This window comes from Oreochromis aureus, linkage group 7 (assembly GCF_013358895.1).
Source record: "Oreochromis aureus strain Israel breed Guangdong linkage group 7, ZZ_aureus, whole genome shotgun sequence".
NCBI lineage: Eukaryota > Metazoa > Chordata > Actinopteri > Cichliformes > Cichlidae > Oreochromis > Oreochromis aureus.
The window spans coordinates 8,331,548-8,392,361 of NC_052948.1; the positions used below are offsets into that span (position 1 = coordinate 8,331,548).

General features: G+C 40.4%; 5 protein-coding genes across 8 annotated transcripts; 3 read left to right on the forward strand and 2 right to left on the reverse strand.

Annotated features, from left to right (window-relative positions):
• Positions 1 to 3,747: 3,747 nt before the first annotated feature.
• Positions 3,748 to 20,235, forward strand: rfx4 (regulatory factor X, 4). The gene is made up of 18 exons (XM_031737299.2): positions 3,748 to 3,790; positions 5,770 to 5,856; positions 6,026 to 6,086; positions 8,666 to 8,789; positions 10,061 to 10,122; positions 10,667 to 10,880; positions 11,355 to 11,432; positions 11,537 to 11,700; positions 12,252 to 12,352; positions 12,461 to 12,519; positions 12,631 to 12,775; positions 13,071 to 13,165; positions 13,621 to 13,738; positions 14,655 to 14,774; positions 16,307 to 16,468; positions 16,571 to 16,736; positions 16,840 to 16,978; positions 18,970 to 20,235. Exons 1-18 carry the CDS (start codon positions 3,748 to 3,750, stop codon positions 19,240 to 19,242), a joined length of 2,211 nt encoding a protein of 736 aa, XP_031593159.1. The 3' UTR covers positions 19,243 to 20,235.
• A 2,269-nt stretch (positions 20,236 to 22,504) lies between these two features.
• On the forward strand, positions 22,505 to 32,477 carry ric8b (RIC8 guanine nucleotide exchange factor B). Of its 2 annotated transcripts, none has more exons than XM_031737235.2 (10): positions 22,505 to 22,811; positions 23,215 to 23,262; positions 23,346 to 23,975; positions 25,546 to 25,640; positions 27,973 to 28,123; positions 28,391 to 28,489; positions 28,573 to 28,717; positions 28,856 to 29,000; positions 29,296 to 29,415; positions 31,170 to 32,477. In XM_031737235.2, exons 1-10 carry the CDS (start codon positions 22,728 to 22,730, stop codon positions 31,276 to 31,278), a joined length of 1,626 nt encoding a protein of 541 aa, XP_031593095.1. In that variant the 5' UTR covers positions 22,505 to 22,727; the 3' UTR covers positions 31,279 to 32,477. The 2 variants fall into 2 exon arrangements, with proteins under 2 accessions (XP_031593095.1, XP_031593096.1); XM_031737236.2 differs by having other exon boundaries at positions 28,394 to 28,489.
• Positions 32,478 to 32,856: 379 nt separating this feature from the next.
• On the reverse strand, positions 32,857 to 44,116 carry si:dkey-103i16.6 (uncharacterized protein LOC557125 homolog). Its single transcript, XM_039615237.1, has 8 exons — positions 43,849 to 44,116; positions 37,117 to 37,339; positions 35,725 to 35,943; positions 35,306 to 35,538; positions 34,056 to 34,156; positions 33,809 to 33,970; positions 33,504 to 33,716; positions 32,857 to 33,379 (listed from the first exon to the last, which is right to left on the reverse strand). The coding sequence occupies exons 2-8, from the start codon at positions 37,329 to 37,331 to the stop codon at positions 33,191 to 33,193; spliced, it is 1,332 nt and encodes a 443-aa protein (XP_039471171.1). The 5' UTR covers positions 37,332 to 37,339; positions 43,849 to 44,116; the 3' UTR covers positions 32,857 to 33,190.
• Positions 44,117 to 47,256: 3,140 nt separating this feature from the next.
• Positions 47,257 to 52,549, forward strand: tmem263 (transmembrane protein 263). The gene is made up of 3 exons (XM_031737314.2): positions 47,257 to 47,432; positions 48,737 to 48,807; positions 51,173 to 52,549. Exons 2-3 carry the CDS (start codon positions 48,741 to 48,743, stop codon positions 51,466 to 51,468), a joined length of 363 nt encoding a protein of 120 aa, XP_031593174.1. The 5' UTR covers positions 47,257 to 47,432; positions 48,737 to 48,740; the 3' UTR covers positions 51,469 to 52,549.
• A 1,585-nt stretch (positions 52,550 to 54,134) lies between these two features.
• LOC116318283 (zona pellucida sperm-binding protein 4-like) lies at positions 54,135 to 57,063 on the reverse strand. 3 transcript variants are annotated; one of them, XM_039614931.1, is made up of 9 exons: positions 56,709 to 57,063; positions 56,168 to 56,555; positions 55,796 to 55,980; positions 55,606 to 55,703; positions 55,367 to 55,527; positions 55,088 to 55,280; positions 54,658 to 54,820; positions 54,495 to 54,570; positions 54,135 to 54,414 (listed from the first exon to the last, which is right to left on the reverse strand). In XM_039614931.1, the coding sequence occupies exons 1-9, from the start codon at positions 57,009 to 57,011 to the stop codon at positions 54,314 to 54,316; spliced, it is 1,668 nt and encodes a 555-aa protein (XP_039470865.1). In that variant the 5' UTR covers positions 57,012 to 57,063; the 3' UTR covers positions 54,135 to 54,313. The 3 variants fall into 3 exon arrangements, with proteins under 3 accessions (XP_039470865.1, XP_039470864.1, XP_031593099.2); XM_039614930.1 differs by having other exon boundaries at positions 56,168 to 56,423; positions 56,496 to 57,063; XM_031737239.2 differs by having other exon boundaries at positions 56,168 to 57,063.
• Between the last annotated feature and the right edge of the window lie 3,751 nt (positions 57,064 to 60,814).

Sequence of the window (60,814 nt, forward strand, 5' to 3'; positions counted from 1 at the left end):
GTGAGTGAATCTGATCAGTATCGTCACCTTAAATATAAACTGATCTTTGTTACCCATGAGCAGCGTCCTGTATCGCTGTAAACTTTGTCACTTACTGCCAATTAACCAGTGTAGCCTGCACCAGTGTTTTCGTGCAGCCTTTGAATAACATGAAATTGGCACACACATTTGTTTCTCAAGGTCTTTCTCAAAAATATCATTCAGAAGCACATCATGTATAGATCCACTATCTGATAGATATACGAAGTAATAGGACGGTGCATTTGAGATTTAATTTTCTAGTGTATAAAACATCAGCAATTGTCCCGTTTTTGCTAACTTCTTTCTCGAGTCTTTCTCTACATTTCTTGACACCAGTTTATTTCACAAACTGCTCAAACAGTTTGTGTTTTCTGATATTTGCTGAGCCGTTTGAAAAATATTTGACCCAACATGTGAAAAAGCAGCACTTCTCTAATGCTGAATTACTGTGACTGCAACTTTACACCTGCACCGTGAACACATCGTCGGGATGAGAAGATAAAAGGGGACGTGTTGAAGGTGTAAGGGGGGCATGGGATGTCATTTTTTATTACCTGAATTCACCAGTTCTGCTGTATTATGCTTTAACCTGCCTTAACTTTAACAATTAATTAACCAGGAATTAACTAAAACTAGATGTGAAAACATTTTAGTTACCTAAAATAAAAAACTTAGTTGTTTTTCAAAATGTAAATGAAACAATTTTGTGAACTTGGGAAATTAACTTAAAAAAACCCAAAACAACAAATTTAGATGAGATTTTTGTATTTGTTAATTTTCTGAGATTTATTCTCCCAGCTTGTCTGATGAGGCTTTGGTGGATGTATTTGTTGAGGCTTCAGATGTCTACAACACTGTGAGACTGCTTTCATAAAGTTCTGTGTTTTTATCGTAATACTTTTTTCCCTAAATCTTACCTCTGGTATATGTCATAAATATGATACTTAAGACAAAAACTACCCTGAAAATGATTTTTAAAAACTGCTTATTTTTAGTTAGTTTAGTAAACAATAAAATCTGAACTGAAACGAGCAAACCCACTCAGAAAACTAAATCAAACTAAACTGGATTAAAAATGAAAAACACAATTAAAAACTCCATAGAAAATTCAAAATAATAATAATAATGTTATTATAAAGTTGCTCTGTGGGAATCGTACTGAGTCTGAGAATTACCTGCCCAGGTGGCAGCCACGCAAACTCAAAACACATTAAAAATACAACGTAATATACAATGTCAGTAACATGTTATACTATACACAAACACCCTTATGATGCCCAGTGTTGCTTTAAAGATAAAGAAAGGGCTGTTTTCTGCAAGTGGTGACCACCGTCCTGTCAAATCATAAAGAATCTGCAATAAAACAGAGAGGATGCCTGATATAAAAGTGAATGCGCTGCATCGCTGTAAATAATGTTTTTGTTATGAATTTAACCCAAGAAGTGATGGAAACAAAATAGTGTGCATTTAACACTTTGTGCATTCTGATCTCATCTCATAAAGTTTTTTTTTTTTTTTTTTTTCTCTCACAAAATATAAAATGAAATCCACGGCTCGTGACGAGTCACTGCATTAACTCTTTACTCCTTGAAAGCCTGCTAGGAGTCAAACCACCTGTTTACAGATTTATACTGAGGTGTGAAAATGGGACGTTGTCAAAAGTCTTCTTTATTAGGGAAGGAGTTAAAGTACAATTTTAAGACATGTATTAACCTTTTAGAATTTACAGGTGTGACTAATGATTACTCACAAGGCATCAGCTGATGTTTGTGTTAGTTAAACATATAAATGAGAATCAGAGCACAGTTTTATAGTTATCAATGCAGAAATCCTGATGATTTAAAGCCTTTTCAGTGCATCTTTATGCAGCTGATACACACACAGAAAATAAGCATTAAAATGTTCTAGAATTCATCTCATGGAACAATAAGTATCTTTTTATTATTATATATAATCAGTAGTGTACATTTAATTTTTTTAAATATTTTTAACTGATTTTTGGAAGATTGTAATTTTGTTTGATCAGAACCAAAAACACGAGTGACTGAAATCTCTCTGTAGAGAGAGGAGGATGTCTCCTGTTTGAATTCAATGCGACGAGTAGACAGCTGGATGCTCGATGCAGCAGCTTTGTTGACGTTACCAGGGAGAGAGCAGCTTTAAGTTATATGATTTCCTCTTTAAAGTGAAGCCCTAATGCCACCAACTTGTCGTATGTGGCGTAACCACATACCCTCTACTCCCACGTACACACACAACTCTATTGGGGCCTTTTCACTGAACAAAGCAGAGCACATCCGTTTGTGCGGGCAGAGTGTGTAAGAATGGGATGGGTGGAAAAGGGCTCTTTTTAGTGGCTGCACCTGTCCTATTTTACGAGGCACTAATAAGCAGATAACAGTCACTAGGCTGGGAAAAAAATGAGTGAGAGCGATTGAAATTAGGCTGAAATTAATTAGGTCCTCCTCTAAAGTCCTGACTTTGCGTGGCCAGCATCTAGAGCTTTGAGAGTTATGTCAAAAATGAAGATTTCCCTGACCTTTCACCCAATCCAGCAGCCCTTTCCTTCCTGTTTGAGCCCGATTTGATGCTCACCCTTGTCCTAACTAAGCATGGCCCTGTGTCCGTCACCCTGTCCTGTGCGTCGGTGAGTGTCAGCAGTGGTGTCCACGCCTGCGCACTGCGAGTGAAAGTCCTTCTTTGCGCTCCATGGTGTGGTGAGTAATTCAGCCATAATCCGCCTTTCTCCTCTCCCCTCTTCTTTCCCCTCTCCTCTCCCCCTCTCCTGCGGTTCCATTCATATTCTAATCACAGCTTTCCCTTCTCCAGCTCTCAGGCACTCCATCAGAGCCCTCCCAGCCTCGGGTTTTGCACTTTTACTTCCCCCCCTTTGTGACCGTTCCCTCTTCTCAGAGGCATACCAAAAATAAGGTTGCAAAAAAAAAAAGAGGTGAGAACTCCACCAAAACATTCACACTGGTGCAGTTTCATCATGTATGCATGTGTGTCGCGCCACGGCTCTGGAAAAGTTACCACAATAGTGCTTTCGGGGGTTTGAATGAGGAGTGAGGAGAAGCACAAATGCAGGCAACAAGTGTGTGAGGGATGTGAAGTGGGAGTTAAAACCAGAAGGAAAGGCAGGAGTGGTGGTTGTGTAGAGATGTATGTTTATTCGGAGCTAGGGGCTGTATAAAAACGTATTAAATGCCATAATGGAAGACGGGGAGGCCACAGTGTTAGGACTGCGTAGATCTAAGCCTCTTTTTTTTTTTTTTTTCGTTGGGAGGGAGCTTTTCTTATTCAAAACAGCCCCACAAAAGACTTCCAGTGAGCCTTGCCACATCCCCATCTGACTTGGGGCCATTCATCAGCCTTCCAAGCCTATCAATGACATGTCCCCATCAGGGCTCCTATAAAATCAGCCCCTTTCCCATGAAACATCAGCAAACATTTTGACGGGTCTGGCTTTCCCCCCGCTGGATTTCTGGAGTCTCTACCCCCCCGCCCCACACCCTCACCCCCTTCCTTTCCACCCTTATTCCCACCTCCCCTCCTCTCCTCCGCCAACACCACCCCTCTCTTGGGCGAACCTCAGATCCTCAACATCTCCTGTGACGGGCAGTGGTCACGGAAACACAGAGCTAGACGAGGGGAGAGCCGCTGAGGAGGGGGAAACGTGCACTAAGCCATTTTCTTGGAGGAGTCAGTGTCGTTGATGGGAAGAGGATGCATTGCGGGCTGCTGGAGGAGCCTGACATGGATTCCACAGGTCAGTCCTGTTAAACTCTGCCTTCCTTGGATGTGTTGAGGAAAACCAGCTTCTATTCACATTGTATGAGTTTTCTGCTGTGCTTATGCAAGTCTGGAACTTTCTCTGCAGGCATTTGGGTGAACTGTCTGGATGCTCATTAGCTTTTTAAATTTCCGAAATTACTTACGAGGGAGTGTTTTTGGTCACACTCGCTTACGGGAAGATGCAGGAGACACTTGATTAGAGAAAAGCAGGAAATAGACCTTCAGTCTCCACACTTGGTTTCTTGCTGTTATTTTTTGAAGTCAAACTAGAGAACTTGTAATTATGAGAGCAGCAATTACAAGAACAAGTGCACATCACAGTGCACCTGCTTTTTTTTAAGTTTATTTACTAAGTACAAAACTGCTAAAGCAAGATATTTTTTTCAGCTTTGAAACTGGTTTTTACTAAGAATTTATCACAAAATTTATTTTAGTTTCTTATGGTAAAAGTGAGTCCTCTCTGCAACGTTAATGATAAATCTAATTATACACACTTTCAGCCAATTTGTTGTTTTTTTATGTGATTCCTTAATTGTCATTTAGCATGGTTTTCAGGATAATGCAGTTTAGTCCCGAATGTGTGGTCATAAATGAGCGAACATCCGTTTTCACTTTTTGATCAAATTTAATCCAATTATTTAGATCCCCAACTTATCTGTTCTTGTGGCAAATGAAGCTTGAGATCCGAGCCTCTGTGGAGAATTAGCTCCACTTCAGAAGATTCTCTTTTTCATTTCCAGGGTTTTTTTTAAGCTAGAGAAAGAAGCCAGTGCAGACGGGAGCTGATGAGACACGATGAGGACCTGGAAATGATGTAATTTCTGTGTGATGCGATTTACCATCTGTCAGTGCTACAGTGTTATAACACTGTTAAAGAGTAACCTATAAATATTTATGTACCAAAAAACCTTTCTCCTCCTGAGTTTTTAGTTTTCTTTTTTCTAGACAGGATTTTAAGAGCAGTCACACTTTTTTTTTCTTCCTCAGCACGTGCTGAAGATTGAAGTATCCACTCTTCATCGAATTTTAACTTTTAAAACTTTTTATTATCTTCCTCGATGCCCTGCTCAGACAGTGCCAGCAGCTGGTGCTGTGAATGTTGTCACATGCAAACGAAAAAAGGTTCAATAAGTTTAATTTGGAGGGATTTCCATTTGTTGCGGAGCCTAAAAGTTTGGTTTAGTTTTGAATAAATATGTCAGCGACTTTTTCCTGATCACATCTTAGTTTTTATGCTTATAATTCAGATTCTCTGTTTCCGACATGCAGTTTAGCTCTAAACTTTTTGGTAGAGAAAAAGCTGTAGCTTAAAATCGAAGCAATTTTTACACCGAATTAAAGTAAAAGAATTTTGTGAATGCCTCTCGTAAAAGTAGTTAAAGAATTAGAGTTTTTCCACTCTACCCGGCTGTTTCTACATGAAAGCCTTGGTGTTTTGCTGCTGCTCGCTCACAGAAAGCACACCAGTTGAGCTATTTCTAAGTAGAAATTAAAACAGGACAATGGCCTCTATTCCACCAGACTGCTTCAGTAATGTGCACAGGCTCTTTTAAGCAAGTGTGTATGCTCGTAGTCTCCTGGGAACAATGCTGGATTCCTGCCGTCCTGGTGAAAACATGTCAAATAGAGCCAAGGCTGCGCTGCTGCCCATACAATCGATTGTTGTCAGCTCACCCTGTCACATTAGCGACATTTAAAGTGTCCTGTATAGCCAGTGATTTGCAGTGTTTATGTAAATACAGCTTTGGCTCTGTTCCACTGCAGGATGACATTAGTCACTTCACAAAAAGAGATTTTTAAATAGGTTGTTTTTTTTAGTGAAATTAAAAGTTAATTTAAAAAAAAAGAACAAAACTGAATGAAAGTGTAAACTAAACATTTTTTTAAAACTTATTTGTCATTTTTACATTTTTAAAGTCATTTCTAAGAGCTGATCTTTGGTCTTTTTTATAGAGAGCTGGATTGAAAGATGCCTTAATGAGAGTGAGAGTAAGCGATACTCCAGCCACACGTCTCTGGGGAACATGTCCAATGATGAACGTAAGCAGGACCGACTGTACTTGCACTGAATCCTCTGTCTGCACGTAGCTTTTAAACCTCAGAAAATGTCATTTAGCCAGAGAACAAATGATAAGTGTATGTTTGTGCCACACTTCTGTCATTTTGCTGTAATTACTTAATTAAGCCCTACGTGTGCTGTTTATTCCAGATGAAGAAAAAGAAAATAACAGAGCCTCGAAACCACATTCGACACCGGCTACGCTGGAATGGTAAGTTATTAAAAATGTTTTCTTTTATCATTTAAAGACAAAAGCTGCAACATGTCAAAACACAACAGCCTATTTAAAATATTAAATATATTCTAAAATTAATGTAAAACTGATGTAACCAGTCCTTTAAATCAGCCACTCACAAAAGAGTCTGTTTTATTTTATTTTTTTAAATTAAATAATGTGCACATCAGAGCACTTTTTTTTCATTGTTTTAATCCTGTGTTGTGTTCATTCTGCAGATTCTTTTATTATTTTCAATACATTTAAGTTGATTTAAATTGTCTTAAATGTCACCCATACACACAGATGATGCGTTTCTCTGCACATTTTAGGGAAATTTACTTTATATCTGCTTAGCATAAACAAATAATTGCACCTGCAGCCTCAACATGCAGCACAATTCATTCATATCACGTATATATGCATGGGATACCAACTCCAATTGTGTCTGTTTAAAATTAGAGAATTAAAAGAGAATAATTTTATACATCAAATCTCCTGTAATAATAATGAACTTTTTTTTACTTTTCATAGCAACTCTCTTTTTATTTTGTGTCATAAGTAAATTGTTAATTTGATTAAACAGAAGAAAAGCAGTCTAAAAATGTTATATAGAAATTATCAGCAAATAGTTGAAATGCAGCTAAGTAGTTAGGGTGTTGAATCAAGAGTAAATAATCTGTCCAGCATTAGTCATGCTTGTATATTTGTAATTAAAGAACAATTTTTTAACCTAAAAAATTATATTGGGTCACATGACTGATCACAGTTTGCATTTGATTGTCAGAAGACTTAAATATAGCTGTTTTACCGAAAGCAGTAAAAATGGATCTAATTCAAAAAACAGTTTCTAAGTAAATGAAAAATGTATCTGAGTTCATACTAAGCTTCACTGAAACAGCCATACAGTCAAGTCTTTTAATGCAGAGGTCTACATACAGTACCCAGTACACCTACAGTACGGTATGGCATATTACCCAGCATTAAAGTCCATTTAAAAGGTAATTATTTGGAGTAATAAATGAGGTCGCAGAAGCTTGGAAAAAGCTAAAAACATTTTTTAAATCAAAGTGAAATAAGTGGGTTCAGGCTAATAATGAAACTTTTGTTCTGTAAATAATAATAAAAGTAATTGCAGCAGTTTCAGGATTTAATGTGTAGTTCAACAGTTTGAAAGGTCAAATTAACTTCTAATTCTACTTAATTAGTCTGTTGCATCTTGATGGTGTTGTTTAATACAAAGTGGAAATAGTGCTTTCTTCTTTTGATTGTTGTTAAAGAGTTACAGACATCACATTTAAGCGATTTGTTTGACTGCTGCACCAAAAACAGGATTTTTTTAGGGACAGTTTTTACAAACATGTGAAAAAAAAAATCAGGCTGACAGTGTTACCGACATTCATACCACATTCATACCGCTCTTTTGCTTCATTCCTACATCCTCTGTAAACACATAGAAGATTAGCAATTAAGTGCTAATCTCATTGGTTAATTTCAAAATCTTTTCTAGATTAAAGAGAATAATACAGGGGCCCTGAAAACCTCCACTGCAATGTAAAAATGAACTAAAAAAAGGTGAACTACAAACAGAAAACAATAAAAATTGCTAATTGTGATGCTGGTATGCCTCAAGGCTTAGTTTTAGGTCGTTTTGTATTTATCGTATTACCTTTTCTTAAAATGTTGGATTTACACAAATAATATGAGGGATGAAATGTAGAAATGCAGATGAGTTGTGATATGTATTTCTTAAAAGTGAGTGACACATTCAAGTTATTGAGTTTGGGAATGGGTTCTAAAAAGCAACGCTGAAGTATTGGGGTCATTGCTTTGTTGAGCCACTGGGGGCAGAATACTTGAAAGCATCTCTGAAATGCTAATTACGTCAGAAGTGTTCATGTCTTCTGTGTTAGCAAACAGTTAAGAGCACAAATGCTGCTTGTGCAAATAAATGCAAATATTTCAATGTGAATCATTTTAAAATTGATGACGTGCTCGTTGTTGACGATCAAAGATTGATGAAATATGACGTCCAGTATTGGGAACACTTGACTGATAAACAGCTGTTCTGCTTTAATGTGAATTTGTTCACTGCAGCTGTTAGTGAGATGAGGTTGCAGGAAAAATGGATGTTGCAACTCCTGAGAGAGTAGCTGTTGTCTTTGTTGATGTCTGCGTTGTCATGCCTTGCATGACAACCCAATGCATGACTGTTCCATAAAACAGTTAGGGCTGCTGGGATGCAACAGACAGTTTGCTTTATAATAAACACTGCTATAAGAAAATACAGTGTTAAATCTCTGCAATAATGCATTACACTCGAAGTAAGATAATGATTACCTTGATGTAGCTGTTTAATTTATATTGTGTCCTACTTCTTTTTTCTCATCTTTGAACTGTATTTGAGGCAGTACCCTAATTGCATATCTGCTTTAATCCGTCCTCTTAATAACATAAACTCTAACATCGTGCAGTTTAATATCAGATCACGGTAGTTTTTAAATGCCCTGTTCGTCATAGAACCATACACGAGCTTCCAAATGTCCACCTGACATTTCCCCCATTGTCATTCACAGGCTAGAAGAAAACTACGAGATAGCCGAAGGTGTGTGCATCCCCCGAAGTGCCCTCTATATGCATTACCTAGACTTCAGCGAAAAGCACGACACGCAGCCTGTGAACGCGGCCAGCTTTGGAAAGGTGACATTCAAACTTGAGTAGTGATGAAGGTCAGACAGTGTGGAGAGTCAACAGTCACACCTGCATCTATTGTAGCTCTAGAAGGAGTGTTTTAATTTGTGAAATGCCTTTTCATTATTATTCCTACTTTCTTTTAGTTTTCAGTGTTTTTAATATTCAGGTACGAAGTTAAAACTTATAGCTGATGTTGCAGATGCACCACAAATCGGGGCGGTCTTCTGCTCAGTCAGCCGTGAGCATTACGCTGGGGCCGTTGCACGGCTGGGTCGGTTTTTGTGCGGCTGTGTTGAAGTTATATCAGATCAAAACTCAGTGTGAAGCAAAGCTCTCGCTGAACACATAATCTAGAGCCAAAGGAGATGTGCTTTGGTCTGTTCCCACAACCCCAAGAAGTTCCTCAGCCTTCCTACCCCCAGCCATCCCCTGTACCCTGGACTCCAGCCCCAACCCCCAACCCGGGCCCACCCCCGCCCCTCCACAGCTCCTGTCGGAAGATATTGAAAAAGAGAAGGGGCCTGGATTAATGTGTAATTAAAGGAAATTTGGAAGGGTGAGATGTTGCGGAATGTTAGATCAGTGGCTGGAGCAGTGTGGGGTGTCCTTTAGGAAGGCTTCATTGATTCAGGACAAAAAAACGAGAGAGGGCCCGGACTGCCTCCCTGTCTGCTCATTTATCAAGCGGGGCCTGACAGAAACTTCACAGCTTGGCCTCTTTTTTCATCCCACACAATGGAGAGCTACACTGTTTGCTAAAGTTTCTGCACCAGGAGCTGGACCGAGGAGCCAATCTCTTTGGACAAAAAAAAAAAAAGAGAGACAGAGAGAGAGAGAGAGAGGAAAGGTGGAAGGGAGGGAGTGGAAAAGGAAAGGAGGGAGAGAAGGAGTGAGGATGGGTGGGTGGAAAGATGCAGGGAGGCTGTAGATATGGGGGTAAGGGAGGGGGAGTAATACCCATGGATGTCATAAATACATAGACTCTGGAAGCTTTTCTTCTGCACGGCGCTCCCTGTGGATATGACTACAAGACCAACTTTATTAAACACTCTCTCACCAAGAGCTAAAAATGAAGTGCAGTGTATTCTGTTGACTTCTGCGTGCTGTAAATCCATATTATACAATAATAACAAGTAAAATCCACACACCCGCTATAGAGTTGCTTCCTTATGTCGCCTCTTTTTTCTTTTTGTTCCAGTTTTATCCAACGCAGACAAAAACACATATAAATATTTTGAATATATACTTACTAACAGTATTTCTCTTACAATAAACAGATCATAAGGCAGCAGTTTCCAGCACTGACTACCAGACGACTGGGAACAAGAGGGCAGTCAAAGTAAGACGTTTCAGGGTTTTTATGTTAGAGAAGCTGAGTCAGTTCCTCGGTTTAAAAACATTTAAAAACCACATGTTTAGACTGCATTTTGTGCTTTGCTGACATCTTATGTTCCTGTAGTTTTCCTTTTTAAAAAATAATTTTTTTGTCATGTTCTTCCTACACTTTTATTTTACTCCACTCAAGCCTAAACCTGTAATGATTGGTTCACATGCTTTGTTAATTAGTGGATTTATTTATTTGTAAATTCTCTAAAGTGTCTTTGAAAAGCAATATGAAAGAACTTATTGCTTTTCTGATAACGTACTTGTGGAAATATTCACTCAAAAAGTAAAAAACAAAAGACACGTATTCAAAATGCAAAATTAAAATTAAACATTAAAAAAAACTAAAGCACACTTTGACTAGTATTAGTATTATTTTGCAAATAACATATATTTTTTTAAAAAGACATAATTTTAAAACTATTTTATTTTATTATATATCAGCCAAGTGAGCCTCAAATGTCCTTGCTATTGATCTGTTCGTCGTCTCTGCTCCTCAGGTATCACTACTATGGAATAGCGGTGAAGGAGACCTCCCAGTATTATGACGTGATGTACTCCAAAAAGGGAGCGGCGTGGGTGAACGAGACGGGGAAGAAAGAGGTCACGAAGCAGACAGTGGCGTATTCACCGCGGTCCAAACTGGGGACGCTCCTGCCAGAGTTTCCAAATGTCAAAGACCTAAATTTGCCTGCCAGCCTGCCAGAAGAAAGGGTAAACAGGAGTTTTAAAAGTCCATCCTTCCAGCGCCCCCCTCAGCCCCCTCCTCCCTTCGCCGTTCCTTGTCATCTCACCAGCTCTGCGCCCCCTCTGGCTCTTTTATCTGCCCCGGGAGCTTCAGTGGGTTTGCGTTTAGAGAAGGACCTTGAGGATTTATATGCTGGCTCCTCTCTAACTCTTAATCTTTTGGGGGAGATAATAAGATCTAGCAGTGGACAAAAGGACAGGCACTAGCTGTCCGGCTTTTAAAGGGGGGCCATGATTTTAAATGGTTTGTGTTTTGCTGATCTCTAAAGCTCGTTTTATATTACTCCGCTCAAGCCTAGGCCTGTAACATCTATTTATTGGCTCCCATGCTTTGTTCAAGATTTATCTTCTTGTTTTTGCAGCATTTTTTTTTCCCAAAGAGAAAAAAAAAGCTATTAAGTTTGTTATGCAATTAGATTAATACCCTGCTGTTGCCCACAGGTGTCAACCTTCATCATGATGTACAGAACACACTGTCAGAGGATACTGGACACCGTTATTCGGGCCAACTTTGATGAGGCGAGGCCTTTTCTGTTTAAAATGACCACTTAAAGTCTGTTTGAGCACATTCGGTGTTTGCCAATTGTATGTTTGTAATGCCGCGTCGTGTGCATCGGCCACAGGTCCAGAGCTTCCTGCTACACTTCTGGCAGGGCATGCCGCCCCACATGCTTCCTGTCCTCGGCTCCCCCACAGTGGTGAACATCGTCGGTGTCTGTGACTCCATCCTCTACAAGGCCATCTCAGGGGTGCTGATGCCCACCGTCCTGCAAGCACTGCCTGATAGGTGAGAGTGTCCCTCTACTGCAGCTCAGAGTTCGTCATGTTGTTAACAGTAATATCCTGGTTTAACCTCTCTTCTTGTGGTTTTAATATCTTGTGCACAGCTTATGCAGCTACACTTTTACAGTGTGTGTCTTGTAGGGTCACGTCATTCCATTTCTGATGATTTGCAGGCACATCTTCAGTTTAAAAGTTATCAGCTGTTTGGAAACACAATTAACTTTATTTACAGTGATGTGTAAAGGCGGGGTAGCTCGTTTTCTAAAGCTTCAAAGTTTCAAGTAAAGTCTCATCTGGAAGACAAAACAAGAAAGACGTGGTGAGAAAATTAAATTTGAGGCAGAGTCTTTTGTGAAAACACAAACTGAACAGTCTTACTGAGGATCAGTGCTCAATCCTGAGCTCCGAATGGTTTTTAACTCATGGTCCACTCTTTTTGTTTTGTTTTTATGGCCCTAACAGTTAATTAGTTCTTTAGTTGTGACCATTATTAAATAAAATCACGTGTTTTGTCTCGGGTACTAAATGTGTTTCATTTTCTCCTCATCTGCACAGTTTAACTCAGGTCATTCGAAAATTTGCCAAACAGCTTGATGAGTGGCTTAAAATAGCACTTCATGACCTTCCAGAGAACCTGAGGAATATCAAATTTGAACGTAAGCATAAAATATGCCAACGTGATTGTTTGCTTCTTAAGCACGTGTGGATTTTATAGGGTAACTTCTCAGGGATTGATTTTATTTTCTTCTCCTTTTGTATTTCAGTATCGAGGAGATTTTCTCAGATCCTAAAGCGGCAAACATCATTAAACCATCTATGTCAGGTGCCTATCGTGGTCTGAATGTTTTTTAATAAAATCCATATGAAAGAACAAAGCTGATAAGGGATGTGGGTATGCTTAGATTTGTCATATTGTTGACTTATCTGTCCCAAGGCATCGCGGACTGTGATAAACAGCGCCGACATCACCTTTCAAATGCTGGAGGACTGGAGGAACGTGGACTTGAACAGCATCACCAAGCAGACACTTTACACCATGGAGGACTCGCAGGAGGAGCACAGGCAGCTTATTATCCACTGTAAGTCGCCCTGACTCACCCGGACGGGCAGCGAATCGCACTTTACTTTGACATGAACGACTCGCCGTGGGGCGGTCATTCCCACGGCCGGCAGAGTCAGAGCGTTAATGACGGAGAGCAAAAGGTTAAACAAGTTCAATCTGCTCTCAAACACCCTGCGGAGCATCTCCAATTCCCTGCACCCTCACGCCTCTGAATCGGCCCTGAAAGGGTCAGAGGTCACACATACGTAGAAGCTGCTGTGTGAAGGTGAAGGTGCTGTTTGTGTTCTATGTAACGCTCCCTTCTCTCACAGTGTATCAGGAGTTTGATCGTCTGCTGGAGGAGCAGTCGCCGATCGAGGCTTACATCGAATGGTTGGACTCGATGGTGGATCGCTGCGTTGTCAAGGTCAGACAGCTAACAGACATTATCCCCTGTTTTTGTGTGGTTGTTTAGACACTTCAGTGTAAGCTGCACAGGTGAAAAGTGTATATTTTTTATAATCCTCCCCTCACTGAGACACCTGTGGCTGAAAGCCCTCTTCCCTCTCTTCCCTGCAAGTCTCTCTTAAACCGAGTCACTTAGGTTGCGATCCTCCCAGTTAATGATGTCTTCAAGCTTCCCATTTGCGTCCATTATGTGCCAGATATTGCCTTGTAAAATTTCCGTCTCCGCGGCAACGTCTTGGACCGCTCAGACAATAGTTCAATAGGAAGGCGTGTCCCCGGGGGCAAATTAAATAGTTGACTTGTTGACATGTTTTTCGTTCCTGAGGGTTAAGCCCCAATACGGACCCGGGGGTTAATTCTACCCCGGCGTCCCCACCCTTCCCCCCTCTTTTCTCATGGAAATGTCCTCTCTAGGTGGCGGGGAAGAGGCCCGGGAGCCTGAAGAAGGTGGCCCAACAGTTCCTGCTTATGTGGTCGTGTTTTGGTACCAGAGTCATCCGGGATATGACCCTGCACAGCGCGCCCAGCTTTGGTGAGCTCCTCCTGCTTTTTATTCAACAGAAAACACACAGCGTTGACAGTCGTTTTATTTACTGTGTCATCCATATAAACTGCTGAAAATAGCTCCGCTAATAATATCTTTAGTGAAATTTGAGGGTTTTTTAACTATAAGTTTAGACTTTCCTTCACTTACTCATGATTTTCACATTTAAACGCTAATATGAGCCAAATCAAACTGATATAAAGAGATGAAATGTCTCTTAATTGGAACTAAATGCTCGTTTAATGATTCCTCTGCTTGCTTAGCTTCGACTCTGAGACGAGGAGAGAGTAGGAACGAGTGAAATGGCTGCTGTTTTAACAGCTTGCTGTTTGCGGTAAGCGACAAGCAGTAAAAATTAAAGAAAAAAAAATGGCTTTTCTTTCCCCTCCTCTGTCCCTGTCTGTGAATATCAAAGACACAGCTGGTTGCAGTGTTTTGATAAAGCAGGTCTCTGTGCACAAACAGCTAATTAACAAAGGTCGCCCCTCCCCTCTCCACGATGCGTTTGCCTGTCTTTTCCCATTTTATGACCGGTCAGTGTTACACCCGGCTCCCCTCAATGGCCACAAGTGTTTATTATGCACACGGCGGCGGCAGAAGCGGCTGGCACAATGACACAATTGTGACACTCCCTCACATGCTCATCTTTCGTGCGACCCCCGGGGTCAGCTGACATATTTCTGGCACTGACTCGGTACACGGAAACAAGCGCGCTCGCTCCTTTTTAATAACAGCGGCCCTCCTGTCATGCCTGCAGGATGTGATGTCATCATCTCAATGGTTTTAATCAGTTACATGCTGGACAGATGTTTGTTTGGTTTCAGCGACTCGCTGGGACCGCGCCGCTCTAACTCCAGATAAACGCTTCTACTATCTGATTGTGCTTTCTTGTATACGTCTGCAGGCTCCTTTCACCTGATCCATCTCATGTTTGACGACTATGTACTTTACCTGCTGGAGTCCCTGCACTGCCAGGAGAGGGCCAACGACCTCATGAGGGCCATGAAAGGCGAGGGCAGCACAGGTGAGCGCTCCAGCAGTGGGTGCAGGTGATAACCAGCAGCACAGCTGGTTGGTAACGTCAGTGGACATTTCCAACACCCTCAACCTAACTCTGACTGTTTGGATGATCTATAATCCTTGATGGCAAAAATCTTCCTTCAGCTAAATGATAGAAAAACTGAAGTTGGCTTACTTTCCTCCCATTCCAATCTCTACAAATACCCAGACAAAGGCATGTTTATATATACAGTTCTCTGACTTTTAACAGTCAGATCTGTGGTTTGTTAGTTTAATCTACACCTACATCACCTCTCAGTGATGCACCTCTGCAACTTCCTCTGTAAAGGATTATCCACTTACACTTTTCCTTGATTGCAGATGCTTCAAAACACAGTTGGTGCAAATAAAAGACAGCATATCACTCCTGTTTTAGCTCAGTTTCTATCTCCGAAACACAGAGGTGATTTTAAATTGTTATCATTCGGTTTTAAAGCCCTCCAGGTCGGGCCTTTGCTGTTCTTGTCCCCAGGCTCTGCAGTAGTCTGCCATCCCACATAAATCCTCTCCAACCAACGTTTTCATGCTCTTTTTTGTTGCTTCTATTATCAAGTTTAATTTACATATGTTTAATTTTACACTATTTAATTTATTTTTCATATTTTGGTCATTAGTGTCATTTTTTTTACTTTACTATTGGAGACATGGAATATGAATGCATCTGCCTGGAAAGCACTCTGGTTCTTTTAAATGTTCTACATAAATACAATTAACTTGAATTTAAAATATCTGTTGAATATCTGTTAAATGGAAAAAGAAGTGTTTTATTTATTTATTATTCTTCACTTCCAGCTTAATTGATTTGTTTTATGTGAGAACCACTTTTGGGTCATTTATTATGTATCATACTTTAAAAAAAACAAAACAAATGAGAATAAATTAATTAATAGATTAATTTATTAATAATAAATAATAAATTAATACATAATAATAATAAATTAACACTTGTTAGTTAACGCTCAACATTAATATCAGATAATATAAGGAAGCTTGTTTTCACAACTGGGAAAAAAAGAAATTGTTATCATCCATAAGTAAAAATTTCCATCCGTTATCTCAAAAAACTTTGACTTATTCTCAAGTTTGACTCAAGAAGTTGAACTTGAAATTTTGACGTAGCTCTGCCTGGAAACCTTAGACATAAGTTTGCACTTACCCAGGGAGATTTGCACACCAAATGTGGTGGTGACTGTCCAGAAAAGCCTCAGAAACACCAGCAGAGGTAGTTTATTCTTACCTGTCCAGGAATTTACTGTTGTAAGGTGTTCCTGTTCACTTCTCTCAATTTTAAATGTTTTTTTAATCTTATATATTATAGAATAAAATGTATACATTTGTTTGCAGTGACCTTGTAGTAATGAATCATTTAGAATGAGCCTGTTTTCTGCCACACAAAAAGACTTTGTTGTCTAACTGCAGATTTGTTCTGGCTCTTGAACACAGCATCCCTCTTTGCATTAAAATGTCTAACCGCCTGTTTCCTCCCGACACCTTCAGCAGAGAGAGAGGAGGAATTTACGCTGACAGAAACCGCCCCCGCCTCGCCGTCTCCGGGATCCTACTCTCCCGCTCGGTCCGTCCACTCTGTGGGCGTCTCCTCGGCCAGCTCCCCCACAGCAGCGGTGTCCCCGGAGTACACCGGAGTACCTGCCACGACAGGTGAGACAGGACTCGCGTACAAAAAGCCCCGAATAAGCAGAGTTTAACGTAGTTCCTCTGCGCCAAAGCGTCTGTTTCTGTGTCCATATATGTGTCTACCAGGCGCTGTTCAGTCATATACCTGGTCCCTTACATACACAGTGACAACAGCAGGCGGGGCCGCTCCAGAGGCCGGGCAGCAGCTGTCCTGTATGAGGAGCAGCGCTCCGGTACCCCCTCCATCTTCTGCCCACAGGATGCCAGTCTACACCCACAGGGAGGAGCACGGGTGATTACAAAATTATTGATCATTGCAGCATTAAAATACATTATCAATTTTTTTTTTCAATTTATTATATTTACTAAATTTCGACTGTTTCACTCCATTTTAGGTATACTGGTAGCTACAACTATGGCAGTTATGCCAACCAGCATCCTCACTCCATCCAGAGCCAGTACCCGAGTTTGGCCCACGAGCCAACGATCCCAGGCCCGCTGCACTACTCCGCCTACCACCGCTCGTCTGCACAGGTCAGGCTCTGATGCTCAGGGATGGGGTTTGGTAGCAGATCAGATTAATTCAAATTGGTTTATTCAGGTTTTATATTAATTTAAGGACCTGTTAATGTTAAATAATAAAAGTATTAGGTTTTAATAATAAAAGAAAATAAAGGAAACAATTGGGAAGACATTTGTTAGATTCCAAAGATTAAAAAAAAAACCCTCTGACTGTTTGGATGATCTGAAATCCTGGATTGCATCTATGCAGTGATAGGACACTTTTAGACTTTCACAGCGTGGAAGTAAAACTATGATTTAAACTGTGTAAAGTAACTCAAGTAAAGTAGCTAAGTAAGTCACAAGTATCAGATTGCCCATTTGTATAAGTTTGCCTTACAACACATATCGTGTTGGTAGATTATAGAGATTAAGACAATAATATTGCAGTCTAATGGAGATGATCAACCATTCTTTGCATACCTTTTAAAGATTAAGAGCTGCAGGTGGTTTCATTGATGCTGAAGCGTAAAGCTCATAGAATATGTGATGTTTAATACCTTGTGTGAATGTGTGATGCCTAACTGCTACTTAACCTTTATGCATTATATGAGGCTGATTCTACATGTGGAAAAATATGCAGAATCTGATATACTAAATGCGAGGATGAACTGACATCAGCATCTCAGTTGTCCTTTTAGGGGAATAAATAGATTTAAATATGACGCTATTTAAAAAAAAAAAAGAAAAGAAAAGAAAGGTTATTAGGATGAGATGGAGCCGCTGATGTTAAAGCTCATGTACCGAGTGAGTTTTATTCTTTTGGTGGCAATTTCCTGTCAAGGGTCCTCCAGCCTCTGCTGCCTTTATAGAGGGAGGAGATCAGCTGGGCCTCAGCGCTCGCAGTGTTTCTAAAAGTCCCTGAATCACCCTCTCCACACAGCGGAAGCAGACAGTAAAAGGTGGCTCGGCCGGGGCCAAGAGGGGGCCCTGCTCTGTTACTCCTCTTTCCAGCTCTCAATAGTCTCTTCATCTGTCTGAGCCAGTGGCCACGGAGCAGGGCAAGGGGGCGTTTATTAAAATATTGTTATTCAATGGTCTCTTTTCTGCTTGTGAACAAGAGGCAGCTGAGCTGCCTGTTCTGCACTGACTGTCTTTTTCCATGCCGTGATCCCTCATAAAGGCCTCGACTGTCGTGTTTATATTTAGTTAGAAAAAAAGGGGAAAGGGTCTACTTCCACATTTTTTTTTTTTAGCCCCATCTGAGCTTAAATAGGGCACAATGCCTGCACTTTGTCACTGCGAGAGGTTGGACATGGAGCTGAAACGGTCTGAAAACTTTGCCGGATCTCCATCTGTCCAAAATATTTCTGTCAACAGGCAGATTTGGTCTGTTTGAGGTCAGTCACCACAGACAACAGATCACACACACAAGGAGGGAGAGAGAAAAAGCACTTTTTTGGGTGAAACCCTCATTTTCTTAAGTGGCTTAATTTTCTATTTTGACCACTGTGCCACAACTTGTGAAGCAATTTCCCATGACAGGAAATTACCAGCAGCAGGGTCAGTTCAAACCCAATATTTTATGCTTAATACAGCATCAAATGAGATATCGGCCGGGTCGTGGTCACCTTTCAGGACCACGAGACCTGTGGAAAAGGGAATTTTAAGTGTCATATCACTCCTTGCAGCGCAGAGAGGGCAGCATTTAAATGACTTGCTGTCAGGAAGAGAGTTAGCTCAGGTATCCTAACATAAAGGATGGAAACAGATAAAATCCATCCAACAGCTCCTCTAAAGCTCGCCATCACTTGGGGATGACTGGTATAGTTTACCAGTTAGAAGATTGGTGGTCTTCTTCAGGCCTTGGACAACATACCGAACCCTGAGTTGCCCCCGATGGTTCCAGCGAAGAGTGACTAACAAGAAAAGAGCACTTTGAACAGCAGTCAAAGCCAAAAAGCACCATATAAGTACTGCTCCATCTTCCACTTAACTTATCCCCCTCCTTTTCCTCTCCACAGTACCAGCTCAACAGCCAGATGTCCCGAATGGAGCCTTGCCTGATGGGCAGCACTCCTCGGTTGCACCCCACACCTGTCGCCCCCCGGTGGCCAGATGTGTCACCTGGTAACAGCTGTTACACCAGCCCGCCTATGCATTCATCCCGCTATGCCACCTCTGGGGATATGTACTCACCCCTGGGCCCACGCAGGAACTCAGAGTATGAACACTCGCAACATTTCCCCGGCTTTGCCTACATCAATGGGGAGGCCACCACCGGCTGGGCCAAATAGCTTTAAATCTGAGAGCTGTGAACACTTTCCAATCAAGTGCATGAAAAAAAAGGGAACGGAGAGTAAAATGCGCCAGCGTAAGGTAAAACGAATCACGGCGTGGACATTCTGACAATTTTAAAATACGCATTACATCAATCACATCCAATGATTGGCTGCAACTTGTGGGGAGGTTTATTAAAGTTTCTTCAGCAGTCGACAGAAGAAAAGCAAAATAGCATTGCAGCAAAATCATTTTGAGAGTGCAATGCTGCTGCCAAGCTGTGCCTTCGATTTAAGGAATGTACACCTCTACCAGAGTTTCCCTCGTCCGCGAGGTCGGGCGCACACGCGGTCCCACCAACCCGCCCACCCCTCCGTCAGTGATGTCAGCAACTGACGGCTCTGCGTGCTCTAAGCTGTACAATCTCAGTCTCCTCTTGTTGCTCAGCAGCATCCTGTCGGGAGCCCTCTGCAGCAGATGCTTGCACTGCGGCTCGATGATGATGATGATGGACTGCACTGCCTTAACATTCTCCTGGGATACTTAACATCACAGGTGACCGATATAAACTCACGAAAGACCTTGATGGGTGTGTTAAGGTTTCGTCATCTTGGATACTTTTTTTTTGAAAATGATGAACGATGTGACTTAGAAAGAAAAAAAGTGTATTCTGTCGCAAGCCTTTCTGCTGTTTTTCCGTGACTATATATCTATACACACGCACACACACACACACACATATATATAAATATATATATATATAGTATGTATTTTCTGTAACTTTGTAACATGGTGTATCCTTTATTTTCTATGTTACAATTGGTACTTTGTTCTCTGTTTTGTATCACTAGTAAAAGACGCATTAACCTAGGGTTGTGTGTTCTATATAATGCACTCAAAGCTACTGAGGACCTATTACCCTATGGGTATTTATAAAAAGGGAAAAATATCAAAGTGTACAGTAACATGAAGTCTAGTCACTTTTCTGTAAATAAAAGCACTGGAAACCATCCGTGGTGACTGTTAGACTATCACAGTTAAAACTGATGTGTATGTGTGAAATATGTTGACACATAAATTTAAAACTGTGAGACATTCTTGTCAAATGTCTTCTTTTTTTAATCTCTTTTTTCTGGAGGGAAGGGGGGTGGGGGGTCAATGCGTTGTGGTACTTATTGAACGATCCCAGCATCAGCGCTGGAGTAAAGTCTCGAGTTAGCCTCTTTCTAAACTATTTTACATTGTATTCATTTAAATTAAATCATCTACTGCCCAAATACATCAGTCCTGTAACTGCTAATGTGTTGTTTTTGAAATTTCCTCATTCCTCTTTATCCATATGTCACATTTCTAATCCGCGTGCTGCTGAAGAAGTAGAAATGTTTCCTGAATTGGATTTTCCTTCTCGCTGTCCATGCACTCGACACAGTGGGGGGCTGGGCAAGTAGCAGAAAGGCCACACTGCAGAATGGGTTACATTTCTAAGGACTGAATGTCCTGCTGTGCTGGGGTCATTGCACTTCAGTCCCGTAACCTTTGACCTCTGACCCCTGTCCAGTTTGTATTTATTAGGGCGTAGATCCTCTGTGTTATATCTGATTCCCAACAAGAAACTTTGAATAAAGAAAACTTCTTTAAAGACACAAAACCCCCCGCCAAACATAAATATATAAATATATATATATATATATCATCAATTTAATCAGGTGACCTGAGTGTCAATATCAATATCCGCTGGAGATTTCAGACGGAGATCTGTGATCCTATCAGCTGTGAGAAATGTGCTGCCACAGGAGGTTTCATCTTTGATATCACCAAAGCACCACTTACACAGTTATTATAGCAACCACATCCCTCTTTGTTTTTAGAAATACATGAAAATTAGTTCCTCGTATAAACCACATCAGACTTCTTATGCAGTCCAACAGTTTGTGTGAAACTCAATCGGGAATACTGTTTTATAATTAGAAAAAAACTGCTAATGATGAGAGAAAACATTGAGTCTATGGAGCCGATGCTGGAGACAAAGCATGCTTTAAACTGAGGTCTCAAAGCAACACAGACTACACATAATAATAATGAAACATAAGTTTAAAAAGTAAACAAACACAGTTGCCAGCCACTTTACTGAGTACACCTGTTCAACTGCTTGTTAAATGCCTTGTTGTTGGTGTCAGAAGTGCTGGTCAGAGTATTTCGGAAACAGATTATCTGCTGCTCTTGGGTTTGGAGAAATCGGTCCAAAAGTTTGAAAATAACGATCAGGAGTTCTCTGGGTGAAAATGTCTTGATTGCACCAGAGGTCAGACTGCTTCAAGTTAAATGAAAGCAACAGTAACTCAAATAAACACTTTTTTAAATCAAGGTATTCAGAAGAGCACCAATGAGGGGCGACATCAGCAGAAGACCACCACTGATGCCACTCCTGTAAGCTACAAACAAGAAACTGAGACTACAGTTGACATAGGCTCACTAAATTTGGATGATAGAGGACTGAGGAAACTGTTGGCTCATCTGACGAGTCTTGATTTCTGAAGCAAAATTTGGATGGTAGCATCAGACTCTGGTGTATTCAACATGAAAGCATGGATCTACCCTGCCTTGGATCAGTGTTTCGGGTAGCTGGCGATTTAATGGTGTAAGGCACACTTTACACCCTTTAGTGCCAACTGAGCATCATGTTGGTATTGTCACTTATCCGTTATGACCACAGTCTACCTATTGATGTTACAGTTCGACCTAAAATTAAAATAAAATAACTGAGATGACTTTGTGAATTTTGAAAAAAAATAAATAAAAATAAAAATAAATTAGTTGATTACAACCCTCCCGATGAGGCACTGATGAACATGTTTCACTGATGAACAGTGAAACCAATAAAATTAATCTAAAACAGGAAAAACTACTCTGGAAACTAAAATTAAATGAAATTAATAATATCAAAACCTGAAAGTGACCAAAATGAGAACGACGTATTCCTCGTTATTATTTCGATGAGAGAAAACATGACTTGAACATAAAATGTTAGAGACACAGTCCGGTTTTATGGGCGCTTATTGGTCAGCAAACTGATATTTTCCCAGATCCGGCACACTTTGATTCATTAAAATGTATTTTCCCATATTCCAAATGAATTTAAGAATTTCACGTTTTGTTTTGTTTTTTTAGTTTTTCCAGTTTTTGTAAATGTTTATTAAAGTTATTATGTACCTGTACTTGGATTCATTCATTCTACACGTCTTTGTTTATACGCAGAATATACGTCATGTATCCTGTCAGATAAACTGCGGCTCTTCCTATGACACATTTTGCCATCATCGGACTGTTTACTGGAATATGTGAGTGGATAAAGTGGGAGCAGGTCCCTGCTGCAGCTGATGGAGGCAGTCAGGGGAGTTTCCCTGTTGACAGTAGCAGCCCTGAAACAAGTTAGCCTGTCATCCAGCTAGCTGTAGCTGCACATCACTCACCGGTAACTCTCCGAGCTTTTCAGATAGCCCCCATGGATCTGAATAATATTTTATCTCAGCTTGAAACTGCCAGCGAAGAGGACATCGAGAAGCTCTTGCAGCAGTATAATGTAGAGGTGAGTCGCGCGTTTGCTCGTTTTTCTTCAACCAAAACAAACGCCCGTGCTAACGTTAGCTAGCCACCTAGCCAGACAGCTAGCTCTGGGTGAAATGAACATGTTTCTGGGCTGCTGAGCGAAAATGTTTGGCTCTGTCAAATGAAACCTGGTGTCGCATTATTAGAGAAACAGCACACACACATTGAGCGAAGCAAAAGTATGCGATATGGCCTTATTTACAGCGCCAAGAGTAGAGCTAATAATGCTAATCATGCCTGCTAATCATGCATGAGAAAACTTTGCATGTTTCTCTGGGGTTTCCAACATTAAATCCGATTCATAGTTTCTAATATGTGATAGTGCACGCTTGACACGAGTCTATCTTGTTTGCTGTCGACACTGAGCGTCCTTTATGTTGCAGAACACCCAAACCTTCACTTTTGACCCAAAGGAGGAAACCCTGCGGAGTGTGAGTACCATCTAGCCCAGCAGCTTCTTATTACATGAAATGTGTGATAGTGACTGTGTGTTTGTCTCTGTGCGTCCTTGCAGAAGCTGTGCCACAGTGTGCTCACAGTCCTTGGGAGACAGGTGCAGCCCAGCTGTCAGAAGACATGCCTGGAGACCCTCCGCATCCTGTCCAGAGATAAGCGTGTCCTGGCTCCTGTAGCCACCAAGGAAGGCATGCTGACCCTGGCAGGGATGGCAAGGCTGCAGGCTGGAGAGGAACAGGATGCTGACCAGAAAAGCTCTCAGGAACAGACACTGTCAGAGGAGAACAAGAGGGTGGTGGTGGAGGCCCTAAAGTGCCTTTGCAACGTTGTATATAACAGCCCTGCTGCTCAGCAGGTCTGTGTGGATGTGCAGCTGGTTCGTGGTCTGTGTGCCAGCCTGGCCACGGCCCGTACGTGGCCCCACGAGGTGGGCCTGTTCACACTGCGCCTTCTCTTCCTGCTGTCTGCCCTCCAACCTGCCGTGAGGGGGCTTTTGAGGAGAGAGTGGCATGCTGTTAGACTGCTGACAGAGGTGCTGGAGCACACGCTGGATGTGCGCTGGGTTGGTCCGTATGAAGCTGCCCGTCCAGATCCGCAAGCCATGCCCATGCCTGCAGAGAATAACGAGCGAGCGATGGAAGCACTCAAAGCTATGTTCAACCTCACACTGTCTGAAACTGGTGGTGAGGTGAGTATGCGGTGGTTTTACAAAACAATGTTACAGTAAAGGCTTGCTCGGTGCTAATCGTTTGTGACTAATTGCACTACAGTCTAATCTAAACTACAAAGATCATATGTGCTGTTCCCAAGAGCAGCCAAATTGCATCTGACATGAACTGCTGGTTCTCAGGAAGTCGCTCTGCCCCTCAGTAATTTATCGTGAGAGTGTAACCACATTAACTCAGCCTGAGGGAAAAAAAAAAAAATCAGTAAGAATGCCTTTTATGCAAAGCTGGTAGCTTTGCATGATTCTCAGATCAGAATAATCCTTATTTATCTCAGGTGCAGCTCTTCGACAGAGAATGTGTTCGTTCACTGTGTGAAACAAGCTGCCCTCTCTTATGCCCGATTTAGACCTTTGCAGGAAATCTACAGCATAACTTAAGAAGTAACTGGAAACCCCTTTTAACCCAGTGCTGTTGGCCAGTTCAGCCCAGTCGATTCCTCCTGTGCATTCCCAACTTCTTTTTTCCACAGTTTTTGACATTATCAGTGAGAGAATAACAATCATCAACTCGGTATAAACAATAATAATCATAGTGTAAATCTAAAGACTCATGAGTGTCAGCAGATTCCTGTAAGGAGAAACAGGCCACTCAGTATGAACTTGACTTGAAAAAAGGTTGCTAATTAGTACACATGCTTTTCATTCATGATGTACTTATTGTATGATCATTTTTGAATCTGATTCACTGTCAAACTTGATCATCTTGTCTGCGAAAGCATTTCAAAGGAGAAACACGACTGCAAAGGCAGCACCTGAGGCAGTGTAAGTCCTGCTGACGCTACGTTTAGTTTTAAGATTCCCGTTTGGCCCTGCTCTCCTCTTAGAAATCCCAGCTTGCTCTTCCTCAGGCTCACCACAGGCTCTCCGCTCCTGTCATTATTAGACCAGTAACTCCTCCTCGCTTACTCCTGAGTTCTCAGGTTACATTTTTGTTGTTAAACTAGTTTTTTTACTTTCAGCCTAGATACTTGAAGCTCTGCGCCGAGCTGAGAATCACCTCATTCTCATGTTCAACGTATCATGAGCAAAAGTACCAACACGACAATATCTTACTTATTTTTTAATGTATTTGTGTCAATATTGATATTTATATTTAGGTACTTTTATCCGGCCTCCCTAATTTGTCACTTAATTAATTAGTGATGCCAATAAAAGTTGATTTAAAAAAATAAAGAAGAAACTTGCAGGAGGGAAATGGTAGACGCTGCTGATAGGAGGGAGAAACAAATGAAAATGACCCACATAGTGACCCCTTCATGCCTTTTTATTTTATTCCTACTCAGTTACACAATGACAGCATATCTTGATAGTTATAGCAGTAGCTACTTTGATATTAGAATAGAAATAGAATAGCCAGTTTATTCCCTGCCACTGATGGGTACTTTCAAGGATGATTGATTAACTGAAGGTTTTAGCCTTTGCTTCCAGCCTCATGCCTTTGTAGCTTAGGTATTTTTACCGTACTGCTTTGCTGTGCGTAAACAAAACCCCTGGTTGGACTCAGTGTTTTTGTGTGTGCTTGGCTCGACAGGAAGACGATCACCAGCTCCGGCTCATTGCTGCCATCCTGCGTCATCTCCTGATGCTGAAGACTGAGACTGAGGAGAAAACGGAGGAAGCACACAGGTGGGAATCTGTTCCTTGCTGATCTTCGTATATTAATAATTTATTGTAGCAGACTGCTCCTTCGTATTTGATTTAAACCAATATACATGTTTGGACCTCTTGAACACGAACAGTCTCAGTCCCTTTGTGTATCCGTGTCCTGTAGCTTTCATGTGTTTATAAGTGTTATAGCCTCAGACATGACTTGAAAGTGATTTACATAGAAAAGCAGACTGCATCGCCGTGTCTGTGTAGGAAAATCACCTTGTGAGATTTGCTTGTGTCGATAGTAAAGTGCTGTGTAGTTGTATTTTATATTATCTATGAGCTTTTTTTCTGTCATTGTGTGACAGCAGTGTTTTCTCATGGTAATTTCACACAAGAATGCCAAGAATGTGTGGTCTTAGCCTGAAATTTAAACAGTGTCATGTAAAAGTGAGTGATGATCCTCTTGACCTATCAGATTGGTGGCTGAATCAGTCGTGGGAGCTTGACCCATTGACCGACCCAGCTGTAATTTGAATGCAGTGTAACACAGAGCTAATCTGAATAGAAAAGGGGAGCACGAAGGAGAGAGGTTTTTTTTTTTTAGTTTTAAGCCAAGCTGGCAGGCATTTTAAAGTTTGTTAGTCGGATGATCATCAGACTAACAAATAAATATTTTCAGCTGTAGAGTGTTGTGGTGCTACGCATTTATGACTGACGGACTTCTGGTATCAGACTCAGTTCTTTCTACATCTGTGCTCTCTGTCTTTTTAAACTGACCATCTCAAGGATCACCTTATTTCCAGAACAACTCTTATTATTTTTTTTCTTTTATTCCTACTTTTATCTCTTTGGGTACCAGTAATTGTAAGTATTGCTAACTTGAGAAAAATAAAGTATTTTAGATGATCTCTGGTGAATCTGCAGTTTAGGAGGTATAGATGTTAAAATGCAAACCTACCACTGACATGACAGAGACATGATTTGTCATATTTTTATGCCATGTGCTCTTTTTGAGCTCCTAGTGATTTTTATCTCCTTCTGGTCTCAAACTGGAGATTTTAACTTGTTCAGCAAACCTGTTAACCGCTATATATATTTATTAGTATTTAAAAAGCATTAATAACAACATTAAAATGCAAAGAAAACAGATGCGTATCAGAAAACAAACAGGAAATGTCCCTTTATTTTTCTGTCGAAAATTCATAAAGAATTGCTGTTCCTCTTGGGAATAGATCAGATTTTAGTGAAACTCGCATACAAAGATCACCAAATGATGTTTCAACCAAATCATCATTTTTGCGGTTCCATTTTACCAGCATAACCTTTGTAGAGACGACTTACAATCTCAGTTTACTCCACTTCAATTCAACTTCATTTATATTGTACCAAATCACAACAGCTGCTCTATATTGTGAGGTAAAGATGCTACAATAGTAGTGAGAATACCCCAGCAATCAGATGACAGCCTACATGCAATCACTTGGCGACAGTAGGAAGAAAAAAAAAACTCCCTTTTAACAGGAAGAAACCTTTGGCAGAACCAGGCTCAGGGAGGGGCGGGGCCATCTGCTGTGACCGGTTGGGTGTAAGGGGACGAAGAGAGGACAATAAGCAGACTGTGGAAGAGAGCGAGATATAATAGCTAACGATTAAATGCAGAGTGGTGTATAAACAGAGTGTAAAGAGGTGTGAAAAGAACAAATGCACCATGGGAAGCTTCTGGCTGCCTAGGTCTATTCCCGTTTAACTAGGGGAGGGTTCATATTTATCTGAACCAGCCCTCACTAGAAGCTTTGTCAAAAAGGAAATGTTTAAGGCTAATCTGAAAGTCGTGACATAAGATTCACACGTTTAAGAAGAAAGAACTTCAGGAAGTACCAAATGATAGGAAAGCTTGAACTATCGCATTGCTATACATTTCACTTATATCTTATTAGATTCTGAGGATTTCATTGGTGGGGATTAGGACAGAAGGGGTCCTGTGGGTTAACAGTGCCATGACATGCGGGTGCACTCACATATTTTCATGGTTTCTGCTGAGCATGTCATCTTAATGCTCCCGAACTCTCACACATTCATTTGGTAGTGAACTACATTGACCTGTCCCAGATGTGACTGTTTGCGAGTGTGCTTGACTCTCTCATTGGCTTTTTATTCTCATGATGTTATTTAATACAGCCAATGAGTGAGAAGAAAACGTATCACTTTCTTTCTGCGCTTTGCACCTGTGAATTGTGGTAAATCCTGAGCAAAACCTGGTATGTCTTTCAAAAGTGTTTTAACCTTTTTGTATTTCGATTTTATTCTCCAAATACCCTAAAACATCTGGATAATTAAAAAATATAATCTTTTTTACTGTTTGCAGCCATGCCGTGAACCTGCTGAACAACCTGCCTGTGTCCTATCTGGATGTTTTAATTGACGTGCCCGTCCAGGGAGGGCAGGAGAAATATGGCGGAAAAAACATGGACGCGATCGAGGTGTTGCTGGACTTCATGGAGAAAAGAATCGACAAGGTAAAATTCAACTTCACGTCACGATGACGCGAGAATAACGGTTTAGCATCTGTAAATGTGTTCAAACTCCACCTGAATGTTGTTGTTTTTATTTATGATTAGAAGGAGAAGAAAGCCTGAATAAAGGTCATGTCCCTCAGGTTCTCCTCTGTTATTCAGTGTCTCCGTCATCTTATTTCTATTAGCTGCGTGCTTGTGTGTTAATGATATCTATCCAGCCCCTGAGTTTGTGGAGACAGTGAAGTTTTTGTGGTTTGTCACTCCAAGCAGGGGTCCAATTACAAAGAGGGTTTGACTCCAGTACTCAGCCTTTTGACTGAAGGATCCAGACACCACAGGGAGATCCGCAGATATATCAAAGCTCAGGTAATGTTTGTGGACTCAGCTTTAGAGGTCTGTTAAAATTGAAATATTGATGCACTATTAAGCCTTGTATCTTTTTTTTTAAGGTACTTCCCCCACTGAAAGATGTGAAGAGCAGGCCAGAGATTGGCACCACCATCAGAAACAAGCTGGTTCGCCTCATGACACATGTGGACATGGGCGTGAAGCAGACAGCTGCAGAGTTTCTGTTCGTCCTCTGCAAAGAAAGCGGTGAGTGATTTAAAATGGAGAAGAAGGGGAGGAAAAATATGTGGTCTTTTCGGTTCAGTGCAGTTTATGGGAATAATTACCTTAACACATCAGCATTTATGTGTAGCAGTGCCCCCTTTTAGTAAATGTGTCTTGCAGTGGACAACCTGTTGAAGTACACGGGGTACGGAAACGCAGCAGGACTTCTTGCGGCTCGAGGACTTCTTGGAGGAGGGAGAGGAGAGACTCAGTACTCCGACGATGAGGACTCGGACACAGAAGAATACAAATCTGCCAAACCTTTGTAAGTCCTCCACATTGGGATTACAATAAGGTGTCACGTTTAACTGTTGTGTGTACTTTGATCATTTGTGCACACCGATTCAAAAACTGCTTCTCTAGTAGCTGATGCTGATCATCTCTCTCTCTCTCTCTCTCTCTCTCTCTCTCTCTCTCTCTCTCTTTAAAAAAAATTATTTCCTTTTATTTTCAGGGGACAAACCACAGTAATTTAATCCCAGATATAACAAATAGCTGCCATTAGTTGAATTCATTTTGCAGCTATACATTCAGGATTCTCATCTTTTTCTTTTTTTCAGCATCAACCCCATCACTGGTCACGTTGAGGAGCCGATGCCGAACCCCGTCGAAGAGATGACCGAGGAGCAGAAGGAGTATGAAGCCGAGAAGCTGGCCAACATGTTCGACAAGTTGTCAAGGTAGCAAACTAGAGAACTAGCTAACTAGTAGTGAGGCATGCTTCGAAATCTAAAATGTGCTGTTTACGACACTTAGAAAAGTACCAGAGGATTTTCAGTTGCAAGATTTTTGGACTGAAAACAGCTGTGTGTGTTCTGTCCGGTGAGACTGTGAAAAAAAGACTTTACCGCAGTTTCTGATGGACTGAAAAAGGTTTAGAGGTCATTTCATGCTCTGCCACGAAGCTCAAATATATAAAGCAATCTGCTGTCTGGGAATTTGCTTTTTCATATTTTAGATTAGCTTCGATGCATGAATGTGGTTAAAAAAAATCTGTGTAAAATGAAAAATTCAGTATGATAGATGCCTCAGAAGTCTTTTACCACGCCTGCTCAAAATATAAATACAGGGTTTCCCGAGCAAAGGGTCGTGCTGTGTTTGTGTTGACCTTTCCTCAGCGAGCACAGAGGCCAACGTTAGTTTGCACAGCGCCTGCACAAAAGTAACAGTGAGCCCGCTCCCTGCCAACCGAGTCATCGTTGGAAGAATCTCTTGCCTTTTAGATGTAGCTTCAATTAGGACTGGACTTTGTGCACGCCGCGTCATTCAGCCGGTGTAAATGGGGGAGCTGCCGCCACGACGCACCAGCGGCATCATTACCTCCGCTCCTTAATTATCACCTAATTGGCTCACACAGTCGACTTGTCGTTTCCCCGTTCCTTTATTCGGGTTTTTAATAACACACGTCCTGACTTTATTCTTCTTTTGATTTGACAAGCAAGCCGCTGGTCAGACAAGGAGTGGACTGAGACAGAGGCACAGCTAGACAAAGCTATTCGGGTGGAACGTGGATGAAGAGACACAGGTGGATAAATGCGCAGGCATAAGAAAGCCGTCCTCGCCATTGTTGAGCCAAAAGAGGGCGTTGAGCTGTAATGAGGCACGTGCACCCAGAAGAGGAAGATTCCTTTCCGAGGCCGCATCCCCTTTCTTATCTTCCTCTGCAATGAAGGAGAGGTGCTCCCTCGATGCCGACTCTAAGGAGATCGGTCAGATCCTTGCAAGAATGTGCCCCTCTAACTGTTTAACTGGTGCTCCAATTAGCACATACTCTGCACCCCCCCACCCCCACCCCACCCCTTACACCTGCCAGACCCCCCCCCCAGCCCTCTGTCACTCCCGAGGAGGAAGAAAGACATTTTTCCCCCCTCTCTAATTGGAAGAAATGATGGCACATGTTTTTGTTTGTTTTGTCACGCTGGTCTGTATTGTACATGAGCCAGCGATACCGGGTCACGAGATGCCGGTTCCCTTTAAAGAACTTTAACCTTTAAACTTTAAGAATTAAATGACATTTAATTCTAGGAATCAGAAGGAATTACATGGCCATTTGTGTTTGAGTCTGTCAAATCTTTTAACCGATAATTCTCTGATAAATCATCTTGGAGGGAGTGGTGACACACGGTGCAGGTATAATTGGATTAGGGTGAAGGGGCAGCCGTGGCTTTGAGGAGATTAGGCTGAGTACTGATCCTGTAATTAAACTGCCACTGCAGAGGAGGGGAGGGAGGATGGCCAGACAGGGGCGAGTGTCCATGAAAGGAGGGGAGGGAGTTGTTGAGTGAGGGTCCTTGAGTTGTGTGTGCAGAACGTGCAGACGCATACAACTGAAAAGCCTTTTTTTTTTTTTTTTTTTTTTTTTTTAAAGGCTTTCCTTTAGCATCGTTCTCCATCCAGCACGTCATATCTGATATCTACTTCTTTGTGTCCGCAGGCAGCACGTAATTCGACCGATGGGTGTCAAACTTGACGGGACATTGGCGCCTTTGGAAGAAACTCTCTGCAGTCCACCTGAGGAAAACTCGGACTCAGACTCGGACTAGTGCCACTGAATGTCTCAGCCACGTTTTCCAGACTAAGCCCGATGGGCCCCACCCCCAACAAATCTCGAGCTGTGATCCATGAAGGTGGGTTCTGTAGCTGGGCTTGAATTTGGGCCTCCATCCTGAATGAGCTGCTGCTGAGTGTAGAGCTGTGTCCAAAAACTTCAGGTGCTGGATGGGAAAGTCCCATTTATCACCTCGGGGGCTGTAACTGGGACAAGTGGTAGTGATTAACAGAAAGCTGAACAAATGGTGATGGTGAAAAATAAAATATTTATGTGTAAGTTTATATCAGGCTTTTTTTGCGCCTTGCAGGGCAATCACCTCCTTTTTGGTTTTTCTTACTGATATTGACTGACGGCCACTTAAATGCAAATAAAGTGTTATTTTGCAATCATGGACTGGACTCTTAGCAAAATCTTAGCGTCTTTTCTTTCAAATAGGACAGGCAGTTGCTGTACTAAATGAAATCAAACCAGTCCTGAAGTAGGACGCAGCTAAACATTTCACAGCAGGCTCCAGAGGCCGTCTCTTGCTGAAGAGTCATCGTGCATGGCAGGAAGACTGCCGAGAAGGAGTTCACGGTTACTGCTGCATCGTTTGCTTTAGTGCTCCCTGAGGGGGAAGAATATACTTTCTGCTGAATTTTGCTTCTTGCTGGAAACACTGTTTTGTTTAAAGTGTAGTTTTGGGTGTGAATAAACATTCCTTCACTTCTTTTTTAAGAATATATACATATAAAAAATATATGACTAGAAAGTGCACAATTTTAACACGAATCATAGTAAACACTGTTAGCGGTAAAGCTGCTGGTACTGCTGGAGCACATGACTGATCTGTGTTTGTGGACGGTTTAAACCTGCAGCTCGCTTTGTAATCAGTTTTTACCAAGGACAAGAAACAAATGTTAGTGGTAGTTCACTTTTTTCCTGTCTGGTACTCAATTGATGATGTTATGGAGATAAATTTAATGAAACTTGTTTTCTTAAGAGTTGAGGCAATGCTGCATTCTCCACAGGTGGATGGTGGTTTTTGCCTGTTTGGGCTCTTGACAAAGAGATGTGTGAACTACGATGATTGTTTTCTAATCCCTGTTCCTTTTGTCATCTGCATGATGTTAAATCAAAAAAGAAGAAACCTATGAAAATGTTGTTTATTTGACACTAAATGTGTGACTTTATATAAACAAAGTAATATATTTTCTGTGTCTTGGTATAATTTAATTTTATGCAGATCTCACATGCTTGGTCTGTTATTGATACACATAATTTAACTGCTTGTTACATCACTTAAATCAGTTTCTCTCATTGTTAATGAAATTTGTGCAAGTTCACTTTACTCTTTTCGATTTGCTAAAGTTAGTTATCATTTGATGGGTTTCTCCTCTCATTTCTGTATTTTTCCCCCTATCGCTGTAGATTTGTTTTGTGCTCAGCTGTAAACAAAATTATTCCACCACATTCAAGTTTTCTGTTCACATTTTTCCAAGTGGAAAGCATTTATGAAATAGCATCACATCATTTCCACAAGACTTAATAAACTGAAGAATAAATGTGTCGTTTTTGGACACACAAAAAGTGCAAATTACACAATACTTTTATTAAATACGCTCTCAAAGACAGTGTTATACTGATTATAAAACATTAACACATTACACTGACTTAAAACACCTTAAAATTAATGTTTTAGATACAAGGCTCAAATGTCTACTAGTGTTCTTGATGGACGCTGTTTGAACTTGATTAACCTTTTGATGTGTTCATATAACCGTGATACAAACATCACATACTGGCTCTTAGATGAAGAGGTTAGACTCAAAATAATTTGATTAGAGGTTACAGTTAACAGAACAGTCGGCCACGTGAACTATGGATAGTGGAAACTGCTCAAAATCCTTCAAGTGTTGTAATATTTAGTTGCTTAGGGTGGACGATGCAGAGCTCTTGCTGTCCGTCTCAGAATCTGTCTCCTCGCCGCCGCTGCCAGCTGCTCTCTGAGCTCCTGGTATGGACCTGGATGTCTCCGTCCTGCCTTGAGGCTCTGCTGTTGCTCTGATCGGACATGTCTGTGATGGCGGACTGCTTACCAACGGTGGGATGGTCTGCAGAAAGGAAATGAAAACCACTGAGTGCCATAGGACGGTGTAACAATCATTCTGCAGTTTTTTGTTTTTTTTTTCTTTTAACTGAGACATGTATGACCCATGAGAGCTTTTTAGAACCCACCAGTGTTTCCTGGTTCCTCATCAGCTCTTCGATCTCATTGTTCCAGCCGAGCATTTCGGCAAACCTCCGCACAGTATCCTCCAGGTTTCCTAGCTCCATGTGGTCCCCTCGCCGCAGCGGGACCTTCTCAAAGGGACCCACAGCATGTCGGTTCAGGAGGAGACGTGGCACAGTGGAGCGCACCGTGTTCACCAAGCTGGCAAATGGCTCAATCTGAAACATTTTAGTTAACATTTAATGGAATCTGACTTTACACAAACACAACCTGTTTTTACTATGATATCATATTAAATTTTAATGTTTACCTGCAAAGACGTGCCCATAATGATGAGCAGGTCAGCTTTTGGGAAGTCTTTAGTGTGCAGGAAATACTTCTGAGGAAGGTCCTCTCCAAAAAACACAACATCCGGTTTGACCGTTGCGGCACAAAATGTGCATATGGGGACGTTGTCATTCATTATTGCACGCTGTTAGACAAAAAACACGCAGGAAAGATATTAATCTGGCATCAAGCGCATGGGATTCATCTATCATATAAAGAGGCATACGAACCTTGGCCTCCTCAGCAGGGTAAGGAGTGTAGCACAGGTGACACGAAGCAGTGGCAAAACTTCCATGAGCTTCTACGAGTTTTTCATCAGGGATGCCACACACTGAAGGTTTTCAAATATGATCACATTAGGAGCGAAACAGGAACATTAATGCAAACAATCTGAGTTTGTCCTATTTGACTTTTCTTTTATTAAAGTTAGACAATAGTGAGGGGGAAAAAAAAAATCTTACTCTAGCTCTCTCGAGACAAATCTTATCAGGCGTGCTGACTGAAATCCTTTACATAACTCCACATAGTGAGGGTTTATAATTATTGTTAATTAATTGTATTTTTGGTGGGTTTTTAGGAGGATATCTAAAAGCTGTTTTGTAAGCACAGTGTTGCAGTTTGCCCAGATATGTCTGTGGATGTCTGCTTCTAAAAAAACAAAACTATAACATTGATTTTAACTGCTAAATATACTTTTAGGCCAAGGAATTCAATAATGGCAACAAAAATTAGCTTGAACCGACTATGACACAGTTTAAGACAGGAGAACAGGCAGCCAGCTTTGGGTCCTGCAGAACAGCTGTCACCACTACCTTTGTTTGAATATGAACTCTCAAGATGTGCTGCTTTAGAGCAGTGCAGCTACAGAAAATATGATATTGCAGTTGAGGGTTGTCTTAATAGTGATAAGCTGCTTGTAAAGAGGAAGCCATGGCGTTTCTTCGATCACTTATCCAAAATCATCCACAGAGCACAGATAACATCACTTGCTGTGAGGTAGAACTTGTCTGTACGGGGAAACCTGTTTTTCCTGCACTGGATTCCTTGGCCTTGAAAAAGTAGATTTAGCTAAACTCAAAAATTTGTTTAGCAGCAGCATTTTGTAAAACCTGAGATAGCCGCTACATTGACAAATCCCCCCCAAAAGGTAAATTAAATTACACATCTTCTCTGACTAATGCACTGAAGAACTCACAGATAGCAAAGTACACTGAAAAATGAAAGCTGCCAAACAGCAGCGGACAGGGAGCCCCTTCAAAGACACCTTATTCTTAAATTGTCAAACAACAACCCTTTAAACCCATCCCTGCTGGCAGATGCTTCATTAAAAAAAGGCAGCTAAATCTTCCAATCCTGTAGCTGGGTTTTTCAAAAAGCCACATTAATGGAAATGAGGCATCTCGAGCTTAAGTCAATCCACAAACCACTGGGCAGCTTCAAAACAACACTGATGCTGTAGCCCAACTGTTTTCTCACTCACATTTCTCCAGTCCGTCGATGTTCTGGGTGTACAATCGGAGCAGGAGGCCTTTGTGATGAAGCATGCGGATGAAGTAGTGTATGTAGTTTGGATGATGGCTGCCAGGATACAGAGCCTTAGCCAAGGAGAAGAACGGCTGCGGGTCATTGGAGAAGTAGTCGATGTTGAAAATGGCTTCTGGGTACGGGATGTTATACTTCTCCAAGTTTGCGTAAAGACCTGTTCCTGGAGTCCTGAAAAATTGGTACATTGGTACATTCTGAAACACTCATTTTTAATATCCGTGTGATTTTCTGTGGTTCAAGTATTTCAGATAAAAGTGAGCCAGTGGTGGATTTCTTCCTATGGACAAGAAGGGTGAGCTGCTAAACAGCTTTCACAGTGAAAATCTGCAGATTGGTGAGGTTTTAGGCACCAACCTAAAGTCTGGGATCCCACTGGCTGTGCTGATTCCTGCTCCGGCCACCACCACTACGTTCTTACAGCGGCCGAGCTTCACCAGCCGAGCCACAGATGCCAGGCCTCCCCGGGATGATGACTTAACAGCGGGCGAAGATGGAGCAGCCTGATCAGATCTTGGTGCAGAGGGCTGAGGTGCCGGCACAGAATCACTGCTGGCTTTGGGAACCTTTCCTTTACTGGAGAAAAAGACAGTTTTTGCTTTACTTTGCAGCTTTTATTATTTCTTTTAAACAGTCTCATGTCACATGGACCACACCAACATCACTTTAGACAGTTATCAGTCATGCCATACCGCCAAGGAGGTGTAATCTGCCCCAAATTCATTATGTTTCCGCTCATTGTTGCAGAAAGGACTCTCTTCCTCACTGCGACTCCTAAACTCCTCATGAAGTCCATGTGTCATGTTTGTGTCATAAAACAGCGCTGAACTTCAGTAAACATTTTCTGCATGTGATGCAAACACTGGCTGTTAATCTTTCACCTGGTGGCTCAAAGAATAGAGCAGTATGTTGTAGTAATGCAGTGACTTCACAGCTAGTGAATGGTTGTCCTACATCCTGCATGTTCTACTCAAAGACTACAGTCACCTCAACCAAAGGGAATCTCAAACAGATCTGTGATCTTCAGCACAAATCCATTCATCAATATTTTATTACAATTATAGCTGTCTGAGAAGGCCAGCATGCCTCAGAATGTAAACACACACAAAATATTCATAATTTCATCTCTGTCACGTTTCCCAAATGTTAACCAACAGTAAAATCCACAGAATCAAACAAAAATGACTTAAACTGAGTGTAAAGAAACCAAGAATCAAGTTAATTTGGTGGGCGCCGGCTGAAGCATACCTTTAAAAATAATAATTAGAACATAGGCAACCATTTCCCTGCTAGACAAAAATACTTGATATAAACACTACTGTACATAATGATGATGATCATGCCTCAGTTTTAAAGCATATTAAAGCCACACTGCTGCAACACTTGCACTCCAATTTCTTGGCCAAATCATTATGTTTTTAAAACTTGATTATTTTTATTTTGTGCACATAGCATAGTGACATTTCTATGTATATATTTGTGAATGAGGGCCATTGTCTTGATGTTTCCTGATGTTCCTGTGGAAAAATGGCTTGAGAGAGCCAAAAGTTCTTCAAGACGCTGAACATTTTCCTATTAATTAACACATTGCTGTACTGGACTTTTGTGTGATGTTAACTGAAGTAAAACTTTTCTTGGAATTATTTTAAAAGCATCTCTTAAAGTGTTTTTATTGGTAGAGTATGGTTTGGGGTTTTTTTAGTCCTCCTCTGCTTTTCTTTATATAGGATCACTGTTACATGTCCTTACCCTGTAAATAAAGCATCCTGTCCACTCACACTCATCTGACTGAGGTTCTGAGCCAATGCCGAATCCGTTTGCTTCCGCCTTTGTTTTCCATACAGGCTCGGCCCAGAGTCCGGGGGCTCTATGTGGTTGGTGTGCCTGGCCTGAGAGCTGCGGGTTATCCTGGTGACTGAAGCTTGGGAGGTCTTTTTATCCCAGCTGGACCTGGACCTGTTCATTCCAACACCTGTTGGGGAAAACAACACACAAATTAAACTTCAGTGACTGCTCATGAGCTGTAATTCAAATTTCTTTCCTCTGTCTTCTCGTATGACATTGTCTGTGTGCTGATAGCACAATTTTTTTTTTTTTTAAGAGGCAAATCATAAGCTTGGTTTTTTGTTTTTTTTCAATGCACATTTGCCTTTCAATTCACTTCTTTTCCTGCTAATTAGTTATGAATGTGTATTCTGTGGTTTTCTCCTCCCATATTTAAAAAGCTGTTACACTCAAATCATCGGGGCATCCTTTTCTCTTCAGTTCCTCTACACACCGAGAAGCTGAAATGTTTTAAAACTGTCAACTCTTGAACAAAAGGTAATGACTGCAATATATTTACCCCCCCAGCAGCTATGCTAATACAGCCCACAGCTGTGGCAGCTTTACTGTTCAGTCAAAGCAGAGTGAGGAGCTGCGAGGTGGGGGGTGAGCGCTAAAAAGAGGGGGAGCAGAGGTGAAAGAGAAGCGTAGGTTGACTGTGTGTCAACAAACCCAGCTGGGAGAGAAAAGAGGATGCCCCCTAACAGCCCCCACAAATGGGCAGACAGGGGTGAGGGGTGGGTGGGGGTGTTCAGAGATAAATGATACAGAGGCAGGATTCAATAAAAGGTAGCAGAGGAGAAGAAGAGGACAGAGAAGGGAGGAGGGGGCTTCTCCTCCAAGCTATTCTAGGCCTTCAAAGAACTTCCACGAGGAATGACCACAGAGAGGTTGTGAACAAGAAAACAAAAGACGTACAACCCATAAAACAAGTCCATTTCAGAAAGCAATGGGAGCAACAGGGAGATACGATGCACCCTCCTCCAGAAGCTCTTTATCACCCTCCAGAGGTGAGACGAGAAGAGGCACCTCTGCAGGACACTACTTTGCTAAAGCTACTTTAACATTTGAACGCTTGAAGCAAAAAAATAATAATTTATTTTAAAAAATACAACTTTTTTTCCTCTTAAAATAATGCATTAGTGATAAAATGTTCACATTCATCAACCTGCTTTATATTTTAGACACATTCTTTCCCTCCATAAAAGACTGAAGCTCCCACATTACCTAAAGAACTATTAAAAACAGCAGGAGGCCGAGGGTCTTGGCTTTGTCTGGCAGCCTCTCAAAAAGACACTGCTGAGTACAGGCAATATATCACCAGCCCAATTATTAAGATCTCACACAGACAGTGTTGTGTTGCAGCACTCAACTCATCAACATGATATTAACTCTTGTAGTGGAATCACATCTGGAGATGCTGCACAAACTGCTATAGTAAACCTTAGGTTAAGCGAATGACTCGGACCTCTAAACTTCAGAAACAGCTCTGGCACAAAAGGTCCACAAAGTCATTTTTTATGACCTCAAACTGACTTTGACTTAAATGTTGATTTTAATTTTAATTTTCCCTCAATCTAGAGAAAAGTCTAAATGTTCCACAGATGCTGTTATCACTCTTTAATGACAAATAAATCCCTGAATAAGTGACAAAAGGCTTAAAAGGATTTGAGTGCTCCCCCCTTCTCTTTGCTTGGCCTTTCACTCTGCTTGTTCTCGCAGCTCTCCCTAGTCGAAAATCTGAGCCTAGAGAGTCCCACTACCAGACCACCAGGACTCTAGCTGCTCATATGAGGGTTACAGTCATCTAATTAGGGATGGGGACACCTCACTGATCACCACGAAACCCCCCCCAAAAGAAAGTTAGGCTGATTGATAATCCTTTTAACATATAAGAGACTGAGAGCAAAGGCCAAATGCCAACCAAGAAGTTTGTATAAAGGGAACAAAGGCAACAGCATCCCCATGACATTTACTGATCAGTAGGTTCTACCTAAATACTGTGTTAAAAATGAACACAAATAGAGATAAATCAAAGGAATAGTAGAGTAATTTATATTCAAAAATAAAAAACAGCAAACATTTCCATAAGGAACAGGATTAAGAGTGTTAGTTTGTAATATGTCTTTGTTTCGACTTCACAGTGCAATAATGTTAAAGCTGCTTAGGTATGTTTTTATGATTACATCATCGTAATGGTGCTGCAGTTTATCCATTTTCTGCAAGTGGTGCGGCTGAAACTCGAAAGAAAGGCTCAGCTGTCTCTTTGATTAAATTTGGGTATGTTTAATGAGGGGCTTCCCCCTGCAGCCCCGGCATTTAACCCTCCACTTGCAGCAGAGTTGACAACTGCCAACTCTGAACTCTGCTCCCTCCCCATGCAGGCACAGCAGCCTGGTCTCCATGGAAACCACTTCATTACTTAATTGGAGAGGCAGCAGCTATATGTCCTCCCACCCCACCTGCTCACTAATGACATATCACTCTATGTAGCATCTTTGTTGGACTCTCAATTGACACAAAGCAGCAAGTCCTAATTTGTGCTGCTATATTGTTTGCGTGTAGAGAGGAAGGTGGGCGGTGGAGAGCTAAATTTGCCCAGCAGGTCGATGGCTGAATAATGACTCTTGCCTTGCAGCTCCTCTGAAGATGCACTCGCCTTAAATTAAGAACCAATGAGCTATCAATACAAGCTGATAGCTTGTACTGAACAACCTACATTCTCTTTAAAGTCACGGCATCACTTTTAAAATTCGAATGCCGTTATTTTCACACTGAGAATAGTGAAGCTTAGTAATAAGAAACACTTTCTAATTCATCTAATTTTAATTCTAGGTTATTGTGATTCAATATGAGAAAAATAATCATTTTAATAATTTAAAATATGTACAAAAACATTTGATAAGCAAAGTGTGGTCATGTTGTTCCGAAATACCAAAATGGGTTATTATGAAAACAGTTTGTTTTGTTTACTATTATTTTACTTTGTTTTCCTAGCAACTATAAACTTCATAAACTAATGTCAATGAGGACTTTAGAAAATTAAATATAACCAACTTTTGCCAACATTAAAAAAGCCAATAATCAGTATTAGTAAAACATATTCTTCAGGACATGCATCAAAGTTTGGTTACCAAGAACTACTGCGCAAAATTTATTAGCAACCTCTCATTTTACTTCTAAGGAGCCAGAGTTTCTTGTAAAAGTGTAAAAGTGGACTAGAGCAGGTGTTTCCCAGCTTTCTGAAGGTCAGAGGAACCAATTTTAAATTGTATTTTTGTAACTTTGTTAGCTGCACCGTCAAAAAAACGCATCAACAAAAGAAATGTTTCAATTTTTCTAGGTGAATCTATGAAAATGCCAAAGATAACACAATTTGACAGACATAAAATATTTTTGCACCAACAGGGTGATTCACAAACAGCTATTAGTGGAAAACTTGGTGGTGTTGTTTGCAGAAGCATAGTGTGCAGTGTGTCCTTTAAAAAAATTAAATTGAGGAAACCGGATAAGTGAAGGACCAGAGAAGTGGTGGCTAGAATAAACATGATCTACAGCAGATAAACTGCATCTGAAAGTTGTGTCTTTAAGAAATAGGGAAAAAGAACAACCCAGCAAAGACTTTACACAGAACCTGAGAGATGCACGTCTCTCACCTAGTTAATCCATCTACTGTTCACTGAAGTCTCACCAGAAATAGTCTCAGAGATGGCTGTCTAGAATCTATTCTTAAGGAAGGGAAACAGGGAGAAAATGTTGAGGTAGCCAAAGAACTGCACTGAAAATCAGTGGCAACAGGTCTTACGGCATGATTAATGCAAATTTGAAATTTCTGATTAAAATTGTCGTCAATATGTATGAAGAAACTCAAGAGAGAGGTACAACTGTGTGTCTACAGCCATCTGTAAAACATGGTGGAGGCTCTGTTAGTGCTGTGTTACACACAGTGAGGGTACACTGTCACCTGCTGGCACTTCTCAAACATTACACATAACATTTTGGTAAACAACAAACTAACCACAAACTAGGACTGTGCAAGCACGAAACTTCTATCTCAGTTACAATTTTGGCTTCAGTTGATTATTAAAAACAAGACAATGCAAAAACAGTGACCAAAATAACCAAGATTCTTGCCATAATAGAGAAGCCCAACCACAAAAATGAATGAAGAAACCGTGGTTAGACCTCCAAGTAAAGGCAGACACATATGGCACCAACAATATAGGGATAGTTTCATCTACACTGTTTTAAGTGCATTGTATTGACTAAAAACCTCCACCTGTATTCTACAAGCTACATCAGTACAAACAGAACAGCAGTGGGCTGGTTTGGATCTGCTTTGGTTTTATACATTTAAACAATTTTAGAGTGCAGACTAACATCTGTACCAAGTGCAAACATTATTGGGTCTAGACAAAGTCAACAAATTATATTGCAATAACAATATTTCAAAACAAAACAAAACATTATTTTAGCTAGACCAATAAGGTTATTTTTCAGCTCTGCAACAATGCAATGACCGTCCAGAGGTCACCCTGCCTCTCACTCTATGACAGCTGGGGCTGGCTCTAGCTTCCCCACAGTCCTGAACTGGAAAACGAAAGAAAATGGTTTTAACGTTCTGTTATAAACTGCAACCAAATCAATTTCATATCTACACTAAATGTCACAATCTAAATCTAAGATCTTGTTTTTGTTCCACATGACTTTTGTTCTATAATCAACGTTGAGAATTGTAGGGTATATTCTAGTTTCAGTAGCCAAACAACCTAATGTGCATGATTGCACTGGTATCCTGAATGATGTTGTTGGTTTATTTTATTTTATTTTTTTAACTTTTTATATTCTAGTTTCGAAAGTCTGAAAAGAACACAAAAACAAAAAACAAAACAAAAAACAAACAAACAAACAAAAAAGACCCAAAAAACAAAAAAAACAAACACACCTAATCTGTGGGGAAAGAGAATAAAGAGTAAATATGCATGATATTAAAGAGAGCAAGCAGAAACACAATCATAACTGGAATAGAGGGGCCCCATCCTGAATGTTTGCTGATGCTATCCATTTTGCCCACTGTTTTCGATGTTTGTGATTTGTCTCAGAGTGTAGGTATTTTTTTATTATTCATCGATTACATCTGTCCATTCTTCCAATTTTAAAACTTTTCAAAGTTGTTGTTTATTTTTATTAATAAAGCACTTTGGGTAAACATTCAAGGGTCATATGAGCATGTGTGTTGCCACATGCAGGTCTCACTTTAACCTACATTTAGATATACATGAATCTGTTCTGTGTCAAAATAATTTCTAACAGTCACATTTTAACACTGGGAATGTAACTCATGGCTATGAAAACACTGATGTTTATGTGTTTTATAGAGTAGTTTAGAGAGCCAAATATTTGTAAGTGTTAAAATGACTATATTAGATATTTACTTTTGAAACACAGGAAATGGGGGTACAAGATGAGCCTGGTGTCAAAATGATATGATCCTTGAAAACTGACCCAAAAATGTGTTTTTAAAGTTTTATCAGAAAAAAAGATAAATTCCAATCCAAATTTATTTATAAAATATATTTAAAATAACAAAGTTGACCAAAGTGTTGCACACGAAACAGATAGCAATAAAGAAAGACTTATCAATAATTAACACAAAAATGCAAGAGACAATACATCAGCTTAAATATCTAAGCTTTCACGCAGAGTTGAAAGTCAAAGAATAAACATGAATTTGAAGGCATACTAAATGTGTACGGTGGGAGGCAGTTTAACTTGAGGGTGGGGGACAACTTATTCCACAAATTAGGAACTATAGCTGAGAAAGCTTGACTTCCCCTCAGTTTTCTTAAGCCTAGTATTTGTAGCTGGTTAGCAGATCTTAGGGCCCTTGAAGGCACATAAGGTGTTAAGAGATAAGCAAGATATGGTGGATTCAACCCATTAATAGACTTAAAAAAAAAAAAAATCTTAAAATCAATCCTAAAATGCAGAGGAAGCTCCTGAAGAGAGGCCAGATCAGAGGAATATATTCTATCTTGTGTTTTCTGTTAAGAAGGTGAACAGCAGCATTTTGAACCAACTGAATGTTTGAAAGGGAGGCCTAATTTACACCAACAACAGTTGAGCTGTAATAAAAGCACATATAATATCCACGGTACCAATTCTTATTTCTGTTTCTCTGTTCAGGTGTTAATTTGCTTTTTCTGGACCAACCCCGATGTAATTTGAATGCTTGTAGCTCAGAAAATCTTCACACTGTAACTGAAATGATGGGGGAAACATGTTAGTGTGAAACTTTCCACATTTTGGAAGCAGACATCTAGATAGGCCTACCACTTTCTCAGAGAGGAAAACCGGCCCTTTCTTCGACTTAGCACTTAGTGCAAACTACGTCAGGTCACACTGAAAATGTGGGGTTTTAATTCACTAGAAAGGCCCATGGACTCGTTTCATGAAACTATATGTGGGTCCATTTAGTAGAAAAAAAAAAAAAAAGAAGCTCTCCCTAAAATCAATTTGAGGTCATTTCGCTTCATTCTGCAGGAAACCATGGGAATTGATATTAAAAGATGGAAGTGCAGTGGCAACACTAACAATAATGCCACTGATAGGTTATATGAGGGCTTTTATTCCATTTGCAGTATTGTCATTAGCTACCTGTGTCTTTCCAGACGGCAGAGGTTCTGAATGATGAGCAGACGACGACGACACACTGCAGACTTTTGTTGAGCCACTCGTGATGTTTTACATCCAAAAAATAAATGAAAACTTTCGAGCTTCCCGTAAAATGTTAAAGTGTAGCCCTCCAGCTGCAGCAGCCAAACAAACAGCTGTTTAAACTGTATTAAGGGTGTCTCCTTCTTCTCAAAGCCATACTGTGAGGTTGCAGGCAGCCTGAACGGGAAGTTTTTACAGTGCGAGCTGTCACTCTGCTGCCGTTTCCGGGTACTAAATTACTCTGTACGAATACAGGCGGGAAACTGAACAGGGGTCACGTGACACCACGTTTCCGGCAAAGTCATATTCAAATTAATAATAGGCCTAAAAGTCAGCCCAGCGATACATTTTGGAGGTTAAAATGGGTGTTTGTAATCCTTTTGGAGGCTGTAGCTTGTTTTGCTGATATCATGCAGAGAGATGTTTCCTTTATTTAGCCTGTGCTCAGAAACATGTGACAAGACCATTAAGAACACATGCAAAAAACTTGGCCCTGACAATATTATAATAGTTAAAAAGAATAAAAACAAAAAAGAAAACTTTAAAAAAACCAAATTAAATATGTTGTAGAAATTACTATTATAAAATTGACCAAATTAAATATGTTGTAATATAAAAACTAAAGGGAAATGAGTAAACCTGGTCTGACGAAACTGGAACAAGAACTACATATGTGCAATGGCGGAATACATGAATAGGATGAGGGACCTATGGATATATATATATATATATATATATATATATATATATACAAGCTCCCAGGCCTCTGGTATATATATATATATATATATATATATATATATATATATATATATATATATATATATATATATATAATTGTAGTTTTATAGTTTAGTTTTTACAGGCGGCTTGACACTACTCTGAGAGGTAAAAATTTGGTTTTCTTTAGCTTTTTTTTTGAGGCATTTATTGTACTTGCCATACAAAGGAATTGAAATTACGTTTCCACTCATGTGACCAAATGCAGATGCACAACATTTAGGTAACATACAGGATATAACAAGGAGGACAAATCTCCATTAACGAAGTATGATGAAGTAATGAAGTATGTTCATTTATGAACATGCATGAAGTTTGCATATACTCATCATGGACATGAATGTCATGGTAATCACTGTATTGTCATGGGTATCATGATTGACTACAACTAGTAGTTTCTCTTCGCCAGCATAGAAAGGCTGTGTTTGACAGCACTAATTGGATTGATCAATACGCAGAGAAATGGAAAAGTCCACGGAACTCAGTGAAGATCTAAGAAGGAGAATTATAGACAAGTTGGGAAAGTCTCTTGGAGCCATTTCTAAATAGATTCCAAGATCATCAATTCAAAAAACTTTAGGCCAGGACAAGATATTCAGATCTGTCTCCTGTTTGTAATGTCTGGAAAAAGATCCAAACTGTTATCCTCAGATCACAGGAAATGTTTAGGAACAACCCAGCAGTCACCAAGGCTCAAACCTGCCATGGTGTTGAATGCCAGCATTCTCACATATGAGTCTTTCTTGTCCAGATGAGTTAGGGCTGGGTGGAGGGCAGAGGAGATTGCATCCTCTGTGGATGTTTCGCTCTGTATGACCGGAAACTGCAGAAACATCAATGTCCTCTGTCCACAATTAAGTGAATTTTGCATCACTATGGACAGAGAGGGTGTCAGTCAAAAAAAGAATCCCTTGCTCTAGAATCGACATCTTCAAGCTTGACTGAAATTTACAGTTGTCCACGCTGTCCAGCTTTCCTCTGAACAAAAGTTTTATGGTCAGACAAGGAAAAATTTGAGCTTTATGGCCACAATGACAAGAGGTATGTTTAGTGGAGTAAAGGTAAGGCTTTTAAATCTCCAAAGGCTGTACCAACTGTCAAGCATGGTGGTGGTAGCATGATGTTTTGCAGCTGCTTTGCTACCAGGGGTACTGGTACATTCCACAAAGTGGACAGAATAATAAAGAAGGAGGACTCCCTTTAAAAACACACAAGGCTGACCAAAGTGCTGAACAGCAGAAATATAAGAGATACAATAAGAATAATAAATATGATAAAATAGTAACTATAGTAACAACAATAAAATATAAGTAAATAAAAGTCAGTTACCCACTGAGTCAAATGCCAGCGAATAAAAATATGTTTTTAATCTGGATTTAAAAACCATCACTGATGTCAATGCCCTAATGTGAAGAGGAAGATTATTCCAAAGCTAAAATTCTTTAAGTTTACCTCAAATCAACAGCTAAATAGTTGAAACTTGGACAAAATTGGGTGTTTCAAAAGCAGAATGATCACAAATACACATCAAAACTGGTGTTGGAGTGGAAAAAGCAGGCAAACACTAAGCTGGTGGTCTTGCCAAAGCCCTGGCCATAACCCTATTGAAAATGTGCAGACTATGCCTGAAAGTCGGGTCCATGTAGCAAACCAACAAATTTCAATTAATTCTACCAATTGTGAAATGCAGAGTGGACAAATATCCAACCGGAACTCTAACAAAAGCTTTTTGATGGCTACCAAAAGCATCTGGTCAAGGTGCAACTTGCTAAAAGAGATATAACCAAATATCAGTAAAGGTCTATGAATATGCAAGCCTGTATGTTTACTTTTGATCGAGTGTGGATTAAACTACTCTTATCTTAAAGTTGTGATAAATGTTTGGATAAAGCTAAACTTTCAGACACTCTGTGACAAGATTTAAAATACAGGACCTATACCCTTATTCACTTCAGCTCGGCTAATACTAAGTTTTTAAGGTGTAGATCTCTAAAATTAATACCTTAATATCATATTTCATACCATCTTTCAGCTTTATGCCTTTTCGAATAGCGGTTATATTTGTTTTTAGGGGAGACGTGACCATCTATTTAAGACAGACGATCTCTGTTAAAGCTAAACTTATACGTCACTTCCGCCTTGAGGGGAGGAGGCGGTCTCGAGGTATTTGTGTCCGTGTCCCATCCCGCCAAAGTCTGGTTATGTTTTGAGGCTGCGTATTATTTAAACCAATTGTTTCTACTATATATAAATGTATATTTGAAAATACTGAAATAAAAACCTTTTTTAATGTAAAAACAACCCCATGTGTTCTTGATTTCATTACATTTTTTAACCGATTTAATCGGAAAACACTGTTTGGATTCTTAAACGTCAGGGCCTCAGTGCATTATAAAATTATGCTAATTAATGTCGTATAAATGTCAAAAAGTGGACTAAAATTATAAACAGGAACAGTCTAATTTTAGATCCAGTACTTGTGAGCCGTGTGTTTTTCTCACACGGAGCAGCAGCTGGGGATCCATCTGCAAACAGTGCGTAACTCTGTGTGTTTTTATGGGTGGAGACTGAGGTTCTCCTCCTCCTCCAAAAAGAGTCAGACAACACAAGCCCGCTTCGCCATCAGCAGCTTCATTGTTGCAGGATCTGGGTCCTTTTAGAAATAACTGTGGTCATTTTTTTTAAAGAACACAGCCTTAACCATAAGTGGGTCGCTCTCTTTGCTAGCTGTACGCTCACGCAAGGTAAGTGTTTTGGGATTCAGTTTGTTTGACGACAGTCAGCCATGAAAACTTCAGCAGAAGCACGAGCGTCACTTTTGAAAAGAAAAAAGGAAAAGAAAAACACCTCAGCCATATTTCCTTAAAAACAGCTCCCGAGCAAAAACACCACAGACCCTTACTTTGTACGGGACCGCTAGTTTAGAAATGTCGACGCACTGTCGACCATTAGCGGGGGAAAGCTGCTGAAAGTGGCGTTTCCCTGGGGAGAGATGTGACGTTTGAGCTAGAAGATTCTGTAAAATAACATTAATCAGCGTGTGGCGTTCAGGCTCCGCGTATAACTGACTCAACTATGAAGGTTATAAAGGTCGTAAATTTATGTTTTCCCCTTCGTTTGTGATATAAGTTAGCGTACTCTTCGAGTACTGACTGGAAGTTACTGTCGCGTTTTGCACGTAGAGCTCGATCTGTTTGAACCCTACACAGAGTTGTTTCCACTACAGCTTTCTACCGTTATCCGGCGTTATGTTTACAACCCATTTAAAGAAGATGTCTTTTGAGCAGGTTTTTATACATTCTGAATGGTCTGTTTTTGAAATGACCCTTTATTTATTATGTTTGTTGTTTTGGCCAACGTCTGTTCTGAAATAGGCTTGTGCAGACATGAAAATGCTTTAAATAGTTGTGCACAAATTAATGATTGCGCACTAACGAACTCAACAATAGAATTGGAGTGATTTGCTTCCCCCAAGTATAGACACATAAGGTGTACACAGTTCATATTTTATCTCTTTGTGCTTTTGTTTTTTTGCCTGCTCTGTGAGAAACACCTGAACAGGTCCGCCTTGTTTTAAGGATACGGAGCACGCCCAAAGCAAGCTCCTTTATTTTCTGTACACATTGTGCCTGCAGCAGCCCAGTTATTTACACTGACGTTGTCAGTTAAAGCTCTCTTTGTAGGCTGTCTTACATACACATACATATTTTATTTGGAAGAAAGTCTTTCAGTAAGATCAAAACATTGTCACAGACATCAAAACTTACACCAACGTGTTTGTGGTGGAGCAGTTTTGTACTGTGTACTTTGTTGTTCATAATGTTAAGGACATAAACTGAAAATCCACCAACTTATCACATTCAGCATCACAGATAAACGTGCTTCAACATGCACTTAAACACTTTTAAGGATGCCAGTAAGAAGATAACTTTCAATAGTTTTAGTGGGATCTTTAAGTTAAGGCAGTCTCTGTTTAGCTGTAGTTCAGCACACTTTATAGCTGCATTGCTGTATGACGTGTTGGTAATTGTGTCACTTATTTTCCCAGAGAGATGAGTCAGGCAGAGCAGGCGCCTGCGGACATGCCTGCATGCCATGAAGATGAGCCAGCAGCTGCAGGTAAGTATAGCTGGACACCTCCTTTGACGTATACTAACACATCTTTTAAGCTTAGCATAGTAGCATGCTGCTTGGTTAAAGATGTACATGTGGGGGAAATTATATGTAATTAGGACTCTTTTTACCACAGCGATTAGCTGTTTCTCCAGGAATCAGCTATTAAGTGCACTGTAATTTTGTTAAAATTTGATTAGCGGGTGTTCAGGGTGGCCTGCCTACAACAAAGAGATTTTAACTGCTCTGTTTGAAATCCTCATGTCCTTTTGTTCCAGTTTGTCAAAACTGGGAAATGTTATAATTAAATATCCTTGTTGTTCTGTACCGCTAACATGTTTTCTGTAATAGCATTGCAGTACTGGGCAACGGTGTTGTCTACATTTATACTCTTGTTGCTGCGTCACCATTACTCTGCTAAAGTCCAACTCTTTGTGTTGGACTTTTAGCTAATAAATCTTGAACAGCGGTTACTTTTATAGAAACACAGGTAGGGCTGTGCCATATCATTGATATTGTCTGCAATAACAGTGGTACAAATTTTTACAAATATCATTTTATGATATATTTTCTATGTTTCTTAGTACTTGCAAAGAGAGTAGCCAGGGATGCGTGAGACCAAGAGCTTCCTTTTAGCCTCCAGTGACAATTTAGTACCTATGAAGGGAGGTACTCCAACCACCTCTAAAAAATCACAATACTTTGCAAAATATGCAAGAAAACAGTTCCTGCTAAAGCTGGCAACAACAAACTTGTTTCACCACTTGAGGCAAAAACACACCGTTGAGTTCAGCCAGGTTATGAAAGAGGAGATGCTAGCACCTGTGGATGTGTGACCCAAATGTCAACATATGGCTCCACTGAGCCTTGCTAGTTGCACTCCATATGACAGGAAAAGCAATCAGTAGATGGAAATGACTTATGTTGTTACATTGTGGAAGAGCAGGTTTTGAAACAGCTGGTTCATCCTACGTATAGAAAATACTTCAGTTTTCTTTTTTTTTATCATGTGACAGTTTTGTGCAGGTCCTAAAGAGTTATAAGGTTAAATTACTTTAGTATTTGTTTGTTATTATTAGCTATTGTTTGCTCTGAATTTCCAGTGAAGAGCACAACCTAGGCTAGTTTTGTGCTAAACTTTGACTTCTGCTCTGTCACTGGATACAATGCTGTGTCACTGCTATAGTGCTGCTGCTGCTTGTGCCAACTTGTTTGAGTAGATTTACACTTTAAATTAGGAAGTGTGTCGTTAATTACAGTCGCTTGTTGGAAAAGAAGGATGGAAAATGCCTTTTATTTACTTATAAATTCTGCTGGATGTAAGCATCAATAAAGTGTTCACTTTTCGTTTTTTGTTTTTTGTTTTTGTTTTTTGTTTTTTAAAATTTCATCAGAAATTTTATTGCAATTTTTTGAGATATATTAATATGGACTGATACTTGGCATAGAATAGAACTTTTATACTCTTAACTGAGCACTCAAGGCACTTTTTACTGAAAGCCACATTTACTCATTCACACACACACACACACACACACACACACACACACACACACACACACACACACACACACACACACACACACACACAGCATTTTTGTCACATGCCTTCAAGAGCTTTTGTAACTATCACACGCACGCAAAGACACACACACACACGCACGCAGGCACGCACAGACTCCAGCAGATGCATTGGGGCAATTTGGGGCTCAGGAGATAAAGCAGGTTATCCACCAACTGGAAGCTAGCTTGATCCCCAGTTCCTCCAGTCCATATGCTAATGTGACCCTGGGCAAGAAACTGAGCCCCAAATTGCCCCAATGCATCTGCTGGAGTCTGTGCGTGTCTGCGTGTGTGTGTGTGTGTGATAGTTACAAAAGCTCTTGAAGCTTTTGTCCCTCCACCAGTTACAATATCATTATGGCTGTTGATTAGATTGTAATTTGAAGGTTTCAGCCTGAGCTCTGGGACATTTTGATTAAATGATTATATATTTAAATAAACAAAAATTAATCATTAATAAAAATGATAGTTTCACTTGTATGTATATAGCACCAAATCACGAGCAGTCACCTCAAGCCGCTTTATATTGTAAGGCAGAGGAACCTACAGTAATACAGAGAAAACCCCAGCAATCAAACGACCTCCTCTGAGCAAACACTTGACAACAGTGGGAAGGAAAAACTCCCTTCTAAGAGAAAGACACCTCTTCATCAGCCATCTGGTTCAATTAAATAATTTAGGAGATTTGTATGCGATGCGAGAATTGTTGTTGTGGGTGAAGTGTTATTTTGTATTATATAGTTCAGGATGGCTCAGAGGATTAAAAAAAAAAAAAAATTAAGATGGTATTTTTGATGTTTTAAATCAGACAACAAGGACCATCCAGTGGCACAGCCGGGCATGTTCGGCAGGTTGGCGGGGGGCTTATACGGTGCCACCAAGGGAGCTTTGGGAGCAACAGTGGGCGGTGTGACCTGGATAGGAGGAAAGGGTCTGGACCTCACCAAGACTGCTGTCACCTCCGTAGTCGCCGTGCCTGTGATGGGAGTAGGACTGGTTAAAGGGGGAGTGTGTGCTGTCGCTGGAGGAGTGACTGCTGTCGGCTCTGCAGTAGCCAGCAAAGTTCCTATAGGGGGAGGCAAAAAGAAGGACAAGTCTGACTGATGCAGAGACCGCTCAGCTGAATGGTAACGCTCGCACTGCGTTTCACCTGATTCAGCACTGTTGAGCAGAAAAAGAGCAATGGGAGATTCAGAAGTTCAGTGTGCACGTTTTGGTGTTGGTTTTGTTTTGTTTAGTTTCATGTGTGTGTTTGTTGGTAAAACCCACATCCATAAAATTAAATGGCAATTTTTTTTAAATCAAGCAGCAATATAAACACTCCACTGCTGCTGTTAAATGCAAACACCAAACCTTTCTCCTGTGCCAATAAAATGTTCGGTGATGGGCCGCTACACTGCTTCCATTAGTAACTTTTGTACGAGAGGAAAACCAGCACTTATGAAGTAAAAATTTACTTGCAAGACAATCAGCGATCTGTGATGATGTGTTTATTCCTATTTTATTGCTAACTGGCAAACACTGTTACTTTATGTGGAAATTCTTAGTGTGTCTTTTTTCCTTCATGTCCTTTCATTTAATCAGTTGTTCACAAATCAGAAGGTATGTCTAATCAAAGATATATCAGACCTGTAAAAGTCATTGCTGGTTGTTGATATTTCATTGGTGGGTTTTTGACTGATGTCTTTTTTTTTTCCTGTATTTTTCAGCTTAGTGAAATGTTTTTGTGTTTTCATACCGATCCTGATATATTACAATAAATACAGCATTACAGTCTAAAATTCAGAGCTTGTTAATTGCAATGAAACCTTTTTCCTGTTTCATACATTCACTACTTCTGTTATTTAAACATTTTTCCACACACTGTCTGCAGTCCAGTAAAGTTTTCATCAATGCTTTATTTGTTTTTTGTTTGTTGCTTTGTTTACTGCTGTGTGGTAAAAATCTGACAGCTGGATTTCTTGAATTACATTCTCCGTTTCAAGTGTAAAGTACATTTTAAGCTGAAAACCTGTGAAAGTGCATACCTTTGAGCTCCAGTTAGGTAGCTTTCAGGCTTTGTATCATGGAGAACTGAGGTTTCACAGCTTTTGTATGATCAGTGTTACAGATTGTTAGAAGCCTTTTCAAACATGGCAAATATATACTTAGAATTTTTTTTTTGTAATAAAATATCTGAAAGTCATTTGTTTTCTGTTTCCTCTGTTACTAAATAAGCTTTAATATATGTAAGACCAAATTATTGCATTTACTAGTGTTACACTTTTAATACATTTGTGTTTTAAATTCAGAACTGCACCAGCATCTCTGAACATTCATCAATATATTTTGTAAAATTCATGTCACGGTTTAAAGCAGCCTTAGTCCTTCATGTTTTTGTTGTAGTTTACTAATGTTACTTTAAATAGGGGGCTTTAACATTTATTTTATTTTTCTTCTACCAGTATTTGTTCATGTTTAAAAAAAAAACAAAACAAAAAAACACTGAAAAGGCACAATTTTTATTGTTCATTTATTTATTTATTTTTCAGTTTATGACATACACTTCAGTAACTATACTTTGCTAGTATTGGGTTGGACCCACTTTTGTCATCAGAACTGCTGTTTCATAAGATAAATTCAATGAGGTGCTGAAAATTACTCTGGGATTTTGGTCCACATTAACATGATAACATGACAGAGTTACTGCTGGTTTGTCAGTTGCACATCCATGTGTGAGAGTTTCCCATTCAACCACATCCAAAAGGTGCTTTACTGGATTGAGCACCTTAGTGTGTCTCACCTTATTACCTTATTCTACTGGCATCTGAATGTTACAGCCGAAATCAAATTCCATTGGCTTTGAAAGGAGTGCCAGCCCTCTCTCCATCATTTTTCCATGTAGTCACTGGATTTTTCCAACTATTTTCTGTAAACCTGAGAGATATTCGTGTGGCAAAAATCCAAGTAGGTCAGCAGTTTCTGAAATACTCTGACTAGCATGTTTAGAACCATCAACTATGCCACATTCGAAGTTTCTTAAATCATCTGTCTTCTCCGTTGTGATGATCAGTTTGAACTTTAGCAGACCACCTTGACCACTTGTACCTGCCTAAATGCATTGGGTGGCTGCCATGCGATTGGCTGATTAGATTTTTTCATTAGCGAGTAGTTAAACAGGTATACTTCACAAAGTGGCTGGTGAGTGTGTATTACGCTAATCTGTCTGAAGAGTTTAAACTTTCTGCACAATATTCACCTTAGTTTATCATTTGGAACGTAAATTACGTTGCAAATTTATTTAATTTCTGTTTACTTTTGATCTCCCCAGTCCTGTCCGCGTGTCTGACTGGTCTCTATGTGTTCTGCCTCCATGTTGCCACGTTCATCTCATCGTCCCTGTGTCTCCCCAATCTGTCATGTCTCAGTATCTGTTGTTTAGCTTTTGGTTTTTGTCACCTGTTTACCAGTTATAATGCTGTGATTTTGAGTTTAGTTCTGCATTTTGGGTCCATATACCTGCTTACAGATTTGCTGTGAACCAATATCTAATATCTTGTTTTTTTTGTTTGTTTTGGATGATTTTGGGAAGGTGTCTGTTATCTGTTAATTTTTTCTAAATTTTTCTTAAAATAAAGGGATGTGGTTGGGGAAAGATGACTTTTTGTATTTTATGTAGGATTCATTATAAAGGCATGACTTGGGTACTACAAAAATTGGTTCTCCTTTTTAGGAATGTCACTGGTAAAAAAGGTATAGTACAAGCAAAAAACAAACTGATTTACATCATGTTGGAGCCAATACTTCTTTAATATAAATCTCAATGACATGATTAGACATATTTCTTCCTACAGCACACTTGAATTCTTTTCTCCAACATTATAATCTAATTTCCACTTCATACTACTAATAACCGTTTTCATGTTGCAGATTTTTTTTTAACTTGTTGTTCTCAGCAAAGTTCTTGAGGTCAAGCTGTTAACTGCTCAGGAGCAGTCATGATCAGTGGCCCGGAGGAAACCACAGTCTTTGGTTCATTCGTCGTCTGGTCTTCAGCTTCGACATCTCTCCCTACACACAGAAATAGAAACATGATCAGATTGAAGATCATTTTGCATTTGAATCTTAGAGACTATGAATTTATATCTTACTTGTCCTGTGGCATGCTGGCTCACAGCTGACAAACTGTCCGCTAACACACACAGCTGTGCTACAGTGAATGTACAGCTGAAGGAATAAGGATAAGCGTGTTGGTTAAAAGGGAAAAATATTTAGTTAGTGCAGAAACACTGCTCAAACTGATGTACTCATTACCTTTTCATGCAGTGGATCCATTCCCTTCTGGTCCTTTACTGAGGAACCCACGAAGGTGAACATTTTGAAAACGAAACGCCGGTAATGACTGGGGAAGTCCAGGCCAGAGTTAGCACTCACCGGTACCAGTGAGGACAAGTAATTATCATCCCGGTATGGACATCTGGATGGAGCGCATGGAGAACAATTTTAGTTAAGAGAACACTAGCCAACTGTTTTTGTCTTCAGCAATACCAACTACGGGTAAGATCAATTATAAATAATATGCGTCTGTGTGTCCACTACAGACAAACTTTTCAGCTTATTAGATTATTGGATGATTTATCAAAACCATATGTTTATTTCATTCTCAAATATTAATAAAATTATTTTCCTCAAAAATTCAACATGTTGTCACAAACAGGGCTGAGTACGCTGGTATCTTATTTACCCGTCTATCAGAATGTCCCACTGGGGGAAGGTGTGGGGGAAAGGGCTTGTGGTTACCCAACAGCGACCAAGAGTCAAAACAAGCATCGGATCTGTCTTTTTGAGGAGCTGAACCTCCACGTACACAGGGTCCCTCAGGACTTTGGTCACAGGGTAGTCTGCTTCCGTATAGAACGAAGTATAGGCCACATCCACTGTGAGAGCAGAGACGTCAATTATTATTATAAGATTTTACCTAATCTTGGAAACAAATGGACTCTTTAAGTTGCCACACACTTACATTCATTACAACCCTTTGTAAGGCATCGTCCATTGGCCAACCTCATGACTACATTAATGGGTCCCATAGCAGAAACTGGCAGAGGAAGATTTTGTAACGGTAGGATTTCTACAATCACAGTTTCAACATCGGTGCCAATGTACCTACACTGGAAAAGGAAGCTGAAAAAGAAAATAATATCATGCTACAGAGTCCGAAACTTTAATTTAATGCCAGGACAATCTAAAATGTTTACTTACTCAAAGTGACTGTCTCGGGTAATAGATCCACGAGGCCCAACTCCCACCTGATATGAGGAAGTCATTCTGTTCTCATAGATTATTACACCAGGCTCCTCCTGCAAAAGGTTAAACGTGGTTGGTAAGATAACAATATTTACAAATATACCCTGCCTGACTGATAGAAAAGTAGGAGGACACACTGTTTTACCATAAAGGTGGTGCCACAGGCAGTAACAGGAAACTGATATATGGCAAAGGCTGAATTGGAGTCAACATATGAACAGCCAGGACCACCTGCTGCCAGTGAGGTTGTCTGGAGGTCAAGGTGGGGTAGAGTAATGTCTTTGGCAACAACAACAATGAATTGAGCATCCCGAGTGCACTGGACAGTCACTGGTGATAAAAACGTAGGCAGATAAAGGATTTGATATTGCTGACAAACTGGAAACAACATAAAGATTTAGAACTCAGTTTTACTTGAATATTTTTAGTGTAATCAGGCTTCAAGATTTTGTTGTTACGACAACAGCTTTGGATCAATTGATATGAGCTATTTATTAGATAAACCAAAAAAACTCACCTGCCTTTCCAAAGTAGCACTGATTGCCATCAAAGCAGCATTTTATGGATTCACAGTGAGCACCTGAAATACCAGTAGTTCCGCATGGGACTCTCACACTTTTTTCCACATCACAGCTCTGAGCCGGTGGCAGCGTCGGAGGCACTTTTGGAATTTGTGGGACTTTTGGTTTTTGGGGAAAGTAATCATTGGATACTTGAGGAAAAGGTGGGACTTGCTGCCCTGGAGGCAATGGCCGGGGAGGAGGTCGAGGTTGGGGATTTTGTGGTGGAGGAGGTCGAGGCTGTTGAGGAATTTGTGGTGGAGGAGGTCGGTATGGTGGAGGGTTCTGGGGATTTTGTGGTGGAGGAGGGATGTACGGTGGAGGCGGAGGTTCTTTCTTGGGAATCTGCCATGGTGGAGGGTTCTGGGGATTTTGCTGTGGAGGAGGTCGAGGCTGTTGAGGAATTTGTGGTGGAGGAGGTCGGTATGGTGGAGGGTTCTGGGGATTTTGTGGTGGAGGAGGGATGTACGGTGGAGGCGGAGGTTCTTTCTTGGGAATCTGCCATGGTGGAGGGTTCTGGGGATTTTGTGGTGGAGGAGGTCGGTATGGTGGAGGGTTCTGGTTCGGTGGAGGCTGAGGGTTCTGGGGCTTTGGAAGTGGAGGAAGCAGGATTGGTGGAAATTGAGGGTCCTGGGGTTTCTTCCACGGAGGAGGACGGTATGGTAGAACTTGAGGGTCCTGGGGTTTCTGCCACGGAGGAGGCTGGAATGGTGGAACGTTCTGAGCCTCTACCTCTGTCCCAGCTAAAGAGCCTAGCAAAGCTAGTGCCATGAAAAATTTGGCACTCCAGAACTTTGCCATGGTTTCTCGGCTGTCTGATCTGGACACTTCCAAAGTGCACAGTTTCAGTCAGCTGTGCCATTTATTTGCTACCAACCCTAAAGTTTTTTTTCTTCTTATAAACCCACCTCCTCGGTCAAAAAAACACCAATCAAAGCTTAGCAACTTTCGACAGTCAGAAACATTTAAATATCTGTTGACAAATCCAAAATCTGGGTCACACAAACCTTTTAAAGGTCTTCATAGTCTCAAACTGTATCTGTCACCAAATGTTTATTTTTCAAGTGCACAATGACAAGCAAATTGATTGTTCCTCAGAATTTGTAACAAATTGCTAGTTTTTGTCTACTATAGTACTATCATTTAAACAGAGTTTTGTAGCAGTTTATGAAACAGAACAACTTAAATCAAGTACAAGATAAACTTGGTTGTCTCAGTTCATTTTAGGGAAAATATCAGTCAAAGTCCAGCAGGAGTTTTCCAAAACATGATCCAGCGTTATGCAACAACCACGGCTATGACAGCAGACGATAAGAAAAGGTAAAGTTCTCATATTATTTAGTTAGAATAGCAGACCACTGTACAACGTCATCAAGACGTATAAATAATCTGCTGTTTTACTTACACTTCATTTGCTAAATTTGTTTTTAAAACTAACACTGCATGGATCCAAACTGATAGCATGTCAGTGCAGCCTGATTTCGCAGTTACAGTTAAGTCCATAAATATTTGGAGAGAGGCTACTTTTTTCTAATTTTGGTTCTGTACATTACCACAATTAATTTTAAATTTAACAACTCCGATGCAGTCAAAGGTAGACTTTCAGCTTTAATTCACTAGGTTAAACAAAAATAGTGCATAAAAATTTGAGGAACTAAAGCATTTTTAACATAGTCCCATCATTTCAGGGGCTCAATACTAATTGGACAAATTAAATAACTTTGCATTTTCTATTTGCGTAACATCTCTAAAGTTAGAAATATCCTGTCTCAGAGTGACGCTGAAAAACTAGTTCATGCATCTATAACTTCTAGGCTGGACTATTGTAATTCATTATTATCAGGATGTCCTAAAAACTCCCTGAAAAGCCTTCAGTTAATCCAAAATGCTGCAGCAAGAGTACTGACAGGGACTAGAAAGAGAGAGCATATTTCTCTTGTATTGGCTTCCCTTCATTGGCTCCCTGTTAAATCCAGAATTGAATTCAAAATCCTGCTCCTCACATACAAGGTCTTAAATAATCAGGCCCCATCTTATCTTAATGACCTTATAGTACCATATCACCCTATTAGAGCACTTCACTCTTGCACTGCAGGCTTACTTGTTGTTCCTAGAGTATTTAAAAGTAGAATGGGAGGGAGAGGCTTCGGTTTTCAGGCTCTTCTTCTGTGGAACCAGCTTCCAGTTTGGATTCAGGAGACAGACACTATCTCTAGTTTTAAGATTAAGCTTAAAACTTTCCTTTTTGCTAAAGCATATAGTTAGGGCTGGACCAGGTGACCCTGAATCCTCCCTTAGTTATGCTGCAATAGACGTAGGCTGCTGGGGGATTCCCATGATGCACTGAGTATTTCTTCTTCAGTTACCTTTCTCACTCACTATGTGTTAATAGACCTCTATGCATTGAATCGTACTTGTTATTAATCCCTGGCTCTCTTCCACAGCATGTCTTTATCCTGTCTTCCTTCCCTCTCCCCAACCGGTCGCAGCAAATGGCCCCGCCCCTCCCTGAGCCTGGTTCTGCTGGAGGTTTCTTCTTGTTAAAAGGGAGTTTTTCCTTCCCACTGTCGCCAAAGTGCTTCCTCATAGGGGGGCATATGATTGTTGGGTTTTTCTCTGTATGTATTATTGTAGGGTCTACCTTACAATATAAAGCGCCTTGAGGCGACTGTTGTGATTGTGTAATTGTGATTTGGCGCTATATATATAGAATTGAACTGAACTGAAAATAACTGAAAATAAAATGTTCATTTCTAATACTTGGTTGAAAACCCTTTGCTGACAATGACAGCCTGAAGTCTTGAACTCGTGGACATCACCAGATGCTGGTTTTCCATCTTTTTAATGCTCTGCCAGGCCTTTACTACTGCAGCTTTCAGTTGCTGTTTGTTTGCTTGCAGGCCTATCTGTCTGTAGTGTAGTCTTCAACACGTGAAATGCATGGTCACTTGGGTTGAGATCAGGTGACTCACTTGGCCATTCAAGAATATTTCACTTCATTGCTTTAAGAAACTCCTGGGTTGCTTTGGCTGTATGTTTTGGGTCATTGTCCATCTGCATTATGAAATGCCCCCCAATCAGTTTGACTGTGTTTAGCTGGATTTGAGTAAACAGTATGTCTCTGAACACCTCAGAATTCATTTGGCTGCTTTTGTCCTTTGTCACATCAGCAGTAAACACTAGTGTCCCAGTGCCACTGGCAGCCATGCACACCCAAACCGTCACACTGGCTCCAGTATGTTTTGCAGATGATGTGTATGCTTTGGATCATTAACTGTTTCACACCTTCTCCATACGTTGCTACTTACTCTGTTAACTGGGTGACTGTGGCTCATAAGATAAACTGGGTCGTCTACCAATTGGAGAGTCTGTGGTTTGTGCCCCAAACTTCCCCAGTCTGCATGTTGAAGCATCCTGAGACAAAATATTAAACCCTGAGTTGCCCCAGTGCATCCACTGGAGTGTGTTTGTTAAACAAGGTTCTTATGTATAGAAAGCACATTTGTATTTGGGTGAATGAGGCTTACAGTGAAAAGCCCTCTGAGTGCTCAGAGTAGAAAAGTGCCATAATGTACATGCAACTGTAATATTATATTGCGCATCGGGTTATTAGATATTAAAGGGTTTGTGTTATCAACTGATGACACGGTGCACCATTAGTACTAGAAAATGAACTTTTTTGCTGAAACACACCTGCTTTTCAAAAGCAGCACATTTGGTCATTAAAATACCAAATCATAGCTTGACATGTAGCAGCAGACAATGCAGAATCTGCGCGTGAGACCCTCTGGCTATCTGTCACCTCATAGCTTTGAAAAGAAGTGCTTCTTCACATTGGGTTGATGTGGTGGTTGTTTGCACTGTGGCAGCTGCAGATGTGCTTCTTCAGGAGTGTGAGAAGTTTGAGAATATTTAGGAAAATCTGATGCTTGATATTGACAAGACTTTGACAGGAGCACAGGCTGAATCTGTGCTCTGTCAGGGTTATTATACTATTACAGATGGGGACTAACATGAAAAACATTTTAACTTTTGAGAATTTTGAAGAACTTGTGGTTGCAGTGGATATCTCTGTGGGCCCTGAGAATACCAAGGAGGGTTCAGCAATGGAAAACATGTGACTTTTAATGATTACTTAGCGATGTTTTTTGGTTAGGGAGGGATGAACTCTAGTGATTGAGGATTCTGAGAGGCTTCTGTTGTAATGTTGGGCTAAACAGTGGTGGTTGCAAGGGTTGAAGAACCTTTGACTTTTTAAAGGAAGCCTTAACTGTGGTGGTTCATGGTGCTGATGGTCCTCTCAGGGTGAAGCGGAGCTGAACTGTGGCAGTTGTAAATGAGAAGAAGTGGAATAAACAGCAGTGGGTGAGGATGTGGACCACTCTTGTTGCAGGTTTCTTTTGTCATAGTTAGTTCTGAACTTCTACTTCTGTTCCATCTACTACTTCTGTTGCAGACTTAGTGCCACTTAAGGACTTTGCCATGTTTGATCCCAGTTTGACCCAAAGAGCCCTAAAGTGAACAATTTATATTTGCTGCTACATTTACATGTAGGCATGAGATCTCAAAAGCCCCTTCCTATGTTGTATCAGCCTCCTACTCTT

Bases quoted from the DNA above. Each gene is read 5' to 3' on its own strand.
- LOC116318283 (XM_031737239.2), bottom strand. From the start codon at position 57,011: ATGGCAAAGTTCTGGAGTGCCAAATTTTTCATGGCACTAGCTTTGCTA. The intron at 55,704-55,795 runs GTAAAACAGTGT...AACCTTTTGCAG, and splicing joins CCTGTGGCACCACCTTTATG to GAGGAGCCTGGTGTAATAAT. The intron at 54,415-54,494 runs GTAAGATATAAA...TTCTGTGTGTAG, and splicing joins GCCAGCATGCCACAGGACAA to GGAGAGATGTCGAAGCTGAA.
- si:dkey-103i16.6 (XM_039615237.1), bottom strand. From the start codon at position 37,331: ATGAACAGGTCCAGGTCCAGCTGGGATAAAAAGACCTCCCAAGCTTCA. The intron at 35,539-35,724 runs GTTGGTGCCTAA...CCAATTTTTCAG, and splicing joins AGTGGGATCCCAGACTTTAG to GACTCCAGGAACAGGTCTTT. The intron at 33,717-33,808 runs GTAAACATTAAA...AAAATGTTTCAG, and splicing joins TTATGGGCACGTCTTTGCAG to ATTGAGCCATTTGCCAGCTT.
- rfx4 (XM_031737299.2), top strand. From the start codon at position 3,748: ATGCATTGCGGGCTGCTGGAGGAGCCTGACATGGATTCCACAG. The intron at 13,166-13,620 runs GTCAGACAGCTA...TGTCCTCTCTAG, and splicing joins TGGATCGCTGCGTTGTCAAG to GTGGCGGGGAAGAGGCCCGG. The intron at 13,739-14,654 runs GTGAGCTCCTCC...ATACGTCTGCAG, and splicing joins GCACAGCGCGCCCAGCTTTG to GCTCCTTTCACCTGATCCAT.
- ric8b (XM_031737235.2), top strand. From the start codon at position 22,728: ATGGATCTGAATAATATTTTATCTCAGCTTGAAACTGCCAGCGAAGAG. The intron at 25,641-27,972 runs GTGGGAATCTGT...TACTGTTTGCAG, and splicing joins AAAACGGAGGAAGCACACAG to CCATGCCGTGAACCTGCTGA. The intron at 28,124-28,390 runs GTAAAATTCAAC...TGTCACTCCAAG, and splicing joins TGGAGAAAAGAATCGACAAG to CAGGGGTCCAATTACAAAGA.
- tmem263 (XM_031737314.2), top strand. From the start codon at position 48,741: ATGAGTCAGGCAGAGCAGGCGCCTGCGGACATGCCTGCATGCCATGAA. The intron at 48,808-51,172 runs GTAAGTATAGCT...GTTTTAAATCAG, and splicing joins AGATGAGCCAGCAGCTGCAG to ACAACAAGGACCATCCAGTG.